A 71438-nucleotide genomic window follows, 5' to 3' on the forward strand; every position below is an offset into this window, starting at 1 on the left:
GAGCGGCCGGGCACGTCCCCGGGGCTGCCTCCCCTCGCCTCGCCCCGCGCCCCCCGCCCCGTTCCCACAGGGAGCCCCCCGCCCGGCAGCTGCCATGTGTCGGCTCAAGTGCGATTAACACCGACCCGCCACATCCCTCCCCGGCCATTTGGGGCTTGCACGCGTCCGCACCCCGTGTTTACACAGCGGCGCCTTCGCGCGGAGCCTTTTTGCTGATGGCGCTGGCAAATGAGCCGGGGGAGGTGGGCGCCGTGGCGCGCAGCGGCCGCCGCCGGCTATAAAAGCCTGCGGGCCCGGGGCGGGTAGGGCCAGGCGAGCGGTCCGCGACCGGCGGAGGATGGAGGGCGGCAGGACGGGGCGCGGCGGCCCCCGCCCGCCCTCGGCGGCGCTGCCCCCCCGGGGCTGCTCGCCCCTCTCCCGCTCGCCCCGGTGCGGGGCGCGGCCCGGCCCTGCCCTCACGGCCCTGCCCTCGGCCCGCAGGCCCGCGCCCTTCTGGAGACCCTGGGTGGCCGCGCCGGGCGAGGCGGCCCGGCCGAGCGGCCCCGCGGCGGTGAGTGGGGCGGCGCGGCGCAGCGCCTGCCGCCGGCAGTGCCGCCGTAGCGCCCAGGCAGCGCCGGCGGGGCGGCGGCTGCTCGGGTGGGCCCCCCGTGCCGTGTGCCGTGCCCGTGCCGGCGGGCTGACCTCTGCTCTCTCCCCACAGCCCCACAGCCCCCGCGGGCCGGCCGGAGCCCCCCGGAAGCTGGCGCAGTACACGCACCCCGTCAGGTAACGCCGCCGCCGGGCCCCGCGCTCCCCCCCGCCCCGCTTGTTCCCACCCATAACGTGTCTGTAGGTGGGAAAGTGCCTCGGAGTGAGCGCTGCTGAGCTGGCGGGTCCCTGGGCAAACCGGGCCGCGACTTGCGGGTTTACCAGACCTTTGAGACGTTGAAGTGCTTCTGTGGTGTGGGACTTGGGCATATCGCACTGTTAATGTGTTGGGTGGGGTGTTTGTTTGTGGTTTTTTGTTGTTGTTTTGTTTTGTGGTGTGTTGGGTGGGTTTTTTTCTTGTTGTTTTTCTTTGTGTGTGTGTGGTGGCAGTGTTGGCTGGAGCACCTTGCTGCTCATTCCCATGCTCAGAATTAAAAAAGGAAGGGGAGTTTGGGGAGGTTGTGGCTCCTAGGCTGCTTTGCTGTGCGAGCCTCCAGTGTGCTGGTGCAGGGAAGCAGGGGCAGGCATGGAAAAGTGTGGCAGGAGGAGCGGGCATGGGCTGACCAAGCCAGCGTTGCCGAAGAAAATACTGGTGTAGCTACTGTTTTAATGGTGAAACTAATGGTAGTACCTGCACTGTCATTTCTGAAAAGCAAATAAAATAACTATGGTTGCATCTGCAGGAGAGTCTATGTTCAGAAGTACTAGTAGGTGTTGCAAGGCCCTTGAAGTAATTGCATGGGTAGTTGTTCCAGACGGGATGCAGCTTTCCCCCAAATCTAGGCTGATGCACAGACTCCCTCATGCCAAAGCACCAGAGCAGTCAGTGATGTCAGTCTTTACAATTTCTTAGAGAATGTTGCAGGGAACACTGGGAATGGAGACATGTTATAAAGCAAGTGTCAGTTACTTTGTGCTGCAAAAGAAGCAGTGTTCTTTTACAGTACAGTTAAACAGTAGCCTAGGAAGCACTACTTGCAATCTCTAGAAAACAATCTAGTTCTGTTTCTTAATGTATTTCTATTATAAACAATCTGTAATCAGTGTTTTATTATGTTGCAAGTTGTTAGTCTCTTAGCTCTTGGAGCTTCTACTGTCTGTTTCTTCAGCTACTTTCAAAACTGTAAGCAAAAGAGGATGCTAGATGAAAAGGAACGGGAACGGTGGAGTATATTAACAGTAATTACAGTATAATGTGTCACTAGCTGATAGCCCTTGCTGTGTTATTATCAGCAATTTTTTATGTTAATTTCCAGGTACAACACAATCTGTTAGATGATTCTTCTTGGAAAGATGGGTGAAATATCAAGGTCTGATTCCCCCCAGGCCTTAATCATTCCCTTCACTTTGAGATTTGTCTCACGGCACTGTAAACAACTACCTAGGCTGGGGACATTCAGTAACAAAATGAACTCAAAGTATATTGGGGATCCTGTTTGACGCCCATTATATTCCCCAGGAATAGTTCCAATGGGGGCAGTACTTGGATCAGATCCCCACGTAATACTGTTAACAAGGTACCATAGTGGGAAGTTTCAGATTAGAGTAGTTGTGCTGCAAAACTGGCACTTTGTGCATCTTTATATATTCAGAAGAAAATACAGAATTCGGAGAATATTTTCTTTCCTATTTAAATGTAGAAAGTGGTTTAGCAGTTGAGCATGTGAGGAAGAGCTTTGTAGGATGCTTGTCTTAACAGAATTTCACTGCTGTTTCTTGTCTGTCAGCCTCCAAGCAGACTATGTAATAGCAATAAGCAAACCTATTGTGTACTTGTTTCAGACTATTTTGGCCCAAATCAAGGTGCTATGATTATTTATATCAGGAAGCTGAAGCACTTCTGAAGAACTTCCCAGTCCAAGCTACAATCTCCTTTTATGAAGACTCTGATAGCGAAGATGATGAAGATGATCTGGAACAAGATTCAAGAACAGAATCAGATTGCTGATTGCAGCAAAGGGCAATGCAATTTCTAAGACTTAAATTAAACTTATTATAAAAATATATTATAGTATTTTTAAAGATAATTTATTTGTATGTAAATTATTCTTAATAAAACTGAAATGTCTTGTAATTTCATCTGAGCCTTTTCCCTTTGTTCTTTTCCTGTCCTGCTATAGGCAGGGACAGTATTCATTGGTATTTTTTAACTTCAGGTCTTATTATATATATTTATATATAAAATATAAATTCTAGGAGCAGAGCATGGATGCCTTGTTTTAAAGGGCTCTGTGGTTATGTGACTTTCTCAAAGGTTGGAGGACACAAGGAAAGCATTTTTACTGTGATTTGGTAGGCTCCCTCTGGAAGCGTATCAAGGAATCATCAGACTAAGTACCCCAATGTTATGCCAGCTATTACAACAGTTTCAAACATGGAAAGAGAAATGATACAGCTGTCTTCCGGATGGAGAGAAGGGTCCAAGTTTTACTCTGGTTTTTGCTTTTAAAGAAGGGGTTTCACTTGTGTCACTCAGGTGCTCTGATGTACATGAGCTACACTGTTATATATAAATACAGTGTGGAACCTGTCAGTTTTGCTTGTACAGTAGACATGAGGAAAAAGGTCTAACATGAGTCAGTTTGATGGTGCGTTTAGTTTTGATAACTGAAGTTTGGTATGAATCATCATGCAGGCCAAACCCTCTAAAGATAAAAACAAACAACAAAAAAAAAAATGCAAAACGTTAATTCAAACGCCAGGGCTTCTGCCCGGGGCAGCCCTGGCCGATGCTGGGGGGTGTGCGCTGCTCGGGCGGGGCTGGCTCCGTGCCCGCAGCCCCCGGCGCGGCTGCCCCCACGCCCGCTCCCGGGGGACGCGGCAGGAGGCGCGGGCCCCGCTCGCCGCCGCTCTTCCCTGGCAGCGCGGGTGGCAGCGGCCGGCTGTGCCCGCCGGGATAACGCTGGAGCACCGTGCCTGGCGCTGGGACACCTGCAGGTAAACCCGGCCTTAGTGCCAGGGAAGACAGCTCCCCGGGGAGGCCGGGCGCGGGGCGCGGCGCGCTCTCCTCAACGCCCGCCCGCGCTGCCCCGGGGCAGCCCGCCCCCGCCCCGCGCCGGGACCCCCAGGCCCCGAGGTGTGCCAGCAGGGACGCCTAGTCCCGGGGGGTTCCACCGAGACCCCCCCGCCAGGCGACGCGGCCGGGCCGCTAGCCGTAGGCCGGCAACGGTAGGCCCCTACCGCACCGCGCCCCGGCCCGGGCCCGCCCCCGCCGCGCCTGCGCCCTGTGCCGGAGCGCTCCGCCCGCCCGCCGGGGCGCAGGCCGCGGCCCGGGCCGGCAGGATGCTGAACGTGCCGCCGCAGGCCTTCCCCGCGCCCGGCTCCCAGCAGCGGGTGGCTGCGGGCGGCCGCGTCAAGGTAGGGCCGGCTCGGCCGCCGCCGCGGGGTCCGGGCCTTCCCCGGCGCCGCGGCTCGGAGCGCGGCGGGGCTGCCGGTGGCTGCGGCTTGGGGGGGTGGAGAGCGCGAGTGAGGCCGGGGCCCCGGCCCGCGGGGGTCAGCGTTTTCGCCGCTTCTTTCCGGCCGGCTGCGTGGCCTGGCTTGCTGTCGGCGGAGCTGCCGCGGCTTGCCGGCGGTTCCCGGCCGCGGCTGGGGCAGGGGCCAGGGGCAAGGGTGCTTCTGGCCCCTTCCTTCGGAAGGTCCCAGGCTCCAGCAACCGCGGAGGGGCCGCGGCGGCTGCGGCAGGGCCGCCGGGCGAGGGGCTGACTTCGCTGCGTCGCTCAAAAATGCTTCGTGCTTCTCCTTTTAGGTGGTGGTGGCGGTGGCGCTTCCTGCGCTGCCCTCCTGGGCTGTCTCGGGTTCCTCCTGTGCAGGGACGGAGACTTTCAGCCTGAAAATTGTTGCATGCAGTTTATGTTTTACGTGTTGGGGTTTCGTCTTTGGAGTGGTTTGGGGGGCATTTGGTGTCTGCAGACCTCACTCGGAAAGCAAAGGCCTACTTAGGCTAAAGTGGCATCACACAATATGGTTCGATGTGCTCTTTAGATGTCTTGCTTCTGGTTTTGCTGCGATTTTGTAGGACTGCGATTCTTTAACCCTCTTCCCTGGTGTTAGAGTTTGGGTCACAGGGATTCCCAGCCTGTGGTGATGTTGAAAAGAAAGGTACTAGACACCCTGAAGATCTCGCTTTGGCTATGGCTAATACATCCCTGGTAAGCTGGAAGACGTCAGTCCCAGCTTTCTCTGGATGAGATTTCCAGTTGCTGTAGGGCTTGCAGAAAGTCTTTATGGGTGCTGCGAAGGTGAACTTCCCTACCTTGTCCTAGCTGGCCACGATTTTCAAATCTCTCTTCTGTGTTGCTTACAGGTTTCTAGGCTGTATCTCAAATGATGCTGACAAAAACTCTTTACCACCACAGGAGCACTTGGTATCTGCAGTTTGCTTTGGGAAGAGTCATCTAAATGTTTGTTGATGTTCATTAATACCCTTGTCTGGGTTACTAGATAGGACGCTTCCTTAAGCACCCTTACTGCTGAGTAAAGCTCCCAAATATCAGCAAAGAATACAGGTTGTGTTATTTCTTCTTTTGTCTGAGTCCTTCTAGGGAGTTTGGAGAAGTGTATTGAAGCGCTCTTTTCTTCCTTTAGTGTTTAATAATGTTTGTACATTTGTTATTTTTCAGGTACCTTTAAAACCAGGAAGGAGTCTTATGGATTGGATTCGACTAACTAAAAGTGGGAAGGACTTGACTGGTTTAAAAGGGAGGCTAATTGAAGTGACCGAAGATGAGCTTGCTAAACACAACAAAAAGGAGGACTGCTGGATATGTATAAGAGGTTGGTTGCTGTGATATTGCTTCTAGCCTCGCTTCTCTCTTCTGTACTGAAAGGAGAAGCAACAAAAACCTACCAACAACAACAACAACAAAACCCACATGCCAGAGCAAACTATGCGCCTTCTGTGTTTAGGGCAGGTGTAATATAACTGGACACAACTTTGTTCTTAAAGATTTTGTCACCAATATTTTTTCTACTTTCAAGCCTTTCTTAAGAAGTCTTCCAAGTGGGCATATTTTACTCATATGTTATTATTTCTATATGCAGATGTAAAGTAGAAGATTGTAGGTGATGCCTCAGATAACAAGGGCTTAGCAAGAATAAGGCATTAAAAATGTTGTCATGTACTTACACTCCTCAGTCTTGGAGAGTTTATTATCCTTAGCAGTTGACCATTTTTAGTGATTGCTGTAAAGCTTCCAGAGACACAAAAATATTAAAAATGTTACTTAACCTGTAGAATGGTCTTTGGGAAATAAGTGTGCAAGCCCACATATTACTTCATAAAACTGAGGCAAGTGGCAGTGGCCGCATAGAACAGTTGTAATCCCGATCTAGCATAAAAAATATCTGTGGTAACTAAGCTATTCTATGTATGGTATTAATGGAACTTTAGCTCAGTAGTTGGAAGTATCATATGTTATAAGTTTACAATGTGTGAGAGGTGGTTTGGAGCAGTAGCCATGGCTAGAAGAGTATTTGCAGTGCTGAAAATGAAGTTTGTTGTTGTCCTGCAGAAAGCAGTAAAATATTCGCTCTCTAGTTTGATCATTCAGAAACTAAAATACATTAATATTGCCTTAAATTTGCTGTGAGGTAACGTCACTTCTATGAAGCAGACTAAGAAGATCAGAGGAGCTATTGTGACATTTCTCTAGGAAGAGTGGTTCATTTAGTGGCAACTGATCTGTTAAGGAGCAGCATTAATATTTGACGTAATGTCATCTCTGAACTCCAGCAAAATAAAGTTAAGAATTTCTCTGTGAGGGTGACTGCGTTTTTATTGGGTGTTGAAGGGGATGAGGGTGAAAGTAAGGGTAAAATGTTATTCAGTACTGGCTTTTGAAGAAGATAATAGGATTGTTAATGCTCTGTGCGCTGCTTTTGCACATGCTAGCAAAACTATAGTGGGAGGAAAGCTAAAGCAAGCTTTTTACTGTGGAGGTCTGTTCTTTTCTCTCTCTCAAAAAGGGACATTACTACTGCAGACAGAATCACTGCTTAAAAATGTTTCTGTTTTGTTTTTAATCTCTTACTCCCCTTGACTGCATCTCTGAGGTTGGTTTTTACAAGAATTCCATCATGCTGTGTCTGTATCTGTCTTTACATTTTTCCATCTCTTTCCTTTTTTCTTGGACTACTGATGAAAAAAAACAGCATAACTGAGAATACTGTTAAGAGTATCTGTAGACCTGATACGTGGACAGGCAGTAAAATAACACCACTGTGGAAAAGCTAAATGAGGTCTCTGTGTTGGTAGTTAGACTGTGTCACTATAAGAAAGAGCAGAAATTGGTGAGAGGAGTGTGAAGTAAAGGAGGAACAAAAGCAAACTTTGTTCAAAACCCCAGTATGATGATCACCAATGTTGTCGTAGGCCACAAATTTATATATAAGTGGACTGTCAAGGGAGTTTAAAAAAGTGTGAAGGGTATATAAATGAAATTACTCTTGCCTCTGCAAGTTTGATGGTAAATTGAACATATGACTAATATTTAGGAGGTCCTAACTATGTAGATACTTGTATTTTACTGTGTGCAGTAATCAGTGCTGCACACAAGATGGCATAGTGAATGCATCCATCAGATGATCAGGTCAGTAAGATATGCAAAGATCCTTCCTTTGTTGTCTGGGATGGTTGTTCTGACCAGCTAGGATTGTCCCAGGTATGTCTCACCCCCCACCTCCCCGCCCCACCCCGGCTCAGTGCTGAATGCCTACCTCTCCTTGTGAAGTAATTAACATACACTTAATGTGTTAGAAGCTGCTTATGAAAACACTGGCCCATTTCCACTTGTGGTAGCTTCTTATTTTGATAATGTTATATATCTTCAAATGTTGTGCTAGGTAGGTCTGCAGTAGTCCTGTTAAATTTGTTTATAGCTGCATTCTCCAGGCTCTAATTGCTCTGGTTGCATAGCAACAATAATTAGACTTTATCAGTTTCAGACCTGTTAAGAATCATTGTTTTATCTCCCTGGAAATACTAAGAGTAGTACTTATGTAGAAAGAATGCTGAGCCCTTTTACTGGGACAAATTTGGTACCAGCATTGCGAACCTCTAACGAGCATAGGCTATATAAAGTCTTTTATATTGCTGAATCTGAAGTACGGAAGGTTTTTTTGCTTGTGGCAGCAGTTTTTCCTTATGGGAGACAGTTCATTCCCATAGGCATTTTATTCTGTAGGTGATGGGTGGTAACTTAGTTAAAGAGAGAGTGAAAACAATTCTGTGCACTAACTGGCTCAATTTTTTGTTTCCTTTTAAACCAGTCTCTGGTTCTTTTACCTCCTAGCTAGGGTACATCGTGTTTGTCTTCAGGCTTGAAGTTTTAACCTCTTAACCCTGTAGGTTTCCTCAGATGTTCGCTGGGACAAGTGGTGTGGCATTGTAGGATTGGCATCTCCATGTGATGTGTCTTGTGCTCTATACAATTGTATAACTGATGTTTCTGGTTTTCTGAAGTCATACTGTTTGTTTCAATGATACCTACTGTTTGCCATTGCACCATTTAATATAAGCCAAACTTTCTGATGGTTTTGGAGATAGGGGCAGTTGTAGTGGTTATATAAATGCTGCTCATATGTTTTTATATTTAATTTTCTACAGGATTTGTATATAATGTCACACCGTACATGGAATATCATCCCGGTGGTGAGGATGAACTAATGAAGGCAGCAGGAACTGATGGTACAGATCTCTTTGACCAGGTGAGAACAGCTAGCTATGAACGACACTTGCTTACTGAAAGGTATTTTGAAAAATGTATGTTTTCTGATTATTTTTAGAGCATTCCAGTGGAAACAGTCATTTGAACTTTTCCAGGTCTAAGGAAAGGCAATGAGTTACTTTTTAGAATGGCATGTGCTGAAAGAGGCATGTGGTTTAAACTTTGTACCAAAAGACAATAATGAAAATTTCCCTTTGTGTTGTTGTAATGATGCTTCAATTGAACTATTTTACTATTTTTTTAGCAGAAATAGCAATAAAGCTGGCAACAACTTGAGATACTGCCCTCTTAATAAATTACTATGAGGACTAATTGCTGCCATTTGAGAGGCATTTTCTTCTCAGAACTTTCACTTTTTGAAAAGTGCTTGTAGTAGTAACTTGGCCGCTGCGTTATCGGTGAACAAAGTACTAAGAAAAAATGCTGGAGCTGCCGTTAACTGGTTGTGAACAAATCACAAGATGACGATTGGTCTTTTCTTGGTTTACCATTTTTTTTAAACATTTTGAAAAGACTCGAAAAGTAAAGGGTCTGCTTTCTGTAAGGAATCACTTGCAAGCCTAATGCTGCAAAAGATGATTCACTGAGTTGGTGGTTTTTAGCAAGAGACATTGCTTTAGTCTCCTTGGCTCATCTGAGAAATGGAGAAAGAGCAGAAAAGAAACCTCCTCTGTTTCTGAAAGGAAATCTGTTACTTCTTTACCGTTTGTGGATCACAGTATGTTATGCCTTTAATCGCAAAAAATGTTTTTAGCAAGGTAAATAAAGATGTGGTGAAGTTTTAGCTTTAAGTTTGTCTTTGGTTAATCCTTTCACAAATGGAGTGCTGGATTTGGGCATAATTCTTTGGTTTCAAGGAATTTGGGGTTTCTCTCCTGAAAGTTCATCCAGCATCAACTTCTGGCCTGGAATTCTGTGGCTGCATCATTGTATATTGTACTCTGAAACAGGAGTCTTGACACCAGGAGTATTTGGGGAAGCCCGTCAAGTTGGTAATAAGTTGAGATACATACTTGCTACATTTTATTCTATTTTTTGTTTGTTTTGTCATGGGAATGGAAAGCAGTGTTCAGATCTTTAAAATACTCTTGTTCACATGCCTTTCCTGTTCTGTAGACATTTCTCTTGTTATCCCCTCTGCTTTAGCACTCTGTGTCTGTTGGATATTGATCTCTTTAAGAGTTTGGTACGTTGTTAGTGTTTGTCAAATTTCTGGGAAAATTAACTGTCATTCAAAATTTCTTCATTTCTTTGTTATCTCTGTTGAGGAAACTACAACTTGTGGATGGGATTCTTTATCTCCTATCCTTGGATTGTCCAGTTTAAGTTTTTTATTTTAAAATCTCTAGATAGCATTCAAATTTGTTGTGCAGCACTTTGATTCCTTTTCTCTTCTTGTGATGTTATCGTGGATGCCGTATCAGAATTGGCTTTTCTGCTATCCATTTTCTCTGCAAGTTTTCCAGCTCTGATCTGTAAAGCTGTTGCTTTTTTCATCACTTTGTTTGACTTTCAATAATCGAAAATTTCCAAATAATTCACTGATACTAAGACAGAAACAGAAATATGCCATCTTGGTAGGACGCGTTTGTGTGTCTAAACCACTGTTCTTTTATCTTTGTTTCCTTTATCCCTTCAGTTGCATCTAAACAAGACTAATTACCCTTGTGGTAAAGACAAGGTCTTTATTCTGCTAATTGTGTAGCACACGTCATAAAAATGCTTTTCTGAAATATTTTCCGTAGCTCAAGGTTATGATGTTCAGATACTGCAAAGCATAGAGTGAATAAATAAAACTGTTATCACTTTTTCACTTAATTATGTGCCATCTGGAATAGAAGTAAAAATGAGTACTGAACAATGTAACAGCGACTGTTTAAAAAAAAATCTGCTAAATTAATTACATTAGCCACTGTACAAAAATGAACTTTTCTGTTGTAGTTCATAGGACAACACAGTAAGAATTACAGATTTTGTGAAAACATATTTTGTTAATATAGGTTCATCGTTGGGTCAATTATGAATCAATGCTGAAGGAATGTCTTGTTGGGAGAATGGCTGTCAAGTCTGTTGCTGCTCCAAAAGGTGAGGTTTTTAAGAATGAAAAAAATTCTATTGTGCTTTACTCCAAAGTTATCTGGAAATTATGAGAAATCCTAAATTATCCTATTTATGAGGAGAGTCTCTGTTCTTGCATAGAGATGAAGGCTGTTGCATATATTCAGTCTTTTTACAGGAGACACCTGAAGATGAAACTATTTTATGCATTAAGACTTGTATAAGTAATGTACTGCTACATTTCTTTTGTTCTTAGTCATCAGAAAACAGACATGTCTGTGTTATGCGTGTATATATATCTATAAATAAATTTATTCTTTTTCCCCCAAGATACCTCTTTCTTCTTCTGATCCCAGGGGACAAACTGTCGTAGGCAGCTCTCAGATCTTGAAATAAAAGTCAGTATTTTCAGTCTGGTGATTTCAGCACCAGACATGGGTTTGGCAGGTCGCATATGTGTTAAGCTATTTGAATACATTTTATGAGCAGTTATCCTTTCTGAACACTTTGTTGGGTCCATTAGTTTGAATTTACTTAGAAAAAATTTTGCTGATACAAGACTCCTCCCAGTCAGAATAGCAAGAGACGTAGTTTATTGTCTTAAAATACCGGCAGTAGTTTCCAGAGACTTTAACCTTCGGTATTTGTTTTGGTTTGTAGGACACAGCAAAAATTTCCTATACCTAGGAAGCAGATGCTGTTACTGAATATTGACCCTTAGCAAAACTGAATTGAAAAAATGAAAGAATTAATGGCTGCAACTATTATTCTCAAATTCTGTGGCATCCTTTAGTTCACAAATTCAGCCACGTCTTGTAGCTTTTCAGCTTCTGACAAGGTGCACTGCATGCTTGCTTAGTGCTTAGATCACATTGCCTAACAGTTGAGTTTGGCCTATACATGAAGGGGAATAGTATTTTACACCTCCGTGTTGCTAGGTAGCTAATTCCAGTATGGAGCTTTTAAGGTAAATGCTGCAAAGTATGAAGAAACCTTGACAGCGTATCTGCTTCATGGAGTTGAGGTATTACAGATAAGTTACAGCTACTCTGTCAGCTGAGTTAGCAATTTAAAAGTAACCCTGACTTTTGCTGATTTCTTTAATCTAACTTTTCTGCAACTGGAGGGAATTTTTGTGACAGCCAGTCAGTAAAAAATAAATATCTTTGCCCCTGCCAGCTATGACAGTCCATTTTCTGCTGTTCGCTTTTTCTGCTTCTCTCTATTAAAGGACTGTTCTGTCTATCTTGCTGTAGTAATATTTGCAGGATGACGTTTGTTGGCTTTATAAAACCAGTTCTGTTGCCTTTGTGTCTTTTAGCCATTTCAGGCTTGGAAAAAAATGTAATTTCATTAATTAAGCACCAAACCGATGGGACTGGATTTGCTGAAATTCTTCACTGTAGAGTTGTTAGTTTACTTTGATTCTTGATAGGTTTATGTATCCTCCTTTTCTGAATTATCCAAAAAAGTGATTGACTTCACTGTCAGCCAGCCATAATTCTAGTCTTCCATCCTTCCAGAAGACCATATTAAGCAAAGTTTGCATTTGAAAAATAGAAGAATAAAATACTAAGTTAAGGTGCATGGTTTTAAATACAGGATTAAATGGGCCCATAAGTATAGAGGAAAGACAGGACTTCGAATTATGGAATACATGGGTTTCTCTTTGTGGCAGAGGGTGAGTGTTTGGCAGTAGGGCAAGCATCAGTCCTTGATGCTACAGGCTCAGTACAGGGCAGGTAAGGCAGATGTAGGTTTGTTGGGGCATTGCTGGAAGATTTGTGGTTGTTTATCTTAGCTTTTGTTTCCTGTGTTCTGGTGGTTTTTTGGAAAATGGTACAATTATTTGCTTACTGAACTGTTTAAGGAATCTGAAGCTTGTCCTTGAATGCTCTAGGGTGGTGGTTTTTTTTAAGAATAGTCTTTTGAAAACACTGGTGATAGTTAATGTTTTGTCATCTTGTCTTTTGGGAATGCTGCTTGATGGCATGGTGTTCACTAATGGGAAATTCTGAAGTGTCCCTTCAGTGGTGTTACAGTGGAGCTGTGTGTTGAAAAATGTGTAGTGTTTGTACTTGCTGAGAAGGCCAGTGCAGTAACTGCAGCAGTACCCAGGCATGTAAGAGATGGTTTCAGTATCTCCCTCAACAAACCCGTACAGCATTAAACTGCTTGCCTTCCTGTCAGGGTACGCAGCTGTGAACACTAATACGGGCACTAGTTTGCCATCTACCATCTTTTAATACTGCTAATGTTTCTCATAGACACGTGTTAGTATATGTCCTGTGTTACCTCAGTGGTAACATAACTTGGGAGTCAGAACACATGCTGCACTACTGTTAATTCAGTGAGATTAGACTGAGAGCTATGGTGTCATCTGAGGAAGAGAGGTAGGGCTGTGTCTTGAAAATGCCTCAAGCTATCCTTAAAATTGCAATGCCAATTTCAGCGTGTGAGCTAAAGTGTAGTGAAATGAGTGTAGCCTTTTGAACACAAAAAATTGCCTGTAATAAGAAACAAGTTTTTGTGAATGACTTGCCTGTCCTGGCAGAAAGCTTGAAGTGGTGTGAATTGGTGGCAGTACTGTCTGCTTGGTGCTTTGTTCCGGTAGCCTTTCTTCAGTTCTCTCACAATGGCATTTTCCCCCTCTAACACTGGCTGCTGTGATGTATAGCACTAGGAGGGATTTAGAACGGGGGAAAAACGTTCACGTTTTAGTTTTCGTAAAAGGGAGCAGGAAGAACAAACTGGTCTCTCTCACTTCCCCAAACCTGGCTCTCATAAAAGAGAGTATAAAATGGGCCTTCATATTGAGACATTCTGAGATGTGCAATGTAGAGAAGGCAGAAAGGGGCCTGCGTGCATCCAGAGGACTGGTTTTCCCTCAGATTTGCTATGAGCAGAAGTATTTGTGGCTGAGAGGTGCAGTGCCTTTCCCCTGGAGTTGAGCATGTTACATATGAATCCACGCTAGGTAATTCACCTGCTTGGTCTTTATCTTCTTTGTTTTTTCCTGGTAGTATTTGTTTGTGTGGAATACTTGCAGCTTACTGTAGATTTAAGGAAAAACTCAAGACAATAACTTGTCAAAATAAAATCATTTGACAGAAGGAGCTTATAGAAAGATTTTCTTTTTCCTGGGTTTCTGCCAAGGAGTGAGTTTAGACTTCCAAGGATTGTGTTGGTCAGATTCAGTGCCCGCTATATGTTGTCATGAGGCAAGTGTCATTGGAAGTCTGACAGATCTAATGAGCTTCTTAGCCATGAAGTTTGTAATTGCACAAGATAATGTGACGTTTGAAGTGCCAGAGTTCTTACGTTTCCTATCCTTTAGTGCTGTGCAACTTTTGGCATTTTTAACGTAGTGTTTCTTTAATGATACCTAATCTTTTGGAGTGGTAATCAGTGCTGCATTTATTTGTGACCTCTTGATACCTGAAGCATCCTGGTCAATCTATTAGTGTTATGGAAGTTTTATTTGGAGATCCTTACTTTGGCTTATTTATTTAGTATGATTCATGCAAGTACTTTGCTGTAACTTCTTACTGTCATGCTTGTTGCTTTTTCTTAATGCTTGTAGAGTTTTCCTCTACTCTGTCTGAAGAGAAGAAACAGCTTAATGGTAAGTATTTACCTGGAGTGAGGTGAATCTTACACTTATTTGAATATTATCAAGTTAATATTTTTTATACAGACATCTGATGTTCAGGCTCTAGTGATCCGTGGAAATTACAGAAGGCAAAATCCTAATCAGGCTTTGTGAATTCAGTGTTTAAAAGTGTTATAAGACTGCAGTATAGATAAAGTGGGCATGAGGTGAACAAGATTTCTGCTCAAGTCAGACAAGATAGGTCACAAAATACTCTGTGCTATGAAATCTGTCACTACAAAATTGCCAGTCTTTTTGATCCTTCTCTGTATCAGAAAAGCTACGTTGCCATGGGACTGGAGTAGCAGAGACAAGACAAAATTTTGGGGAACACTTAGAATTAGTAAGTCACTACTAAAAGCTTTACTAAAAAAGTCCTGTGAGTGTACTGGGAGGTAGTCCTTGTAGAGATGGGGAAGCATTCAAGCCTTCACTGAACCCTTCCTTGAGTACTGGAGGTAGATTTCATTGCTAGTGATCAAGAACTGTGCATTTGATTTTGATGATTTTAGGGAGATATTAGAGACTGATTAGTCTTATTAGTATAAGAGGTTTCCTGAAAGAATATGGCTTATGAAGTCCCATCAACTGGCATTTGATGGCAGAGTGTTGGTGGAGCAAATATGATGAACATCTGTGGAGGGAAATAATACAATTTGAATTCGAAGGCTGACCTGTTGGCATGAAAGGGAACAGGTGCAAATTGGTCATGGAAAGGTCTGGGCTGAAACTTTGGAAAAGGAGTCTAGAGCAGTCAAATTTTGGAGTGGCAGGAAGAGTAGAAACCTAGGTATGTCTTAAGGTGAAGCCAGAGAATTCTCAGGGTGATGTCCCAGCAAGTCCAGGCACAGTGAGGGGGAGATAAATTGATCATGCTTTCTCTGGCGAATTTGAGTTCCCATTTGTTTTCTTTTTTCTCATACCTCTTGCTTGCACTCTCATTGTGTTCTGTGAATGTTGTATTTGACTTCTAAAAGGCAGTTTACCTTTTAGTGTGCTACAAGTATTGGGCTACACAAAAAGTTGAACATACATCATATAAGCAAGACTGATTTTATTTGTTCCTGTTTTACTCTATAGCCTTGTAAGATGTTAAACTAAACTTTGAGAGGGTCTGCTGCCTGACTACCTTTTTCTCTTCAGCAACGATCAAGTTGCTGCAACCTGTTAATCTGGCTTTGAAGAACTGGGGGGATTAGAAAATAAACTCCGCTTTACTCTATTGGAATGATATCGGTAGCAGCTAGTACACATTAATACATGATAAATATTTTGTATTCAAGTAACTGATTTTACCATCTATTTCAATGTTCTTCTCTTGGTTACTTTGGTTCACCAGTTCTTTAGGTTTTGTGCTTGTCTAGCTGTCGCAGAGCTTTCCTATGCATCTTTCATATTCACAGTGAATCCAGGTAAACAGAAATAAGTGACGTTCCGTTTCTCTTCCATCTTGCTTTCTCCCCGCTCTTACCAACAGCATTTCTTGTCCAGATGTGTCAGGAGACATAGGGTATGATTCTGATGGTAGTTTCCAGTGAAATTGCCAAATACTGATGCTTGCTTGTTGTATTTACTTTACCTATTTGGCAAGACTTTCTCCAAAATTGGAGAGATCATTTCCTGAGGTTACCTTCCATGAGGTGTTTCATATTCAGTTGTTGTGTCTCTGTGCTTAGCTCTTGTAAATTTAAGTCAGAATAATTACTTTAGAAGTAAGCACCACTGAAAGTGGGCAAGAAAACCAGAGCCCATGCCATAGGCTTCTTTGGAAGTTGTTGGCACTAGTGAAGATGTGTTTGTCTTACCAATCTAAAATGAATAAATAATAATTATATTTGGAGCGTGCTCAGATCATCAACTTAAATGTATCCTTGATTTTTGTGCGCATCGGTTGTAGGTAATGTTAGTGGCAGTTAAAGCTGAAGTTTTCAGAATATATTGCTAGTGATAGCAGTGTGGGTGTAGCCTAATGTGCTCTTCAACATCTGTTCATACTTGAGTTTCAAACTAAAGACATAAACATTTCAAAACGCTGCCATTACCAAAGCATGCCTAAAAACTTCATATTTGTTTGAGAATAGATGTGTATCAAAGATATATTTTAAAAATTACTTTTTCAGCTTTGCACTTTTGAGCTAAAGTTAATTTTTCTTTTGTCCAAACTACTATGATGATGATTTTTGTAATAGTAGTATTAACTAAAAAAAAAAATTAGTTGGGGAGTTCCACCATCTGAAAACAAGCTGCTGTTCGAGCATATGCACATCAGACCTTGAAAAATCTTACAGTCTGGAAAAGGATGATCAGAGGGGAGTTTGAGCTAGAGTTTCAAGTACAGAAAGCTGAACTTTGAGGTTGAACCAGCTGGAATTCTTTAGCATAAGTAATATAGGTGTTCCTATTTTTCTTAGCAATATTTGGACTTTACATACGGGTCATGCTCGTTCTGGGCCTTGTATGAACAAAGAAAACAATAGGTACAGAAAGCCTTCAGAGCATCCTAAAATAGTTTAGAATGGAAGGAACATCTGGAGCTTGTTCAGCCCAGTCTCCTGCTCAAAGCAGGGTAAAGTTCAATACTAGATCAGAGTGCTCATGAGCACACACACACACCCCCCCCCATGGGAAGCAAAGAGGTATGGTGTTTTGTTTTTTCTTCCCCACCATATACATAAGCAGAATTTTTGCTGTTACTTGTCTTAGCCAGGGTATCTCAGAGAAGGACAGTCTTCTCTATATTTCCTTCTCTCCCACCCCCTTCTCTGTAGGTAGTTGGAAGAGTGCAGTTGGATTTTCCCCCTTAGCCTTTTTTTCTGCAGGCTGAGCACACACAGTTCCCTCAGCTTCCTTTTTCATATATCCTGTGGTCCAGCTGCTGGCCATTTTGGTGGTCTTTCCCTGGACTCGATCTGGTGTATCAACGTCTGTCCAGCACTGGAGAGCCAAAACTGGACAGAGTACTCCAGATGTGGTCTCGCAAATGCTGAACAGAGATGAAGACTTGCTTCCCTTGAACTCATTACTGTGCTCTTGCCCAGGATAAAGTTGGCCTTCATCACCACAAAGATGAAGTATCTACCCAAGTTAGGCTTGTCTACTAAGCCCTTGGAAGGTCTTCTGCAAAGCTCCTTTCTATCCAGTCAGGCCTCCCACTTGTTTCGTTGTATCAGATATTATTTATTTTTTTCCTCAAGTGCAGAATTTTGCATTTGCTTTTGAGCTTTGTGGAGCTTTTGTCAGCCCATTTCTTCAGTCTCTCTGGGTCTCTTTGAATGGTAGCCATAACCTTTTGGGTTTCAACTGCTTCCCATGATTTGTTACTGCTCACATACTTCCTGACAGTGAGACAGTGTGTGCCCTTCAGGCTGCTAATGACAGTGTCAAATGGTATCGGAATTCCCTGTTCCCTAGGGAATACCAGCTGTAACTAGCCACCAGTTGGACATCGTACTGCTGATCATGCATTTTGTGACTAGCAGGTCTATTAATTTTCTATCCAGATTATAATCCACCTGTCAAATCCAGGTTTCTCCGATGTGCGTACAAGGATAACATGAGAAATTCTATCACTAGCTTTGTTATTCCATGGGATTCAGCAAAGCAGTTCCCAGACCAAGCTGAAGTTTGCTCTCATGAGATTCAGAGTTGTAATTCTGCTGTTCTTCCTGGTCACCTTAAACTCCTTAATTTCATGTCTGCCATCAGCCTTTGTCATCACCATCAGCTTTTTTTTGTTTGTGAACACCATGACAGGTAGAGCACTTTAATTGGTTCATTGATCACCTGAATCATTGTCATCTTATTGCAGTGTGGCTTCTTGTTTTCACATAGCATCTTACAGTATTTCAGAATAATTCATAAATAACTTGGTTTGCCAGAACATTCTATTTTATTGTGGCTGTTCATGTATTTCTGTTGACCTGCAAAAGCAAACAGGAGCATGTATGACCATGAATTCCTCTTATCCACGGAGGCCAACCTAAGCATATGATATATGTCCTCAAGAAAGGCTTAGCCTTTGAGAAGGCTTTTTATTGTTAGGCAGTTGGTTTTCTTTTGCTATGACCTGAAGGCTCTGCCATTTAGCTTCCTTGGCAGCTGCAGATGGTATGTACTTAAGGGTAATTAAGGATCAAAGAATAAGTAATTCCAACGAGTTTTAATTGCTTTGGGTTAATTCCCCCATCTGGATGATCAAATAGTTTTGACAGATTGGATTAGACCAGAGCCGTGCTGTCTTGTTTTTTATCTGCTTTCTACACTGTGGACCCTCTCAATTACAGTGTTTAACGTTGTAGTCAAGCTACAAAACTTACTGGCATTTAGAAGGTAGTCATCTAGGTAACTGAGAATTTGTATGTTAATTATTTCATGCAAAGCCATTTCAAATTTGCAAGGTTTGCCTTTGAATGAGCTTGAAAGCAGCAGTCACCAACTGCTGTCTTAGACCTCTGCCTAACCACGGTCCAGGAAAAATCCTGCTGTTCATGTGCTGTTACAAGTGCTACTATATTTCAGTCTGTTCAGCTTCCTCCATGGTGATTCTGTGTAACTTTGGTGTTAAAATGGATGAAGGATTGCCATTGCTTTTATCTGTCATCTCTGCTCAAGTTTTTGCCAAGTATGTTCAGTCTGGATTAGGTCAGAGATTAGTACAGTTGACATTTTCAAAGACTGACCAAGTATTACCTTCCAGCAAAGGCTTTTTCAGACTGTTCAATATTGTTTAATAATTAAAGTGACTAGCTGAATTCTATGAAAATTCCTAGCAAAGTAGAGAGATTAAGACTGGTATTTTCACCTGACTGATGTGAAATTTTACTTGTGAATTAGGTTACACCACGTGTCCTCAGTTTAATTTGTTCATCTGGATGTATAAACAAATAGTTCTGTTAAAGGACATTAATTCAGATACCCTTTTTTCTGTGCTTCACTATCAAAAAATATGAAAACACAAGCTAATAACAGGTGAAAATCAGACCAAGCTACATGTACCAGAAGGGCAGCACACACAGGTTCTGTGGCGTATGGAACTCTTTATTTCTGAAGCAGAACTTCATGTTCTAGGAGCTTGCCCTCCAAGAGAAAGTGCTGAGTAAAAACAAATGAAAAAAGTACATGGATACTTCTGGCTGCCTGTGGAAATAAATATTGTGGAGGGAGTGTTTAGAACATTCAATTTAAAACCACTAAAACATCTCTGATTACGTTTTGTATTAAGCAAGCATCACAGCAAATAATTTAATGACTCTCTGCTCTTCGTAGGCATGCTTCCTGAGAGGAAAGTACTGGGTGCTTCTGCTAAAGATTTAACTCCAAGGTAAACCTTTGTCTTTCATTCTCTGTTGTACATACTATTTAATAGTTCTCTGCAGTTCGTAGTAAATGCAGGCAACTTCTTCCATGGGTTTGTTCTTGATGCTTCAGCCAAATGAGTATGTACCATCCTCTTGTAAATAGAACAGTTGAGGTTCAGGTTTAAACAACTTGCCAAATGTCATATTGTCTGTACAGGCAGATGATGATGCAAGGTTTCTGGCTTGCTCTGTTGGTTTCTAACACTTGCACTGCCTTGCCTCGTATATAAACATATGGCTTATATTTGCAGGCTCCTCAGCCTTGCTTCCTGAGAAAGTCCTGCAAAGTGATTGCAACCAAGCTGATTACTTTTTTGACTTCAGTTACTTTGTCCGTAAACAGCTGAGTTGGCATGCCTTGGAAGAGTACTTCAAGCTGGAATAGATTAAGATGTCACAGCTGTATTCAGGTTTCTACAATATGCAAAGTAAAGCAGGTCCTAAACCCCCACTGTGATATGCCTGCTGTTGTCACTGAGGTATCATTTTACTCCATGGTGCCTTGAGTTGCCACGGTTTGGTTTCTCACTTGGCATTAAAATGTCCTGTGAATGTGTAATCTTTGGGCCAGTTACACGCAGTCATATGAAATATTGTGGCCTATGAGCAACTGGAACGTGGCTTATCTTCTGGAGTGCTCCCCAAACTGTGCTGCCTTTCTTCCTGTGTGTCTTTCATGTTCTGGTGTATGTTGTGACTGGATGGTGTGCAGAGCATCCTCCCCCTCTGCCTGCTTTTTCTGGTCCAGGAGTCCAAAAAGTGGACAGAAGTGGTTAGGACATTGGGGAAGGCAAAAGACAGCAGTAGCCTAGATGTGAGGTGTTAGCTTTGTTGTGCGGACAGAATTAGCTTTCACTGGCTGGGATTGCAACCCAGCTGGAAGTGAGGACTAAGGTGTCTATGGTGGAGAGCCAGGCACGAGATTGTGAAAACAGGTAGAGAAAGGAATAGCTTTTCTGGGATAGGGTGGGCAAGTTGCTTCTTGGAAGTGTAAGGCCATACAGACAATTAGCATTTGAAGGCTTTCTGTTTCTTACCTTACCCTGTATTTATTGCGAGGTCTTGGCAGCTTGGGAACACAGGAATATAAAATCTTGATTTGGGGAGGTGAAAGGGAGCTGTGGTTTTGTGGTTTGTTCATGTAATTTATAACTCTTGGAAACCACTACTTTTGTCTGGAGTCGAGATTTTAATCATCTTGTTAGGAAGGTTCATGTCCTGCAAAGAGGATACACATGCTTTTTAAGGAAAACCAATGCCATATAATTTTAGCTACAATGTGCTGGCTATCAGAATGCATAATTAGACTGGTTCTATTTTAATAGTATTTTCAAATTTATTTGGTCTGGACTTCTTTCTTCAAAAAATAGTAATAATGTATTTGGCTTGTAAATTCATGAAGTAAGCTCTGTTTCAAAACTGCTGGTTACATATATTTTGGTATGCCAAAAGAAAGTGTATATATTTTTTTTCTTTACTGTATTTTTTTGTTTTACAGTTATGACTGGTTTCAAACAGATAGTTCGATCACCATTGTCCTATATACTAAGCAGAAGGTAAGCGTATTTTATGAAAGGAAGAATTACAAGATGCAGTTGTAATCCAGCTTGAATTCTGGGCGAAGTTAATTAATTATTTTTTTTCCTTGCCTATGAGAGAATATGAATGCAGAGTTGGTGATAGTTGACTGTCAAGAAAAACGATTAAGGGGAGAGATCATCGTGGATGAACACTCATATCTTGTAGAAGTTGGTAGGTACTGTAATTTTGCAGTTGAAAGTACTGAATTTTAGTTCTACTTTATTGAAACCCTCTCATCAGACCATATGTATTTTACATATAGCAATTAATATTTTATTACTCTTTCATTAGAGATGATTACTTTAATGTACCTTGATGTAAAGGAGTTACATTGTTTATCAATTCAAATCGTCATTTGTTTAGTATGCACTTAATTTTTTATATGTGGAATAAGTGTAGTAAGAAATTGATGTAAAACTTGTGTAAAATTTTTCAAGTATGTTTTTGATGGTTATTAAAATGCCCTTATTCAAAAAGGGCAAGTGGAATAGTTTACATAAATGCAGATCGGTAGCTTTACATGAGTCCTTGTTAAAAGTAATGGGGAAGATGATGCCTTTCTTAATGCTGTGTTAGGCCTGCAGAAGTCACGAGTGAAATTTCAGGGCCAGGTAAAAGATGTGTGGGGTTCCAAGCTCATTGGTTCACTCGGTATTCCTAGCTTTACTGTATGTATATGACAATGAGAACGTAATTTTGTTTTTGCTTAACATGGAGTTTGTTTCTCTTCATTTCAGACTTGGATCATGCAGTTCAAGAAGACATGGCTGGTAAATTCTGCCTTTTGCAGCACTTCTGTATTCCTTTAATATCAGAATGTGGAACTTCAATTTATTTTTCTCACTCATCAGATACTTTACGGTTTTGCTTACCACCAGGTTTTGATGCAGTCAAATCAAACCATAACACTGAATAATAATTATTTTTTAATTGTGGCATTTGGGCCTGTGAAAGTGATAAATTGATGGTTCTGTAATTCCTCTGAGCATGACTAAATGTTAAAATAATTAGAAGTTAGTTCTGTTACATATTTGTAAACTGTTCTTTGCTTAGAGTGGGATTTTCTTGGATTTAATTATTCATTCAAATGTCCTTGAAAAGAAAGGAAGTAGTAAATAGCAGTGGTTACCAGTTTCCAGTAAATGAGGACTCTGAATTCATGAGTACTTTTTTTTTGACCAGGTGGTGGGCTGTGAAGTGTTTCACAATGTATTTAGTAAGTAAGATACTATTATGCATAGTGAGTTAGTGCTTGTTCTTTTAAATGTGATGTAAAACATTACAAAGAGATAGCTAGAAGTACATTTAATTTGGTATTTTAATTAAAATAGATTAATTCCATGTGTTTTGAGAAATTACTAATTCTAAAAATTCATTATAATGGAGTAGCAAAATATGGGGGTTTTAAACGAAATTTAACTAAAAGTAACAGTGTGAAACCTTTTCCCTTTTAGTAAATATTTCTGAGAAAGTTGGGAAAGTAGAGATTACCTTAAAAAAAAAGGATAAGATTAACTGGAAAACACTGGGACGGCCCTTGGAGAGTCATAATACATTTGTCAAACACTCGGACAGAGGTAAGCAGTTTCGTGGCCATGCCATCTGTTTTGAAACTTTTTTGAGCTTCTTAGTCATATGTGTTTTCTTCCAGGATTTTCTTCTTCCGTAGTTATACCTTCATTTGTTTCAGGAATGTTTTCTGGTCTTGTTGAAAGCTGCTCGGGAATTCCCCTTGAGAGGGTTCAGCTTAGAGGTGTGGTTTTGTTTTGTCCAGCAATGGAACCGGAGGTCTTCCAGGCTTGCAGAAAGACTGGAACTACCTAATAGGAGAAGGTGAAGACTGCTGGAGTGTTGTTCCGTCTCATGGCTACCTGTGTGCTTAACATGGTTTCTGTCCATATGAAAAACTCAGTAGACCCTGAGGAGATAGTGCATGGATTGTGTCAGTCATTATAGGGGTACCTGTAGTGAAGAAACAAACCCCTCCACTTCCAACTGTTACTGTAGATGCAGTAACATCTTTCAACACTGTAATGTTGTTCCAGCCCACTGCATCCTTGTAACCTGAACTGTGATTAAATAAGTGTCTTCAAGCCATGCGTAGGTATCGAAGCCAGCTCTAAGCAAGTCGATGTGTCCGCAAAAAGCAGTAGATTCTATAGAGGTGTTCATTTTGTGGTAACAGAATAGTATGAACTCGATGCAGCACCTAACTTTACCCTGATCAGTGTGGTTTTTATTTAGACGTTAAAAACCAAAAATTTCTGCACAATTACATTATATAATATAAGCACGTTCTTGATGTTATTGCAGCTGTCCAGTTTCGCAAAAGCCCTCTTGGCCCTTTAGTAATGCTCAAAAATTGGCTGTTTGATGTTAGTCTGCCTTATGCGTGAAAGCAAAGCTGTACACTTTTAAGAGCTAATTAAATGTTGATCACTATGTTGTATACCTCTTATTGGCTCTCAGTTATGCCACTTGGGCCTTTAAAAGTTGAGACATTACTGTGGCACAAAAAGGAAGACCGACAGCATAAAAGCACGTCTCTTTAGCTGCCTTTAGGTAATGTAGAATGTAGTTCTCCTTATGAGAGTTTCAGAAACTGTTGAGTCATCCACTGTAATACTAGATATTTTTCAATATAATCCTCTATATTGAATGGGATACGCCTCGACTGATATGTTGTCCACAGTCTATTGCTCATTTCCTCCCTCCTTATCACTTTTCATGATTACAGAGAACAAAATGAGAAAATAACCTGAAAGAATAAAGTGCAGAATATACTTGCTTTGTAGGTCCTTTGCAAATGTGGAAGGCAAGGATGACAGATGCGCTTGGCAAAAATCCAGATTGAGTATTAGAGTTGAGCATTCATCAGTGCTTCCTAGATGATTATTCTGCGGGTTTTTTCTAAGAAGTTGTTCTTCATAGTATTTGTCTTTTATGCAGAGAATTGTTACAGGTCTTGGACAAGTTTATTACGTATCACTGACTGAGTTCAGATCAGTTTAGATTGAATCTCCAGAAAACTTAAGTTAAAGGACTTGCTGAGCGCAAGTTTCTTCGGTTCCCTGATTACAAAGATGATGAATCTAGCAAATATATTGATACCTATGGCTTTTAAATCTCTACTCCAGAAACTTCTGTTCTGCAGGTTTTTTAATTTTTATTTTTAATTTTAATTTAAAATTGAACATGCCAGAAGGTTTATAGAGGAAGAATGTTCAGGCTAGATGTCTTTCCTTTATTCCAACCCTGTGCTTTGAGCTCGGCCATAAAATCTACGTGCTGGAGGCTTCTGTTGCCTCAGTTTAGTCTTAGGTAGCCACCCTGTTTTCTGCTTGGGATTGTGCTCCCTTACTGTAAATTGCAGTGTTGTCAATTTTGCTTCCAGTTCTGTAGGAGCAAAATAATGTTACGGGTGAAGAAACTGGTACCTTGCATAGTGTAAACACAGAAACAGTAATTCACAACTCTGGGTAATTTCCTCGTCTTTGGGCGTGCAGTTAGTTTTGTATGCAAAACTACTTTTTCTGAAGCAGTATCACTTTATTCCAGAAATAAAATAATCAAGACTTCCAGCCTGCTAAGTAATTCTGACCTCATAAATGAATTGATGCACTTCATATATGAAGTTAAATAGGTCTTTGAAGAGAATATTAGATTGTTCTTTGATAAACTGCAGAAATGCATACTATGAAGTATGTTGCAGATAGAGAGGCTCTCCATAATGCAAATTAAGCTTTAGTTTAATTTGCATGGTGGGGCAGTAGTAGTATTATCAAGGTTGTATGCATGTGGTTTGCCTATTTACTTGTGCCCACAGTAGGAGCTCTCCTAGTGTGCCACCACACTCCTCCAAGCCTCTATACTTTTTGTTTAATTTTTATTTTTACAACAGCCAATTCTGAATTTTACAAAAAAGTGATGAAACTCTTTCTTCAGAGACAATGATATAATGCAGATATGATACTGGAAGCCTATGGTAGCTTTGTTATGAAGAAATAATTAACGTAAGCCCTTAGTTTTTTCCCCTTAAGCTGGGAAAGTCATACTCCCAGATAAATTGCCTGTGGACTCTCAAATTGCTGCTGAGTTTAGTCTAACGTTTTGCCCAGTGTATCTGTTAGTTAATTTGGAAGAAAGAACAAGAACAAAATCATGGAATTTCTTCTAAATTGAGGGGGATATTTTAAAAAAATCACTGTAATTTCAGGGTTCTACACCGTATCTTAGGATGGATCAGTAGATTCAGAAGAATATTCAATATTGCTTCTGCTCTTAAAAAGGATTGAGTGCTTAGTTTCCTGGAGGAATAATTATTTATACCCAACAGTATTGCATAGGAAGCACGATTCGATATAATTAGTTTGTTAGTGTAGGGAAGTTGGTGACATTACTCTTAAGTAGCTATTATGAAACTGGTCACTAGAAAGCAAAACCAAAAACTAATGGTTGTAGTGTCAGCATCCTGTGAAATTTAAATGCAGTATTAAAAAAAAGGTAGAAGTTTCTCAACAAAAGAACCCAAACCCCACCCAACCAACCAAACAAAAACCACATAAAAAAACCCCAAACCACACAACACAGTGATAGAGTGCAGTTTTTCTCGTAGGTGTTAAGACTTGATTTTCTTGTAGGTGCCTTTTCTGGGAATTAAGATATGGAAACCCACTCATGAGGGGATAGGTTGTGATCACCACTGCGTATCATGCTTCTATATCAAGGTGAAATTGCAGCCAAGTCTTGGAGGTGACAGGCAAGCACTATAATAATGTTACATAGACCTGCAGTTTATCGAAGATTGTTTAAAAAGACACCAACAGAAAAATGTTTTAAAATCAGTTTTTGTTGTGGAACTATTTTTTTTTTTTAAATGAACTTGAATTTCAGCCAGATTTGTTCATCTTAGCTGAAAAAACAGATCTTTTGACTTCAGTTTGTCTGTATTAGTGTGGTAGTTGTTTTTGTAGAAAAACTGCATTCTACCAAATCTAAAAAAAAAAATCAAGACCTTCATCACTGACTGCTTAAATAAAACTTCATTGTTGAGTACAAATCTGTTCATGATGCGCCTTCAAAAGACTTTTTGTTCTGAATGAGGTAAGAAAACATTGCATGTGCACAAAGGAGTATTTCTGTGTATCTAAGGCTTTTGTTTTTCACTTGTGGTTAGCTGCACAACTGTAGTTGTGGTCAACAGAAAGTGAAACTTGGACTTATTTGAATGAATCACAATTTTTTGTATGTCTTGTGGTTTCTTAGCAGCTTTAGCCAATAGAATAAGCAACTGATGTTGGGACTGTATGTGATAATACGAAATCTCTTTGATCAGTTTTTCCTTTAAATTTCACTTTTACTGTGTAGAAACAAATTTCTAAGTACTTTGTATGCCAGTTACGAAAATGGTTTGGAATGACTATGTGTATAAAAGCAGTAACCATATGCAACTGAAAAATGACATAAGTAGGGATGACTTATGGGGCGGGGTGTGTGTGTATTTTTTTCCCCATGGAGAATAAGCATCTTCCTTCTGAAAATGATTTTGAACTTCTACTCAGATCCCTGTTTTGGAAAGTAACCTATTCACCAACTTCTGCTCTTCCTAAAGAGTGTGAAACTATTGGCAGTTGTGTGCAACTACTGGCAGATGCTTAGAGGGTTCAGTAAAGAATCAAGTTGTTGTTGCCTGTGAGTACTGAAATGGGATGTAATTTTACAGTTTTGTGCAGTGCTTTTAGTACGCATTAAGTGGAAGATCATGCACTTTCTTTGTTGGAAGTAATAGAACAGAATGCTGACACAGCACTTAAGGTGTGTAGGCCAGGACTGTGCTGCAACAGGCTGCTATTTGCTGCATAACCAGGGAATGTACAGAAGGCATTGATTCAACGGAAACTTTGTTTTGGGAAGAGAGGGAGACCATCTGGGAAGAGCATGGCTGACGTCTTTGGTTAATAGGAGCAAGTTTGTGAAATCTAGGAATTAACTGGAAGCATTTGAGGGTACTGGTAAGTTGGTGGTCAGCATTAAGGGTTTGTGGTTGTCTTAACTCCAAGACTGGGATGCTGCTGGGAATGATAGGCAGCCACTTTCCTTCAGCTGTGTAGTCTAATCTCCATTTTGTTAGCACTGACAGTACGTGAGGCTCCATAATCAAGTAACCTGAAAAAAAAAAAAAAAAAGGTTAACTTTCAGCTGCCTGACAGACACTGCTGGGTGGTACATGCTTGCTGAGGGTTGGGTGGAACTCCTCTACCAGAGATGGAGGGGCAGTAGAATGATGTGGCTTTTATAGTTTGAAGCTCTGTATCCCAAGCAAACAGGCTAACGTTGCTGCCGTAGCATTACTAGGATTATGACTAACAAGTAAGAAGAAATAAGAATTGTCACTGAAGTCTTATCATTGAAGAAAAGCAAGAAACATCCATCATTCAAAGAAAAAATCTTAAATTAAAATCCCTTTCATAATGAGGAAGAACAGTAGGGAAAAGGAAGATACTCTCTAAAAGGCATTATTTGTGCAGCAGCTTAGTTAGTAAAACTCACTTCATATGCATATGAATCAAGGTGCTGTAGTTCTTAATTCCAGCAGAAGAAGTTGAGTTCAGTGAGCGACGTTTCTAGCCTGTGATTGTGTTGGGTTTACGTGGCACAGTTTTGGTAGCAGGGAGGCTGCAGGGGTGGCTTCTCAGAGAAGAGATCAGGAACTGTGATGCTGACACTTGATGTCTGCAGAAAGTTTGATCAAACCTAACCTCATCACAAAGTACTTCCTTTACTTTGAAAATTAGGATTTGCAGCTGGGCACTTGCACCACGCTCCAAAATTGAGAGAGCAGTGCCTTTTGCTTATGTATAATAGCAAATCATGTGTCTTTGGCATCTGACAGTTAACTTGGCTTCATGGGCTGCTGAAAGCAACTGTTCTCCTTCAGCTTGCTAGTGGAGGCTGGTGTTCTTTTGTTGAAAGGCTTTTCTACGTTGCCAATTGGTTTTGCCCGTGGGACCACTGACAATGAAATCATTTTAGTTAATATAGCAAGATGACAATTGAAACTAGGGGTTTGTTTAGACCTAGAGAGGTCTCTGTTTTCAAAAATTGGATGAACTGGGACAAAAGTTCCATATGGCAAATCAAAACGAAAAAGGAGGGCAGAGGTTAGTATGTTACATGTGGAAAAGGTTGGAAGTTGTTCAGGTTGGAAAGGTCAGAAAATTGTCAGGAAACAGCGAATCAGTTTTTTAAACTTCTCTCTCCACTCCCAAATATCTGGAAGAGTATTAGCTGATCAGTGTTGTGGACTATATTACTGACCTCCTATATCCTTTCAAATAATTCTTAAGTCTGCAGAATTGACAGCAATCTTAGTTTATTTATATACTGTACTTTGCAATCTTAGCATGTATTATTTTTCAAAAGAATGGTAGAAAAACAAATTACAACAAACTCACTTTTATAGAAAGCTTTTTTATATATAATCATTTAGGTTGGAAAAGACCTTTCGGATTGTCAAGTCCAACCATTATTAGCCCAGGACTGCCAGGTCTACCACAAAACCATGGCCCTGAGCACCATGGTGATTCTACCACCTCCCTGGGCAGCCTGTTCCAATGCTTGATAACCCTCTCAGTGAAGAAATTTTTCCTAATATCCAATCTAAACCTCCCGAGGCTGTTTCCTCTTGTCCTGTGGCTTGTTGTCTGGGAAAACTGACCCACCCCACCTGCCTACAACCTCCTTTCAGGCAGCTGTAGAGAGCGATAAGGTCTCCCCTCAGCCTCCTTCCCTCCAGGCTAAACAGCCCCAGTTCCCTCAGCTGCTGCTCATCAGACTTGTGCTCCAGCCCCTTCCCCAGCTCCGCTGCCCTGCTCTGGACACGCTCCAGCACCTCAGCGTCTGTCTGGCAGTGAGGGGCCCAAACCTGAACCCAGGGTTCGAGGGGCGGCCTCACCAGTGCCCAGTACAGGGGGACAGTCACTGCCCTGGTCTCGCTGGCCACACTGTGTCTGACACAAGCCAGGATGCTGTCGGCCCCCTCGGCCACCTGGGCACACTGCTGGCTCATGTTCAGCCGGCTGTTGACCAGCACCCCCAGGTCCTTTCCCACCAGGCAGTTCCCAGCCACCCTTCCCCAGGCCTGTAGCGCTGCCTGGGGCTGGTGTGACCCAAGGGCAGGACCCAGCACTGAGCCTTGTTGAACTTCGTACAGCTGGCCCTGGCCTGTCTGTCCAGCCTGTCCAGACCCCCCTGCAGAGCCTTCCTGCCCTCCAGCAGATCAACACTCCCCTTCAACTTGTTGTCATTTGCAAACTTACTGAGGGTGCACTCGATCCCCTCATTCAGATGATTGATAAAGACATGAAACAGGACTGAGCCCTGGGTAACACCACTTGTGACCAGCTGCCAGCTGGAGTTAACTCCGTTTGCCACCACTCTTTGGGCTCGGCCATCCAGTCAGCTTTCAACCTAGCGTAGAGTGCACCCATCCAAGCTGTGAGCAGCCAGTTTCTCTGGGAGCATGCTGTGGGAAACAGTGTCAAAGGATTTACTAAAGTCTAGGTAAAGAAAACATCCACAGACTTTCCCTCATCCAGTTGCTGGGTCAACTTGTCACAGGAGGAGATCAGGTTTGCCAAGCAGGATCTGCCTTTCATAAACCCCTGCTGACTGGGCCTGATCCCCTGCTTGTCCTGCATGATGGCACTCAGGATTATCTGCTCCACAATGTTCCCCAGCACCGAGGTCAGGCTGACAGGCCTGTAGCTCCCTGAACCCTCCTTCCTGCCTTTCCTGTGGGTGGCTGTCACATTGGCTAACTGCCAGTCTGCTGGGGCCTCTCCAGTTTGCCAGGACCGTTTGATGAATTACCGAGAGCTGCTTGGCAAGCTCTTGCACCTTCTCCATCGGTGCCCTTGGGTGGATCCCATCCTGCCCCACAGACTTGTGCAGGTTTAAGTGGAGTAGCAGGTCACTGACCATTTCCTCCTGGACTGTGGGGACTTTATTCTGCTCCTCCTATCCCATAGAGCTGGACGCTTGCTGATATGCTTTAATTCTAGATTAGTATGAAATGGAATTATTACCTTTCATTTTTCAGGGCTGTAGGCATTCTTTTGGTATATCTGAGATGTTTGCTCATTCAAAATGAGCAGTTTGTAGGATGTTAGATGGAACATTTGAGAAAATTATTAATAAAGATTTATTCCATGTCAGAGGCTTTACATCATGTCTCTGCAGGCATTTGTAGTGGATAACTCACTAGTAGGTATTTTAATAATTTAAGAAATCGAGTATATGCAGAAAAATACTATGACCACCTACTGTGGCAATGTAATGAATTTGATCCTAATTTAGTCCATGCATAAATTGCATATGCAGTTGAGATTTAGTAACCTGAATGTATATTTCCAGACATTACTACGTGTATTTAGATGCTTGATCATTCTAGCAGGGTTTATTTATACCCTTGGAAATAAAGCCAATTAGAAAGAAGGGTGGCTGAGCTGGACCATCTCATTTAAACCTTTAACTTTTAGGCATTTTGTGGATAATTACTGGTTGTTTGAAAGCTTTTCTGTGTTTAAAATTCTTTTGTTTCTGTTGTGGTTGAATTGACAGATTGTGCTCCTGTACTTACTGAAGAAGAGAATGTTAATAGTGAAGGCTGTTCCTTCAGGCAGCAATTGAGGGCATTGTGTCAGAGCACTCTGTAACTAGTCTCCAGCTGTCTTTAGCTTTTTGACTGTATCCAGAATATCTGGGAATAACAAAATGTTTGGGCTAATAACGCTGCAATGAGGAAACTGCAGTACAGATAAGTTACTTAGTTAATTATTAGTTACTTAATTATTATAAGATAATTAGATAAAATTACTGAAACACTCAAAGTGGTCTTTAAGTGACTCTTGGAGAACACTGGGGAAGGAGAGTGGGCCAGCTAGCTTACTGAGACCCTCTCAAGCTTTGTTCTGTTTAAGTCCAGCAATTGGTGCCTGTTCTCGAACTGTAGCCCTAGTTAAGGATAAAGTTAACTGCAGTGGCAGTGCTCACTTGAGCTGCAGCAATGCTTAAATTTCCTTGACGTTCTCTCTTGCATTTGATGAAGACTTCACTGGAAACTTGCAAAAACCCTCTGTCAGGCAGGACTCTCTTAAGAGGAGTTGTTGTGTTGACTCAAGAAGGAATTTTGGCTGACTTGGGTATTTAGGCCACGTACAAGTGATGTACACTTATTACACATTTTCTTGTAGTCCATTCCTATTCAAAAGAATCACCAAGTGATAAAAGTCAGGAAGTAAAGAAGTGTCTGCTGGTGCAGTGGCAAAATACAAAAAATCAAGGTGCTTCTACTTTAAGACCTAAAGAAATAGTAGAATCGTAGAGTAACTTAGCTGAAAGGGAACTCTGGAAGACATGTGGTCCAACCTCCTGCTCAAAGCTCTCCAGTCAACATTTCAGTATCTCCAAGGACAGAGACTCTCTGAGTAGCCTGCCCCAGTGTCTGACCAGACCATCTCATGGTGATGTCTAGCTGGAATTTCCTAAGTTGCAGCTTATGTCCTTTGCATCTCATTCTGTTTCAAGAGTAGCTCAACTATTTATGCTAGTGACTTGAGTATTTTTCAATAACATGAAAAAAAGAGGGGAGAAGAAATGTTGCTTCACTGAAATTGCTTCAGCGCAGAAAGTGTTGTTAGAAGGATGTCATGCTCAAGTATTCTCATATATGAACCTGTCAAATTTTGAGAGGCTTTACATGAAAAAATTCACTGGGACTGGTTACAAACCTGGAATGGTGAAATGATTGTAGGGAAGAGGCTTCTTCTGTTTGCTTTTTTTTTTCTTTTGGCTCGTTTTGGAAGTTTAGGTACTCCTGCTCATGGGATTTTATAGCTTGCTGCTTTTTTTTTTTTCTCTGCTGGGCTGAGCTTCCAATATCTTATATCCCATGAAACTTCCCTTGAGTTACAGACTTGTTTAGGCAGTATGATACTACAGTCATGCTGATGTTTCAGGTTAGAGCTTAAATACTGCAGTGCTGAAACAAAGGCGTAGCTGAAAAATGCTCTTCTCTAGATAGAAAAGGAAAAATTATTCCTGGTCATCTTCAATTAATAACTCCAGTTTTGTGTCTAGATTTGTACAGTATGCTGTCACTTATCTTGTACAGCAATTATCCCAGCTTTCCTAAAATACTGATGGGAATAACATTTATAGAATCATAGAATGATTTGGGTTGGAAGGGACCTTAAAGATCACCCAGTTCCAACCCCCTGCCATGGGCAGGGACACCTTCCACCAGACCAGGTTGCTCCAAGCCCCGTCCAGCCTGGCCCTGAGCACTCCCAGGGATGGGGCAGCCACAGCTTCTCTGGGCAGCCTGTGCCAGTGCCTCAGCACCCTCGTAGTGAAGAATTCCTTTCATCTCATCTAAACCTACCCTCTTCCAGTTTAAAGCCATTCCCCCTTGTCTTATCACTACACACCCTTGTAAAAAGTCCCTCTCCAGCTTTCTTACAAGCCCCCTTCAGGTACTAGAAAGCTCCTTTCAGGTCCCTGCACAGCCTTCTCTTCTCCAGGCTGAGCAACCCCAACTCTAAGCCTGTGTTCATAGGAGAGGTGCTTCAGCCCTCTGATCATCTTCACGGGCCTTGTCTGGACTCACTCCAACAGGTCCATGTCCTTCTTATGCTGGGGGCCCCAGCGCTGGATGCACTACTCCAGGTGGGGTCTTGCGAGAGTGGAGCAGAGTGGGAGAATTGGTTCCCTCAGCCTGCTGGCCGTGCTTCTTTTGATGCAGCCGGGGAGATGGTTGGCTTTCTGGGCCACGCTGAGTTTCTCATCAACTGACACCCCCAAGTCTTTCTCCTCAGGGCAACAGTCAATCCATTCTTTGCCCAGCCTGTATTTGTGCTTGGGATTGCCCTGACCCACATGCAGGACCTGGCACGTGGCCTTGTTGAACTTCATGAGGTTCACGTGGGCCTACCTCTCAAACCTGCCAAGATCCCTCTGGGTGGCATTCACTGCACCACACTGCTTGGTGTTGTTGAGAGTCTTGCTGAGGGTGCATTCAATCCCGGTGTCCATGTTGCTGACAAAGACATTAAACAGTGCTGGTCCCAGTACCAACCCCTGAGGAATGCCACTCATCACCGGTATCCACTTGGACATCAAGCTGTTGAGTGCAACTCTTTGAGAGTGACCATCCAGCCAATTCCTGATCTACTGAGTAGCCTGTCCATCCATCAAATCCATGTGTCTCCAATTTAGAATGTGCAGGACAGTGTCAAATGCTTTGCACTAGCCCAGGTAGATGACATCAGTTGCTCTTCCCTTATTTACCAATGCCGTAACCCCGTTGTTGAAGGCCACCAAATTGGTCAGGCACAGTTTGGCCTTAGTGAAGCCATGTTGGTTGTCACCAATCACCTGTCATGGATAGAGAGACAGACTTCACTTGTAAAAGAGGAGCAGCAATATGTTTATTGGTATAAACCAGCAGTTTACCAAAGTTTGATAGTAAATGTGACAGTAGTATGGCAAGATTTAGTGGCAAGGTATGCTTGAGTATTTACTGCACAGAGGACGTGGTCAGACAAAACTGTCAGGGAGACCCTCCTGTTGAGTCATGAGGTTCAGAAAGGACCCCCTCGCATTCTAAACTCTTCCTCAGAGGGTAGTTTAGGTGCAACTAGATCAGACTTAGTCTCAGACTTGGTCAGTGGTTTGTATCAAAGGATTACATTGCACAATCAAGCCTTTCTACCACTTAGCTAAGATTTCAAAGTTTAGCATGCTGTTAATCACTCTACTGAGATTCTGTTGTGGTAAGGGATCTCAGCCTCGAAGTGTAACCTTGAGATGCAGCCCTGCTCAAGGGGAGATTCTGTTATGCCGCTTGTTGCTGTGCAGGAGAAACTAACAGGCTCTGGACTATCCATATTTATGAAGTAAGATAATTAACTCATAGTCATATGTGCATACCAACTACAGAAGTTACTTTCAGACTTGGCTTGAGTTGGACCTTGACCAGCACTCTTGGGTGGCCGCATTGTTCAAGTTAGCCCTTTGCTGTCCTGTCATTGTCTGCCTCCCCCAAATCCACTTTGAGTTGGATACACCCATCTCACCCAGCCACATGAATTACAACCACTGTTGGTGGTTATCACTTGATCATTGTTAAGAAGATCAGCATGGGTTTGGGGGAAGAGCATGCTGCCACATCGCCTCCTTATTTTCCATGTGCCTTTAGCATAGTTTGCAGGAGGATCTGCTCCCTGATCTTGCTGGGCACAGAAGTGAGACTGACTGGCCTGTAGTTCATTGGGTCTCCCTGTTTCCCCTTTTCCAGTTGGTGGGAACTTCACTGAACTGCCACAACTTCTCAGATTTGATGGATAGAGGTTTAGCCACTTCATCTGCCAGTCCCTCAGGACCTGTGGATGCATCTCATCAGGTCCCATGGACTTGTGCACCTTCAGGTCCTTGAAATGGTCTTGAACCTAATCTTCTCCTACAGTGGGCAGTTCTTCGTTCCCCCAGTCCCTGCCTTTGCTTTCTGCATCTTGGGTGGTGTGGCTGGAGCACTTGCTGGTGAAGGCTGAGGCAAAAAACTACTATTTGTTCCCAAGTAGGCAAGCACTAACCTGTTGTGGCAATGGCAACAGGCCTATGTCAGTTAATAGAGTATTATAGCTGAGAGTTGAGGAACACCTTCCAATATTTGGCATTTGTTGTTAAATTAACCTTTGTAAGCATTTTTCTTTCCAGAGAGAAAGCTACTAAATGGTCAGGTTTGCATCTATGCCCTTTGTTCTTTGAAGTACTTCAGTGCTGCTTTATCCCTACTTATGATCCCCCGCCTCTGGCTGTAATCAGCAGGGCATAGGCCTCCACTGTGTTTTCAAATCCTCTTTTAGACTGTGAAGCGTTGTAATGATGCAGATTACATAGCTCAGCATGGCTGCTTAGTTAAAACAGGTCCACATCTTGCCAGCCTTACACCGAGTGCTTTGCCACAGAGATAGTTTCCAGCGTAAGTGACGGGTTATTGCTCCTTTCATAGAGGTAGAGTGAATGGCTTATCTGGCTTTGAGCCTGTTGTGGGTATAGGGAAAACACAGTACTTTAAGTTTCTATAAGGTGTTGGTGAAATATTTTTTTGCTTTTGTTCTGAACAAAGCTAAGTATACCAGGGTGTTCCTTCCCTTTTTCCCCACTGTCCTTGTTTTTGGCTTTTTAATCCCCATTGCTAATAAGAATGTAGAAGGGATTATAGTTATTTTGATTAGCCATGTGTTTTCCCTGATTTCTTTCTCAGTTTCTTGAAAAACATTGGTGGAAATGCAGGCCTTGCATAGTGATTTTTTCTTTTCTTTTAATGCTTTCTTTTTTGCAGTTACCTTTTGCCCAGCATTTAGTTGATGCACAAGTTGAAAAGCACTGTACTTGAAATCTGTGTCCTCACCTCCAAAACAGCCGTTTCAACAAAAATTTGTGCTGTACATATGACCTTGTAGTTGTTTTAAGTAAGCATGTGAATGTACAAGTGGAGTTCCTAATTTCTAGTTAGCCAAAAAGCACCCATTCATGTCTAAAATATTTACGGATAATGCTGAAGTGTGTGCTGCCTGCGTAGGCACCGATGTTAAATTTAATTTTGTTGTGTGTAAGCATTTAAGTATCAGTGTTGTGTACCTGAAAAATTCTGCAAAGCTTTATCAAATTCTCATTGTGCTAATAGCAGTGAAAGTGCAGCAATGTGGGGCGGTGTCCTGGTTTCAGCTGGGATGGAGTTAACTTTCTTCTTGGTCGTTAGTCCAGTGCTGTGTTTGGCTCTGATATGAGAACAATGTGATAACCACCGATGTTTTTAGTTGTTACTGGGTAATGTTTATACTAAGTCAAGGACTTCATTTCTTGGGCCCTGCCAGCCAGAATGCTGGAGGGGCACGGGAGACTGGGAGGGGACATGGCCAGGACAGCTGGGCTGAACCAGTCAAAGAGGTATTCCAGACCATGGGACGTCATGCTTGGCCTATAAACTTGGGGGGTTAGCCGGGGGGTGGGAAGCGCTGCTGCAGGACTGGCTGGGCAGTGGTCAGAGGGTGGTAAGCAGTTGTATGGTGCATCACTTGTTTTCCTTTCCCCCTTTTCCTTTGGATTTTATCCTGTTCCCCACCTTTCCATTATAACTGTTGGTGTTCGTGGAGGTGGCGTTCTTACCTCTTTATTCTGTTTAAGTTATTAAATTGTTCTTATCTCAACCCTCTTCCTTTCCAATTCTCCTCCCCACCCCTCTGGGTGTGTGTGGGGGTGAGCGAGCGGCTGTGGGGTGCTTGGTTGCAGGCCAGCGTTGAACCACCACATGCGGTCAGGCCAGTAAATACCTGGGTTGCTGGGTGGGTGTAGATAATCTGAGTAACTGTAACTGAGTAACTGAGGACTGCGGTGCTGTGCCTAGCTTCGGTTTCATTTGCATCACCCAAGCTGGTTTTAGTCTGCATACGTATATTTGTGCTGTATTTGTACGGTGAATTCATTGCTCATGCAGTGTGGTACAAGGGCTATTGTCTTCTGCTGGTGTTTGGTGGGTTTTACTTTTTCCCAGTCAATGCTGGTAACACAGATTCAGTCTGTTGTAAGCTTAGTGTAAGGCTATAAATGAGTCCTTAGTCTGAAATTAGAGAAATAATTGTAAGTATGTAAGAAGTATCTGTTCATAGTCTTTTTATAACTGTATATAGTGAAATACATACCTTTCTTCTATCTCTTATTTAAATATGTATAAGAATAGAAAGACAGATTGAGACTTAAGTAACAAGTAAAACCATGATTTTAGGACTGTTCTACAGAAAGTGCAAGTTGGTTTCTAAGATGGAAGTTACCCACGACACCAAGCTGTTCTGCTTAATGTTGCCTAAGAGCACACGTCTCCACGTTCCCACTGGACAACATGTTTACCTCAAGCAAATCATTGCAGGTAAGAAAAATTGAAAATGCGGCCATGGATATATTAACATAAATCCCTTTTCATAGTCCTGGGAGAATGCCAAGTCCATGGTCACTAATTCCCTGGTTGTAGTTAGAAGGTCTCTGCTTCCAGCATAGCAATCAGTGCTTAATAATGAACTGACTGGATTAATATTGCTGGAAAGCTAACTCTCAAGGTGGCTGGCATTCACTAGTGACCTTAATGCCTCTTCTTTCTACTCTTCCTTTAAAACATTCTACTGAAGTGGTGTTTGTTTACTTTGTAGGAGGGGGGGAAGCCCATTGTATGTGTGTTATGTATGATTAGTCAGTTCCTTTTAGTTTGCAGCTTTTTGGCATGTGAAGGGTTGTGTTTGAATTTTGCCTTGGTTTTTTTTTCCCTCTTCTGAGGGATTTATAGTAGTCATGGTAACACTACTTTACACTCCAGTTGCAAGATGTTAATGGATAACATGAGATTGTGAGAGGAATGCATCTTGAAAAGCAGTGTTTAAGCGCTATTCTTCAAAATTTTGTAAAAGGTGAACCTAAAAAAAATAAAATGGGAAGTCAAAGAAACAGCTGGTTTATTCTTTTTTAAGGGTACTTTTAAAAATTTGCATATTAATGCTTATGATGGTCATTTTACTTGCGCTGAACTAAGCATGGTAGAGATTTCTCAGAAGAATTTTTAAATATCCTTTAATTGCAAACTGTTTTGTCCTCCCTTTTCCTCCCTACCTAATTTTTTTGCTGGTGTCGAAGTCTTGCAATCTTTCTATCATTATACAGTAGCTTTTTGAAGTTATAATGGAAGAAGATATGATCAGTACTAAAGCAGTACTAAAAATCTGATATTCCAATTTAGAAAAAAACAAACTGCGGTACTTGAAATGAAATAAAAATGTTCAGATTTTCATATTCTTTGGGGATGACTCTAGATCTTTTCTTCCAATGTTTTGAATTGCTAAGTAGTGTAGAAATAACATACGATACAGTGGCCTGAAGGTTTTCATTGGAAGTGGAAGGCTACTGTAATAAGAACTGGTGCAGTGGAAAGTAACATGCTTGTGTAAAAGCATGTGATCGTGTTATTTTTATGGGATAAACAGATTATTTGTTTACTGTTTGTTTATTTTGGCATTTGTGGTAAATTTGTTGGATGTAGAGTACTTTCCATATTAAGCTATCTTTTTGTCTTCTGTCTAGGGACAGAAGTAGTAAAACCATACACACCTGTATTGCCTTTTTTGCCACTGGATTTCAAAGAGCCATCTCACCGTGATGGTGAACATATATATTTAATGATTAAAATTTATTCTTGTGGGCTGTTCACACAGGCACTTGACCACCTACAAATTGGTAAGTGTATGCTGGGGATTTTTGTGTTTGGTTTTGTAGTGATTGCTTTGTTCTTTCAGATTTACTGTCTGGGTATTGTAATGTGCTTATCTACTTATACGTTGGGGCATAACTTTTTTTTTTTTTTTCTCAATTTTATTCTCCATGTCCTGAATGTACAGGCTTATCCTCACTGCAACTGGGAGTTGCCCATTATATAAAGTTCTTCTGACTGATCTTCCAAATCAGTCCTGTTTAACTGTTCAGATGTGTCAACTGTATTACAATTACAGTTGACCACTTTGATTGTATAGACTCTTAGAGCCACTCTTTGTACTTTCAGATAAAGAAAGCTAGGTCTGTTTTATGAGACTTAAGGTGCACTTCCTTTTCTGTTTCAGATATGGAGGCAGATCTTTTAACACTGACTTCAAAAATGCTTGTGTACTCATATAGTGTAAAATCTATCAAGGCAAGATATTTAACTTGAACATCTGTGCTTTTAACGAATGATCCTTGTGTGAAATGCATAGTACCTTTCTGAAAGGAACCATAATACTGCAAAGATGAAGGCAAGATGAAGGGGCCTTTAAAAAAATCAGAATACTAATTAGCATGTCTTCATCTCATTAACATTTACCATTGTTTGTTGTTTGTTTGGGGTTTTTTTCCCTACAAAGGAGACTATATTTCTGTCAGCAGTCCTGAAGGTAACTTCAAGAAGTCACAGGTTCAGACTTCAGAAGATCTCTTTCTACTGGCAGCAGGCACAGGCTTCACACCAATGGTTAAACTGTTGAATTTTGCTCTGACCGAAGTTAGTTGTGTCCGGTATGTATGCTTCTTATGATTTAACCCCAAGCTAGAGAAATACATAGGAAGAATGAAATGTAATCGGCAGGCCTCAGTGTTAATAAAAAAAAAAATAACAAAAAAAGGCACAAAAGTATTTTTCTTCAACTTATACCAAAAGCTGGCATTCGTTAGGGAAGAGTCTGTCAGACTCTTAGGCGACTCACACACATTTGGGTATTGGCTACCATCAACAAAATGGACTGATTTGCATCTTGGATTTTAGTTATGATACAAGTGAGCTCACCAAATAGAAACTTGTGAGGGGGGCAGGATTGGTGTTGCGCTTTTTTTTTTTTGTGAGTGTTTTGTTTTGTTTGTTTTAAACTAGCTTTGCATTTGAGTACCTTTTTTAGTATTGAAATATTTCAATGTAGATACTTTTTTTTGGACCGAGGAGGCTTAGAACTGTTTAGTTATGGCTTCTCTTTAATATACTGGAGTAGGTAGCATACTTATATATTGTTTTCACCTGCTAAGCAACAGTAGCACATTTTTACTAGATGAGTTCCAGTTTTCACAAAATTGCAACTTATGTAAGCATAGTATTATGTATATTCAAATGGATAAAAAGCTGTGTATTGCTTGTGCATTCTGTACTCTGACTGTAAAATTTACAGAAGGAAGCATTACTTGTTCTTGGTCAAGTGAACAGGGTGTTTTGGCTCCTTAGGTCCTTCAGAACCCCAGAACTAGTAGTTATGCTTGATCTGACTGTACATTTACAATTGTAAGGGAGTATACAATAGCTCAACTTCAAAAGGAAATGCAAAGAGTTACTGTAGGGGCATACTTTGATAGAGATGAGGTGTGCTTGCCTTGCTTTTAGAAAAAATATTCCTCTAGAATCACATCTTGCAGAATTCCTTAGCAGGTTAGATTTTTGTCAAACTATTGAATTCGGGAGAGTATAAAAATGAAAAATATACCTGAACTGTATTTTCTTTAAAGCTGTTGCAGAGAACAGTTCAACAAACATGCTATTGTTTTCCTGTACCATTTCAATTTGAACTCTTGTAATAGGGATTTATTTCGAATACTGAGCTTTATGCAATATAAGCACGGGATGTTTTGGTTCATTATGTCTTTATGAAGCACATTTTGAAACAACATAGAGAGATTAATTGGACACTAGTCTCCATAGTAGAGCTAAAAAGGATGACACGTACTGCAGAAATCTGTTTCTAGAAAAAAAAAAAATCTAAATCCAGACATCATTCTTATCTTGTTTATTGTTCAGCAATTACGTATAATCCTGTTTTGTGAGCAGAGAGACTGTGTGCTGTTTGGCTGTTCCAAAGCATCCTGTATTGTTAGTAGCAAATAACAGGTGGCTGGATAGCTTTGTGAATCTAAAAAATAAACCTATCAACTGACACAGTGCTGGGGAAGCACTACTAAGTGAATTTGGAATACTTTTTTTTTCTTCTTCTGAACGGGAAAACTAGTATTGTCAGGTCGAGGTAGTTGTGATAATATGAAAGTAAAACTAGGGAGGGCATAGTAAAAGTTGCAAATCTTGACATTTTGTTCATATCCAGAATAAGCTGAGTAGATAACGTGTGAAAGACTACCGTTACACAAATGGTGTTTATATATACTCTGTCCTTCAGAGTGGCTCATTTTAACTCTCTTCAGCAGAATTTCTTAGGGGAATTGAATGCTCACAGTTAGCTTAGGATGGAGCAACATCTCTTTTCTTACTAGTCAAAGTAAATGAATTCTGGCTGTGGAGGCTTGTTAGGTGCTGAAGCGACTTGATCTGGTACAGGTTCTGTTTATATGCAGACTCTTAAAGCTTAGATTTTCTGACTGCTCTAGGCAACTTGGTTTCTTGGCCTTAGATTTGCTCTTTAACCCTCACTTTCTCTTCGGGATCTCCAGAGGTCCCTTCTAACCCTGACCGTTTTGTGATTCTGTCAAAATACTACAAATGTCTTTAATATGTGTGTGTATATATGTATTTATATATACTATTTATGTACATGAGACTATATGTATATATAAACAATATAAATTTGCATTAAATTATCTTACCGTGAAAAGTAAAATTGCTGTAAACTTGGATTGCACATGCTAGAATGTGAATTGCAGAAAGTTGAGGAAGGATTTGAATGACTGCCTTGGCACCTGAGGGTGCAGAAGCAGCTGGTGTCTGCAGCGCTGGGCAAGTGCTGCTGAACCTCTGGGGCTGCACTGTGAACGCTGGAGTATCTGCAGCTTCCCTAGGCAGCATTTGCTGTGATGTAGCAGGCTTGGATCATTAGATTGCCATTCTTGCTGTCTAGCCAAAGTCTCCCTATTATCTTTTAAGTCTGTTATTTCTTGCCTGTGGTAAATGTGAAAAAAAAAAAAAAGTTTCCTGTCTGCAGTATCCTTTTGTGCATGAAGTCATAATGCTCTTCCTTTCAGCCTTGTTTCTCTCTTATAGTCCAAAATGTATTTGACCAAAGTAGTAATTAAAAAAGAATATTGGTCTTCTGTGCTGTTTTTTCCTTTTCAAGATGAGATATTTTTGCTCCTTTTTACTGGTGGTGTATAACTGCAATCAGGTGGATATGTTTCTTAAAGAAGACTGAGGCATAAAGGCACTAAACACTAGGTAGAGGGCTAACGCTTTTCCCAAGTAAGTACGGGATCTTGCAGTCTATTCTTGATTCTCCATGGTAGTTGTATCTTGTTGTGTCTCCAGCTTCTCATTCCTAAGTAACCACTCTGTTCTTATATTCAGTTTCAATATAGTGTCCCACTTTCCTCATCATTCTTGTTTTGAAGGTGATTTTATAACTTTTTCTACCTGTTTCCTCTGTGTTAAACTCCTTTAAGGATCTCGTTAACTCCTGTCTCTGTACAGCTTTCTATAAGACCTTGCATACCCGTTTTTTTGAGTTTATCAAAATCTACATCCCTTGAAGTAGTTTCCAGTATGTTAGATTCTCCCTATTTCCTTCCAAAGGGCTGATGAAGTTTCTCATACGTTACCTAAACTTTGGTTATCATTCTGTCAACCAACTCTTCTGTACTGGTGGGGAGCGTATCTAAATCTCCACCCCTTCCTTTTAGCTGTTTTCTCCCTCATCTCTCACAAAACTGTTACCAGTTCATTTCAAGCTTTGAGGGTTTGTTTTCTTTTTGTTCTCTTATAGTGCTGAGTACTGAGCAGTACTGCAGCAGATACATTTATCTACACTGGGGAGTATCAGCGAGGGATGTCTCAAAGCATTATTCTCCAAATAACCAATTTCTACCTCTGTGCCCAATGAACAAAACATATAGCTTTCCTATTGACTTTTTAATTGACCGTTTTTCCCCCATCTGAGTAACACTTGATGCTGTGGTGCACCATGCCAGCTTTGACAGCACTACATTCTTCAAGTGAGCTTTATTTTCCATGTTTTCAGGGAAGTGGGCCCTGGGAAGCATGTAAGCAACCTAAATTTTTGGCACATGCTGGCTTCTGAATAAGATGATTTTAGTATTTATAGATGCAGCATAGCTGATTTGGAGGCTGTTTTGTCCTATACCAGGCAAGTTTTCCAAAGCTTGTATGTTGTAACTTATTTTGAGCTGTACTGCATCTGGAACTTCTTTCTCTCAATAATGCTGCTGATGATGTGTATTATATACAGCGGTCATGCCTCAGTTTTATTTTTTGGCAGCGAGAAATGAACGTGCTTCTCATAAGTAGATGATGATCTCTTATCTTTGGCATCTGATGTAGCTTGTAAGAGGTTTCCTGATACCTTGAAGTGCTACTAAACTGCAGAAGGGGAAAAGGTTATGTCCTGGTTTCGGCTGGGATAGAGTTGATTTTCTTTTTAGTAGCTGGTGCAGTGCTGGGTTTTGGATTTAGTGTGAGACCAGTGCTGACAGCACACAGATGGTTTTAGTTGTTGCAGGGTCATGTTTATACTAAGTCAAGGGTTTTTCAGCTTCTCAGGTCCTGCCAGAGGGAGGGCTGGAGGGGCACAAGAAACTGAGAGGGGACACAGCCAGGACAGCTGTGCTGGCCAGAAGTAGCCAGAGGGATATTCCATACCATAGAAAGTCATGCTCGGTATATAAACTGGGGGGAGCTGGCCAGGGCCTGCAGATCACTGCTGGAGGACTGGCTGGGCATCGGTCAGTGGGTGGCGAGCAGTTGTATTTTGCATCACTTGTTTTTCCTCCCTTCCCTTTGGATTTTATTCCTTTCGCCTTCTCCCTCCTTTTCATTATAATTTATATTATTGTTATGGTTTGGGGGTTTTATCCTCCTATTTTATTTTAATTATTAAATTGTCCTTATCTCAATGCTCAAGTTATACATTCCTTTCTGATTTTCTTCCCCGTCCCTTGGGGGGGGAGGGATTGAGCAAGTGAGCAGCTGTGTGGTACTTAGTTTCTGGTTGACCATGACAGATCAGAAGTCAGAAAAAATGTGGTATCTTCAGACTGGGAGAATATAGCCTTTTAAATTGCAGTTGAAGAACAGGTGGAGATCACAAACTCCCTGCAGAAACCCTAGCGTATCTGAGAAGCATGCGTGAAAGGTGGCTCTCTGCAGGGTACAGAGGAGGTGGAGGTGGGAATTAATCGTTTGAGCAGCGTCATATAAACTGTGTGTAGCACCTTGGAAGCAGAGTCAGCCATGTGTAAAAGGGACGCTGGGCCGTGGAGTGCCATGTTACGGAACTGGAATTGCAGGGCTGTGTGGCGTACAGGACCAGCAGGCTTAGCTGACGGGTACCCATCCGGCTCTGCACGTGCTTCTGTGCGCGGTATCCCAGTGCTCCGGCTCCCTGCAAGCAGGGCACTGAGCTTACTGCTTCTGGCACCGCAGCAACCACAGCTCTCTCCGCTCGGAGCTGTGCTTGAGTAGAAAAGACCCAACCGTCACTTAAGGCCCTGTGGGGTGTAGTTCAGGAACCGCTTGCATTTAACAGCACATCATCTGCCTTATATCACCTGTCCCCAGGATATTAGTCTGTCGTTAGTTATAAAGGAGAAGTTAGGTTTGTGCGACTTCATCAAATGGTAAATTCTGTTTTCTAAAGTCGGTCTTTTTGTGTTTTACCTCTACTGTAGCGTAAAAATCTGAAGAGATAATAGCACTGACCGTAATGACAGAGCATTTATTTTTTTATGTTAACTATCTGGCAAATATAATGCTTGCAAATAGTAGCTTTCCAGGTAGATTTTCTAAACCAACAAGTAAAGTAGGAATAAGATAACCTGGTACAGAGCTGTAGTTTGCTCTTCAAGATACGAGGTAATTTTATCTTACTTCTATGTGTTTAGATTCCATCTTTATGAAATTAATATTGACATAACCTTCCTGAAATTCTAGTTTCACCTATATTAAACAAGTGTACTGAGTCTATATATCAGCTATTAATTGTAGTGCTCAAACAATATTGAGAAACCACTAGATAAAACTTGGCAAGCTATATTGTAATTTCAGTCATGTCTTAGTAACTTCAAGAGACTTTATTTTTTCTTAGGACAGCAGTTCCTGAGCTAGGGCTTACAGCCACAGACAGGGTTATGACATTTAGGAGAGAGGTCACAAATCCAACTGAATTTCAGGTACAGCAAGAAAGAAACTATACTGGGTTAGTGGCAAAAAGATTTGAGGATTGCAGAGTTGTAAAAAAAACCCAAGCAAAAAATGTGAAATGTTTCTGTATAATGCAGTAAGTTCTGGTTCTTTAATATTTTTTTCAAATAAAGAAACAATCTGCAGTTAATTTTTTATTCTTTTTTAAGGACAGTGAAGCTGATCTTCTTCAACAAAACAGAAGATGATATACTTTGGAGAAACCAACTAGAGCAATTAGCTCTTAAAGATGAAAGGTATTCAAAAGTCTTGTAGAGAACAGCTCGTACCATCCCAGTGTATAGGAGAACAAGGCTTGGGGCTTAGACAGATCCTGATTCTGGAAACTCTTAGCTAAGAATTTAATGAGACTTAGGGAGTGGAAGGAGATGTGCTTTTATTGGTCGCAGCTGCATAGCAGCAGGCTATGCCGTTTGTTCTGTAGGTCCCATAGGAAGCCCACGATTTGATTTGACAGCGTTTAATAGGAGTTTATTGGAGACAGTATGTTAGATGAGATGATCTTTAAGACTGTCTGAGAAGCTTTCTGGAAGTAAAGAAAATTAGCCTTAGTAATAGAAAGTACAGATATGCAAAGAGAAGCAAAGAAGTGATAGAGAAAGGATAGTGTACCCTGGAAGCAACGTTCTGAATTTAAGTCTTGAAAAGTCTCTTTGGTGTTACTTAGTTGAGAAAATACTTAATCAGAAATTCGAAGTTTAAATTAAGCCTGTTACTTTCATTTTTACTTACGGTCTAATTGTTGCATTGTTTTCCTCAATTACAATATTGCAGGTTAAAATGTGCAAGTGCACATGTAATGTCAGCTTTGTTTAGCAGGCTGTAGTTCAGTCAGGAGACACAGGAATATCAGGTTGCCTTTTAATTTTATTACCCTTGCTTTTATCACTAAAGAAATTGTCACTGCCTAGGTTTTACACAATAGAAGTACATTTTGTTTATGCTTACCTAATTCTTAGTTGAAATTGTGTGAACAAATTAATTTCACTTGTTCCTTCACAATATTGAAGTGAAAAATCAATATTATTTGATTACCTGGTGATGTCTGGCACATTCAAAGCTTGATAGTCTAGACATTGTGTAAACTTACAATAAAAACCTTTTGTCCCTTTCAAGAGGAGCTTCAGATACACAAGAGTGTTTGTTTTTTATTCAGTAACTACTCTGTTAATGGGTTTTTTAAAGCCAGTTACAGTATTTTCTCATTAAAGAAGTTGCACTGACATTCTTGCAGGTTTGGCTAAGCATTCTTATTTTACTACTTACGTATTGAGCTACACCAACATTTGTATGAGTGAATAACAGAACAGTAAAATCTGTGCTTTAGTATCTTCATTGGTACCAGATGTTTTTCTTTGTAAGGTGAAATATACAGCTAAAATTAAGATTGTAAGATTGGGTTAAATAATCAAATACACAATACTGGAGGTGATTTGATTGACTTGGTAGGAACAATTAAATGTCTGTGACATCTGCTATTGTGCAGTGGGAGCTGAACAGAACAGGAAAGTAATCCTAGGATTTGGTCACTAGCATTTAGTGTAGCAGATTTCTGATCAGAGGCAATATTTATGAAATATTCTTCTGCTTACCAGGTTTGAGGTTCAATTCATTCTTTCACAACCAACAAAGGACTGGGTGGGTAAACAGGGGAAGATTTCTCCGTCTCTTCTCTCTGAGTTTGTGAAAAGAAACAGAAAGGACTCCAAAGTGCTTATCTGCATCTGTGGTCCAACACCTTTTACAGAACAAGGAGTAGAGTGAGTATTTTAAATCATGAACTAGAGAACAAGGAATTTTAAAGTTTGATCATATAACCAGCTACAGTGTTTCTGACTTGGTAGTCTTTCAAAAACAACTTTACATTTTCTGCCTTGCAAGAAAACTTTTAAATAATAATACAAAAACCCAAACAAACAAACAACCCCCCCCCCCCAACAATTGAAGAGTATATTTAGTGTGTAGCTAAGTATCAGCAATATGTAAAATTCATGTGTTCCAGTAAGTTGTCCAAAACTTTCCAAGACTGTCTCTTTAACAATGACTTTTTTTCTCCAAGATTGTAAATGCTGCTTTTAATTTGATGTTCATAGATAAGGTTCTTTAATAGGAAATAAGTTTTCTATGTTGATGTTAGCTTGACAAATCAAGTTGTAAAATTCAAAGCCGTTCTTCCATCATAAGTGTATATCTTGATTTTATTTTTTTAATTAGTGCATTCATTTATTTTTGTCTGTACCTAATACTTTCCTTATTTTATATGCCATATATTTAAAGATAAAAGGCCCTCTCACTTCCTTTTGCCCAGCTTCAAAATATTGAACCAATATAGATGACACTTGCATTTCTGCAGCCCTGCTGAAGTCAGGTGCATGGATCTAATGGAGGATGGAATTGGCCAATAATTATGCTACCTTTTGAGAAATCTGAGACAATTCAAATGATATCTGTATTTATTTTTACAAATCTTTTCAATATCCTAAAAGATCATGTAGTACATATGAGCTCCTAGGCATGAATTGTTTTCTGAATGTATTTGCAAAGGTAAACTTTGCTGTGCATGTCTGAATAAAAACAAGATAGTGGTGCTGAAGTGATGCCTCAGCTGTGTCTGTGGTGGATTTGGGGTTCTGAATAATAATATTACTGACTTGATTTCTGACTTTCAGATACCTGAAGGATCTCGGATACTCTCAAGAAGAGATACACGCTTTTACTGCATAAACCCATATGAGGATATCAGTGTTTGTATATTTCAATCTTATTTATTTACCTTCATGAATTTAAATAAGTGAGAAGCAATTTTGTAAGACTTGAAATTTCACTCTTGGTACCAAACTGTTTCTTGGAAGAAATGTATCTTTGAAAAAATTTTATACTGTGTTTTATCTTCTTTTTGTAAATATTTTTACTAATACTTAAGTTATCCAGGGTATTAATTTATTGCAGAAGCAAGCAAAAATGTAGAGTATACATCATGTAAGATGCTTGGTGGTGTTGGTTCATGAGAGTTCTTAAATTTATGACAAGCACTGATTTAGGTTTTGACTTGAAAACGCTTATTGTTTCTTACTGTAAGAAGTCTTAAGAGCAATACTGTCTGAAATTAAATATTGCACTGTAACTCAGGTAACTGGTCATTAAAAAAATGTTCTTTTTCATCTGATATTTCTTTCTGACTTACTAGTGATCCAGATACATTTTTGGCTTTGTAAACAAAAAACAAAAGTACCTTTGGTAAAATACAAAATTTTATTCAAATAAAAATAATAATAAATAATTTTACATTACTTTATGCATTTTTGTAAATTATTTGTATTTTCGGTTGATAATGTCACACAGAAAGGTTTGCACAAGCTTAGGGCACTAGCTGGGAATTCAGAACAGAGGCACAGAGTCTTGGTCTCCCACAAAACTGTGGCCTCACTGATACCAGGCACCCCTTGTTACAAGACCTTCTGAGGTAAAAACCTTGCAGCTTACGGCCTGCAGATACCAGGGTGAGGACCATAGAAGCACCTAAAACTATTTGATAGGTTGTGGTAGTATTAATGAGGTTATTTGAATCAGATTCTTTTTTTTTTTTTTTACTCCTTTATTAAAAGTATGTTATCATGAGGCAGTGATTTGTTGTCTAATAGTAGCTTGGAGAAAAAACCAAAGCCTTCTGTGTGTTGTCAGTAATATGTGTAGGCATTGTCTCATATGACAACTAGTGCTTTTTATAGCCTCGTGTTGTGTTGAATGGGTGTTTCTTCATCCGAAGCAGCCGGGCTTGCAGTTGTGGCATTAATACTTAAGCATTCATGAAACATATTTTAATAATACAATTTTAAAAGGTTAAATGCTATCTGACAGGGACTGGCTATGCTAAACTGAGCTGTCATCTCTTCAGTGCCCTCTCATTTATTTGACTTGAAGTTAGAAAAGGATCTGGTTGTCAGTCATTGCCCATAGGTCACAAGTTATTTCAGAAAAGACTGTGATGGTGTCATCACTTTGTCATCTAGAAGGATCTAAATGTTTTCAGTTATAATTTTGCAGTGATTTATTTGTGGAGATTTGTACGAAAAAGCTCTGAACAGGTTTGTCTTCTGTAAGCAGAAGCATCAGTGCTATGCTGGAAAAACAAAACAGTCACTGAATTTTATTATTTTTTCCGTCACAAACACAAGATTACTGTGGTGACTTGAAAGGCATTTTGGTGTTAATGACAAACTTTCATCTTCCATAGGATGCTGAGGAATTCCTCTTTTTCCCATCAACCAGGATCTGATGGGATGATCTCCTGTGTATGAGAACTTCATTAATTGCCTCCATCTCAGGCTTTTTGGTTTTAACAGGTTACTTTGCCAGTATTCCGGCCATTGTGCTTTGATTGTCCTTATCTGCCTTTAATGAGAGGGACAAAAGAAACTGTTTTGGGTAAGTAGCTTTTCTGACAGTACGTCAGTGATTTTACCCTTTGCCTTAGGTAGGCCACATTTGTCAAGAGATGATGAAAGCTTAGTGTGGTCCAGGTGGTGATCGTGGGTGTGGAACTACTTCAGAGTAGCTCTAGAAGCTTGTGGAGTCTGCAGTTAATACACAACCCCTTTGTCTTCTGAAAGTTTGTTTCCAGTCTGGTGTACTGTTGGTATCTGCTGTTCACAGTTGCAGCTTGAAGGAAGTTGCGCTCTTGGAGACTTTAGCACTGTCATCCTGAAGTAAGGAAGACCCTGACACGATCAGTTATGTTTAGTATCGTAAGGCATATGGATCCTAAATACATTAAATATCATAGAATCATTTAGGTTGGAAAAGACCTTTCGGATTGTCAAGTCCAACCGTTAACCCAGGACTGCCAAGTCCACCACTAAACCATGGCCCTAAGCACCACATCTACGTGTTTTTTAAATATCTGTAGGAATGGAGATTCTACCACCTCCCTGGGCAGCCTGTTCCAATGCTTGATAACCCTCTCAGTGAAGAAATTTTTCCTAATATCCAATCTAAACTTCCCCAGTGTAACTTGAGGCTGTTTCCTCTTGTCCCATGACTTGTTACCGGGGAGAAGAGACCCACCCCCACCTGCCTACAACCTCCTTTCAGGCAGCTGTAGAGAGCGATAAGGTCTCCCCTCAGCCTCCTTCCCTCCAGGCTAAACACCCCCAGTTCCCTCAGCTGCTGCTCATCAGACTTGTGCTCCAGCCCCTTCCCCAGCTCCGCTGCCCTGCTCTGGACACGCTCCAGCACCTCAGTGTCTGTCTGGCAGTGAGGGGCCCAAACCTGAACCCAGGGTTCGAGGGGCGGCCTCACCAGTGCCCAGTGCAGGGGGACAGTCACTGCCCTGGTCCTGCTGGCCACACTGATGCTGTCGGCCCCCTCGGCCACCTGGGCACACTGCTGGCTCATGTTCAGCCGGCTGTTGACCAGCACCCCCAGGTCCTTTCCCCCAGGCAGTTCCCAGCCACCCTTCCCCAGGCCTGTGGCGCTGCCTGGGGCTGGTGTGACCCAAGGGCAGGACCCAGCACTGAGCCTTGTTGGAGCTCATACAGCTGGCCTCGGCCTGTCTGTCCAGCCTGTCCAGAGCCCCCTGCAGAGCCTTCCTGCCCTCCAGCAGATCAACACTCCCCTTCAACTTGGCATCATCTGCAAACTCACTGAGGGTGCACTCGATCCCCTCATCCAGATCATGAATAAAGACATTGAACAGGACTGGCCCCAGTGCTGAGCCCTGGGCAACACCGCTTGTGACCAGCTGCCACCTGGATATAACTCCATTCACCACCACTCTTTGGCCTTGGTTATCCAGTCAGCTTAACCCATCTCTGGAGATGCAACATGTTAATTTCCTGAAAAATGGGGGTTTTTTTGCCGTGTACTCGTACAACTTCCAGTTCTTTAACATTGGTTCAGTGACTTGCGTTGTTGAAATCGAATGGGCTTTCCCATAAGCTTTCAGTTTGTAAAATTACTTTTACAGTACGTTTGTGCTCAGCAAAATGATAGAATGCCTGTGAAGCTGGCCTGCAGATTCAGTTACTGGATGGGACGAGGAGAGGGAATAGGTCTCATGTGCTGTGCAGGAACTGACTGGGGAAAAGCTACATTTTCCTAGGAAATAGGATGAAAAGTAGAAAATTACATCAGAAGAATATTCCCCTATTACCTGATTAATGTCAGATAAACAGTCTCTTGAATTGATGCTCTGTGCCATCTCTGGTTGGTAGTTCATCGAGAAACAAGCTCTTTTTAGTTTTCTGAAAGGAAATGCGAAACATTTACCAAAAGGCACTGGCTTAATTACTGCGTTGTCAGGTTATCAAAGGAACTTTTATGGAAAATCATTTGTGAGGGAAAAAGGAACATCTGCAGTCTCCCACTCTTTGTTTGGAATGTATGCTTGCTAAGAGACTATTCATAAAATATTTGTTTGTCCACACATGAGAAACATGAAAACTACAATAGTTAATACAGTTTTTATATTGCATTTTGTTGTTGAAGACATACAGATTGAAATCCCAATTATACATTGTAATCCATTAGTAAGACTGCTTTATAGCTAGCTGCTGCATGCTGCTGATAGTGAAAAGGGATGAGAAATTGTCACATTATTTGCCAGTTGTGTTTTTTAAAACTCAGTTCCGTGGGTTTTGTTGCCTTTAGTAAATGTGAGGAAAAGAATTGCTTATAGGAAAACCCAGCTTGCAAATGTATCAGTTCTAGCTCTGGAATTTATGTATTCAAAGACTGATTAAAACAAGGTCAGAGGAGAGAGGAGCCAGCGTGAAGTGGCGTAGTTGATCATTTCTCTGCTGCTGATCGAGGAGATATTTGTTCATTAAGAGAGAACTGTTTATAGAAAAGCATCCTTAATAAAACCACACAGCAAATATAAAAAATTTGAAGAATGCATTCAGTAGGTCTTCACTAACCAAACACCCTCCCCCCCCCACCCCCACCCCCACCCCACCCCCCCCCCCGCGCCAAATTCAAATGTTTTGTTTACACAGTGTTGTTTATTCCCCTGCATCAGTCATTCCAACTCTTCTGAGGGGATTCATTGCATAGTACAGTGGGAAAATTTGCTATGTTGTCTCCTCCCATGCATTTGGTTTTTTGGAGTTAAATTGATTTTTGGGAGAAGCCACAGAAGCATCCATGTAGTTGTATCTTTTATCATACTAATCCTTAGTTGCTTTTGTACCGAAATTCCTGCATTAAAAAACTGTGCAACACCCACCTTATTTTAAAAGACAGTCATAAACTTTATGCATTAGTGACCTCATAACGTCAGTGGCTCTTGCTACATGGAGTTGAAATAAACACTTTCTTCTTCTCCATCACAAGAAGGTATATTATCAATATTTTGGAAATAAATCTTCTGCCTTTTACATCAGACTGCTGCATCCTGATTTTTCGGTTTTAAGAACCAACCAACCAAAACCAAATTAAAACATAACCCCACCACACAGATCTGTGGAAGTTATACCCATGAAATCTGCACATTAAATCACAATTTGAATGGGAATTTTCAGAAACAAACTGGGTTTTATTAACTCACTATCTCATAAAATGCTGTTGTAGAAGACTGATGTATTTCCTCTCGCCATCCTTCTCTTGCAGAGAGGTTTGTAATGTGGCTCTTTGAGCTGCATGGTTTAGAGAAAGGAGAATACTCCCTGAATGTTTCGATTCCACCTGCAGTCTTGATTGATCTGACCTTGGCAAGGATGATATCCCTACAATGATTCCTTCTAGACCACTTCAGGAGGACCTCTTTAAGCATGGCATGCTACATTTCCAATTGGGAAAATACCTATTTAAGCATCTTTTTGCAACTGAAATCAGATCCCATCCAAATGTGTAGTTGAGAGCAGTCATAACTTGACATCTGTGGTGGGGTCAAGTGGAGGGATACTCATTCCCAAGTTCCGAAGTGGACTTTCTGGTGAGATGAGCAGAGTTGCTTTTTTCCCCCGAGATAGGCTCTCAATACTTCAGGCACTGTGAGGACTTTTAAGCTGTAATTTAGGATGAATTGTCATACTTCTAAAAGCCTCTGATTTCCTTTGAAGTTTTGAATAGATCTGTTATTACTAATAACTTCCTTTGCATGAGTAGCTTAGCAGCAAACGGCCACTGGACATTATTTCAACTTTCTAATCAAGATACATTATTTGTTACAAGTAGCTGAAGTGAAACTTTAATTTTTATTTATATTGCTCTAATACTTCAAAGACTTGTTGCAGATTATAAATTTCATAATAAATTCCTAAAGCAATGGACATAAAAATCAAGGCTAATATATATTAACAAGGGAAAATGAGTTTTTGAAGGCAGTGATGCTCTCGGTCTGCCTGTTTGCATTAGGTAGCATCATGGCCTTATCTGGCTGGTAAAATGGAGCTGCTGACAGTCTGGTTTTCCCTTGTAATTGACCTTTGTTGATGGTGATGTGATCAAACAGGCACATTCCTGCAACTGTTCTGCGTTCCTGTGGGAGCTGGTGTTTATAAGGTGTATTGCAAAGCAGCTTCTGTGACTTATAAAATATGCCAGAGAAATGAAGTACTTCAGATGAATGCTTCCAGCACAGTTCTTGAATAGGATTCTGTGGAAACTTTGGCTGGAAGGGCCTGCTGGAGAGAGGTGGTACAGTATCTGCTCTCAGGAGCTTTCCAGACCTGACTGGATGCAGCCCTGAGCAGCCTGGTCTGGACTAGAGACTTCTTGAGGTTGCTTCATACCCAAATTATCCTTGGTTTCTATGAATATGTCCGCAAACTTACTTTTTCTTGGTGTCAATTCCTGTTAATCCATCGTTTAGTTTCATGCAGATTCTGTTGTAGAAGAGCATTAACCCACCCATCACATACTCAAGACCACATACCTCCTCTGTTTATCATAATTTTTCATGTCTATTCACTTAACCTGTTGTTTTGCAGTAAGGATGACAACAGCAGTAGCTGATTTTTTCCTTGAAGCATACAGCTGTTGGCATGTTGTACCCATATGTGTGTTTTTGTAAATAAATAATAAGCAGCTTTGCCTATAGTATTGGATTACTGGACAAAAGTTGTAAATTTGTATACGTGAGTATCCAGCAGTTTTTTCCATACCATCCCTTTACTTGTGGTAGGATAACTAGTTTACTTAGGAAAAATTATATTCATTAAACAGGAAGAATTCTTATGATTTAGAGTTGTAGGGATATTCAGTGGCTGTCTCTGTTTTGTTTACTCTTTTTTAATACCTGCAAATCAGATTAAGACTATGTATCATGTTTAATTAGTTTAGAGGTAGAAATGTTAATAGAAGGTAGAGAAGTATTCTTTAGGGAAATTTTTTAAAAACAAGAATTCACAATTCACATCATTTTGTCTTTGCTGAAAGTAATAGAATGTAGGTACTGTTTATTCTGATGAGAGGTTTTTACGAAAGGAAATCCTAATAGACCGGAACTGGGTGATTATAGAGATTACAGGTGAAAGCTTGCAATGTGTTAGTTTATATGAAATATACTCATCTATTACAAAGAAAGGGGGGGAAGCCTTATCAGTGAAGTCACTGGTCTCAGCTGAACAGTTTTCCTTTGGTAAAACAGTGAAGGGTAAATCGTGTGCACCTTTAATGCGTAGGTGAAAGCAAAGACAACCATTAGTGGGGACCCACGGCAATGAGCCGCCGCTGGGAACGGCTGCCTGGGTTTACCCATGTGGCTGCGGGTTGGGTGCCGGGGAAAGGGGTGGTGCTGTCCCCCACAGCCTCTCCTGCAAGCTGTGGACAACTCTGCTCAGTGAAGGACCTTCGGGAGGTCATGTAGCTCCTTCAACTATTGCTTTGTCATCTGTTTCTTCTTCTAGGTAAGTTCGCTACCACCTTGAGTTGATTCAGCTCACCCAGAGGAGTGAGATGAGTATCAAGGCTGATGCAAGGGGAAGGGTGAAGTATGTAGCTGGGGTTGCTCAGATACTCGTAGGCAGCGTTTGCTGAAAAAGAAAACGTAATGTAGCGCAAACTTGGCTCCCAGTGGGGAGTCAGGTTTCCCAACCAGGACAGCCAGCTGCTGACTGGATGGTGATGAGTTTCTGTTGCAGTGGGCTTTGCCGCAGCGTTGTCAGCTGGGCCAGGGGAGGCTTGCAGGACCAGTTCTGCTCTGTTCTTGTAACGAACTCAGTTCCTGCATGAACGCTCCAGAACGTGCACAATGTATTGCTATTGATTGTCAGCAGCACAGACAAAGCATCTCTTAAATGTCTTAACTATGCAGAAAAGACAGTCCTTGGTCTTATGTTACTGTTTCTGTAGGAACAACTTCTATTAACTAATTAGAAACATTTTACCTACGCACAAGTTGATCGGTTCTGTAGCAGGGACCACCCCTGATGTTAATCGACATGTTTATGCACACAAACTGGATGAGATGCAGTGGGAGCTTTTGGGGGGAATTCCAAGAACTGTCCCAAATTCCCATCCACTGACCTCCTGTAACAACAAGTAAGTTAATTTCAACTGTTCAATTACAAGAGGTTCAAGTGCACTGATACTCTGCTACACCACAGCTGTAATTAAATCGTGAATTTAATTTTCATGCTTAGAACTGGTGTGCTGTAGCTCTTGCCACCCCCTGGTCAGGCAGAACCTGTCCTCTTGGCAGCAGCCGATTTTTAGGCAAGGTGGTCCCATCACCAAGCTCATCTGAGGCTTTCCCAGCACTAGGATCCATGGTCAGTCTGATCAAGTTCATCATGAGCCCAGGAAGGTTTGATTCCAAAGAGTTAAAGGCAGAAAAACTAGCAGCAGGCAAGCAAATGCAATGCATGTTCTGCTTTTTACTTGTGCTCTGATCGATGGCACTTGTGTGTGTGTGTGTGTGTGTGTGTGTGTACATGTTCTGCAGTTAGATGAATATCACCATGTGTGTTACCAAGAGCTGGTTCAGCTGAGCTGGGTGTGTGATTCAGGGTGCCCAGTGCCATTTGAGATGTTCAGTGGCAAGCCAGACCTACGTACAGGGTCTTTTTTTTTCTCTCTTTTCCCTCAGTTTATGCCTGTCATGCCTACGCGCATGAAGCCCAGTTTGCTGCCTAAATCTCCTGTCTCATTACTTGGGTCTTTGATCACTAGTGATGTAAAGTAATATTATCTGATTGGAATTGAAGCAGAGTTTTTTCCTAACATAGCTGTAGTCTGGATGTATCCTTTGGAGTCTTTCTGTGACAGTACTTACAAAGTGTTGTGAGATCAGGTTTAGGCTTGCTTGCTTGCTTTTTTTTTTTTTTTTTATATTTTTGTAAAAATCAATGCAGGTTTTACTGTACATATATTTAAAAAAAAAAATATACACTACTGAAAGATTAACAGTTTTATGACTTTCCTGATCTTACTTTAAATGGTCTTATTAACATAAGTCTTTTCACATAATCATTAGCAAGAATAATCTTGTTTCATTTTATTTTTTTCTACAGGTACATAAATCTACTCTGAACAGGAGCTGTGTGATTTTCCTAGGCTAGCAGCATAAATATGGAGAAATTTTTACTGAAAAAAACCCCAGACTCTCAATAGCCCAGCCCCACATTGCAGCTTCTTGAGCAGATATTGTAAATATTAAAGTTGCCAGTCGCTGGGGCGGGGCGGGGGGGAAGCAGTCAATGTTTTTATAGAGCTGTCTTAGCGTGTGTGATCAGTGACTTAACATTCTAGTCAGAGTCCAAATTGACTTACTCCTGGGCCAGAGTAAATATTCCCTAGCTTGCCTCTCCAGTCTTCTGTGTATGCATCACAGATTCTCCCCTTAGTTAACCACCTGCCTTTCATTCTTTGATTTTCCTTTTATTGGCCAAATTTCATGGTTTCCCAAGCTGAAGTTTCAGTGCAGGTCTGGATGTTTTGTTCCTATGGAAACAGATTACTGTCTTCACACAAACTGGGCATGCTGAGTTGCTGTGGCAACACAGGTAAGAAATTCTAGTAGGTGCAGAAAAGTGTCAAGCCTGTGCTGGCTGCTAAGTCCGAGCATCTGGCATCTGCCAGAAGCCAGTGCTGGATGCCCCAGAAGGGAGTGAAGAGTTCCTTAGGATGCAGGTGATGGTATTAAACCTTAGAATGGCAGAATATTCCTCCCAGCTTGGGTATCATTCTGCATTTATCCATAAGGAGCACACTTGCCTGGTGTGTTTCATAGCTTCCCAAGGGATTTATTGATTCCATTATTGATGATTGGGCTTGTAGAGGTCTGAAAGGAATGTCTGGGTTTTGTCATCAACTTGCAAATGTTTCTAATTGAAATGTACATGCTGGCAATCCTGTCTGTATTTGTGTCTGCGGTTCAGAAAACAAGGTCCTGTTGGAAATATTTTCTCCTATTTGAAACGAAGAATCCATTTAAAATACATTGAGATGAGGTGAGGAAGATCTAATCACTGTGAATTTAAAAGCAAGCAAACCAATAAGTTTGATTCCCTTGTGGAAGACACACAGATATATATATATCCAGAAAATGGGGGGGTGGGGAAGAGACTTGAGATCATGTGGCAGAGAAATAACTTCACGCTGCTCGAATTGACTAGACTGTTAGTCATGCAAGAGAAGCTTTTGCCAATGTGTATTTAAAGCCAGGTATGTTAGTTAAAGCACAGTATGATACGAACTTTCTCCTCACCAAGTCAGAAGACATGCTTGGCTCATTCCCAGTAAAGATGCAAAAAGGTTGCTAAACGGATTGAGCAGCCTAGGATGGGGAGGACGGGGTCGTCTTGCTCCCCGTTCTGGCCTTGTTGATCTCTGCTTTGACTGGTGTCTCGATTACGCGTAGTGCAGTGCAGAACACAAAGCAAAATTTTGAGTATCAGCTCCAAAAAAGGTGAAGGAGAGTCAAACCATTTTAGAGAGGAGTCTGCTTCAGTTAGAAGTTGTGAAAGCTGCACCCTGAATGGTGATCACTGCAAAGAAAAGCATGCAGGGGTGGTGCTGCTCCGACACGTGCTCCGAGATGGCAGTAAAGGAGATATGAGTGATAGCTTTGAATGTCAGCTGTTTTGAAGATGAAAGGAAAGAAATTATAGCCAGGAAGGTTACGATCTAGGGTTTCTGTGTAGTATAAAATGAAAAAAAAAAAAAAAAGCCTTACTGTGCTGAATGTTCCATACAGTTGTCAGTGCTCTAAATGATGAAGGGCCTTCACAGATGCTCTTAGACCTCTGGGAGGAGAGAAAAAGAAGGGTACATAAAGGTATTGAATTTTGGGGGCAAGACTTCTAAAAATTAGGAACCTGAAGGTAGGTACCTAAGTGCAGAGGCAGGAAAGCTAACTACAAGGCACAAATAACAGCTGAGCACCTCAGCGCCCACCGGCTTGGGCAATTGTCACATGTGTCTTAAAGAAGAGCTATCTCCCACCTCTGCAGCAGGCTGAACCGCTGTTCAAAAGTGCATCCGATGCCTCAGATAGCTCAGACCATTTGGAGCAGTGGGGTTTGCTCCTAAATGCCACCATCACTGTGAGTTTTAAGTGAGGTGGTGTTCACCTAACCTCTGCCCTTAGCCATTCAACAAGGTGAATGAATGAAAGCAGAGTAGATTCTATATGGCAGCATGTTTAAGTCCAAAAAAAGTATTTAAATAACCATCTTAATTCCATCTACTGTCCCTTCGAGACTCTATACCTTTCCTCTTAGGAAAAATAAGTCTGTGAGCAGGATTTCGTTCGGTACACTTCCTAAATGAACAGTGTTCTTTTCCAGTGCAGAAAATCCTCTGAAATTATTTAATTATTTAATTACATATTTTTAAATACGTAAAAAATACTGAATATTGAAATCATAAATAACAGACTTCATGGGTAGTAGGACTTATATGCAGAGATTCCTCTGCATAATTTGAAACTATTGAAACAAGTTCACTAATATCTTTCCGGCTGCTTTTTCACAAACCTTAGAAAACTTGACATTTAAGCTTCAGAGTTCACATGCTGAATTCCTGCTGTCCTTGAGAAACAGCCAAGGACTTGACCAGCCCTCCCCAGCTTGCATCCTGGAAACCACACAGCTCAGTGGAGGGTGCTTTAGCTCTGTTCAGGCTCTTAACTTGAGGGATGCTCGTGCTGTAGGGCTGCTACTCCACTAACTTTGGACTTCGGGAATACAGTAAAGATGGGCACTGCCAAAATGCTTTTGCAAACTTTGCACGCCCTCTTGCATCTACCAAAGGATGGTCAGTTGCCTAAGGAGAAGTGCAGGGCTCATCCTGCTGACCCCGGAGGCTATGGACCTGTGCATGCTGGGGAACACATGGAGTGTGTCAGCTCCTGTAGAGAGCCAGTGTGCAGAGCAGGAGTTTGGCCCAACGTGTACTCTGGTTTAAGCAAACCACGTGTTCCTCCAAAAGAGCAGACCTCGTGGATTTTCAGTCATATAGCTTTGGTCTTCTAATTGGAGTCAGCTTGTTCTCGCATTTCTCTTGGTCGGTGATGCAAGGAGCTACCAAGGCCTTATCATGTATTTTACTCACATTAAAAAAAAGAGTGGGTTGTTTTAAATGTGAACCTGTGAGGGTTTGATTGCCTTTTGAACTCATCTCCTAGACTCTCACAAGGACAATCTGAGATAGTTTTACAAATTATACTGTTTACCTAACATTAAAAGACAAGATCTGGGAAATTTCCATAGTGGGTTTTCTTGTCTTCTTGCATATACAGGACTGAATCCTCTGAACTGGCTAAACCCCATTGGGGTAGGCAAGAGCTGTTGAGAGGGCTTTACGTGCTGTGTGGGAGAAGAAGCAGGCTGAGAAGCCTGGGTAATCCACCATGGTTCTGGAGTTGTATCAAGCCCCTTTCAGAAGGAAATCGTTTGCCTTGCTTCTCCTCTTTTTGCAGGACAGTAGCATTACGGTGAAAGCAGCTAGGATCTTGTCTGAGCTTTAGCTTGCATGGCAAGACTTTCTTTGTCTATATTTGAGACATAGCCTCTCAAAAACTCCACTCAAGAGGAGCTTTGATCAGGCCTTTGCAACCATGCCCTGCAGAGCCACAAGTGGTCAGTGAGCAAGGGCAAAGAAGGGAATTCTGTTTCGATAGATAACATACTGGTTTCTGCTTATACGGGATGTTCGGTGAATTGTTTTTCAGACTTGTTCATCCATCACTTTGTCCAGTGAGACTAATCTCTAGCTTAGCTCACCTCATCAGTGCTGTTGTCTCAAAATGTCTCTCTGCACCTACTACCTCCAGGTTAAGTGCTCAACTGCCTTATATACATGGAATTGGCTTCCTAAGTGAAAGTGTGTTAGCTTTTATTTCCTCTTTCAAATACACTGGCGTTGGGGCAGTGTTTGCAAATACATTTTGTGTACTTGAGAGAATAGAGTGTGAGGCTAGTTCAGAATTTATATCCTTTTAAGCTGTGTACGCTGAAACCCAAATACAGTCAATTTTTACTCAATAAATAATGGTTATATACATTTTTTGATCCAGTGGAATCTCCTCTTGGTAAAGCTATTAAGAGTTAAGCATGGCAACAATGCTTGTAAATTGTGTATTGGGATGCTCACACAACATGAACACTAGCAAAAGGAGCTGACAGACGAAGACCCAGAGAAGCGGGGTTACCTGGAAGTATCTCTCAATGCATGCTTGATAATCAATCTCAATCATGATTGACAGGTAAGCATGTGCCTCATGCAGGATACATCCATCACTCAGGCATGGGGGTTTCTCCTTTCCTGTTATACATTGAAGGTGACCGATCCTGCAGCTTCAGAAAGTCCCCTTGTTTAGGCTGGGACTCTCTGCACATTTAGCTCAAGGCACATTGAGTCTAGGAAGCAAGTGTCCCCACTCTGATGGGGTCTTCTGACCTGGCTGGTCTTTTGTGAGGCCACAGCATCAACAGGACTTTCCTCTTTCATCCTCAGTCCCGATCTTCTGCTCATGTTACAGATTCAAAGCTAGGCTGAGACCTTGGTTTAATGAAAATGATTCAGTCTTCTCAAACTTCCCTCATCAAATCGGCAACTTGTTCCTCACAAAATGGAAAACCACTGGCCATCCCTTGCCCAGCAGGTCCTGCGGAGCTTTGCGAGGATGCCAAAAATGTAAGAGCCCTCTGTAAGGCAGCTTGCAGGGTACGATTGGCTTTGCCTACTTCTATATCCACTGGTCATGCAGGGTGGGACCTGCATCCTGTCGGAGAACTTACACAAACAGTTTGGGAACCAAGCCCCGGGCAAAGATTTTAGTATGAAGAAGGCAGGTAGTTTCTTGGGAGGAGGGTCCTCAAAGACAGCCCTGTTGTAGAGAAGGCCTTTGCCCTAGGCTTGTTAAAGACTGCTTCCATTAGTCCAAAGAAGACAATTAACACAGTTGCTCAGCAAAACTGCCCGACCTGTTTCTGCTGGAAATACAAATTACTCAAGAGTTTGGTGGAGCAGCTGTTGTGCTCATTGCTCTATATGACGGAAGATAAGGCTGGCCCACACTTCTTCTTTTGCACCATTCTCAGAAAAGGATGGTTTTGACCAAATACAGATGCAGCCTATGTTTTGTGTACCTCAGCAGATCCTTTGGCTTCAGACTGTTGGAAAAGCCAACTAAGCTATAATTGGCTTAGCCTACTTCTATGGCCACTAGTCATCCATCCCTTTGGAACCAAAAGGTGCACCTGATCGTAAGGTTTAGTGAGTGAACTCTTCTTTCCAGTCCAGGTTTGTGTGTTGCAATGTGGTGAAAATAGTATTAGCAATGGTGCCACCAGCAACTAGAATGTGAATCCCCAGGCACTGGAAAAAACTACTTCTGGCTGGCACTGTGGTAGTTTCCATCCTAGTACTTGTGAAACTGCTTAGTCTGAAAACTGTTCCTTCTTTGGGGTAGGAAACTTATTAGCCACCAGTGAGCAGGGTAGTGTCCTTAAATGTGGGAGACCTTTAGTCCCTTCTGCTTGTGGAGGAACGGGATCGGCATGCCGTGCTTCTCAGAGCAGTCCTGGCCACTGAGCTGTAGGGCAGCAGTGACTATCCTGTGACCTCAAAACGCTCCAAGTGTGGCTTCTGTCCTGGGGCTGTGCTGGCTGAGACAGAGAGAGCTATGTTCAGGTGAGGTGCCATGGCTCTGACTCCTTAGTAGGTGTGGTGTTCCCTCACGTAGTGCCTTCTTGAGAGGGGCTGGCTTCATGTGCATCTATGGGATCATCAGCTAGCTCGTCTCCTGCTGAGCACACCGGTTTTGGTGAAGCCTTTTTTGAGAAACACAAGTGACTGTGTAGATGTCTGTGCTGGATCTGAGTGTACTACCCAGCCTGAACGGTAGTTAAAATTAGAATGAAACAATGAGAGCTGCAGTGCCCTTATCTGAAGTTGGCTTGGGCTCTTCAGTATCTGTCACCACTTATGAAAATGTGGACTTGAAAAAAGTGCCCACTGTCTTACTGCTAGCTTGAAACGATTCTGTGTGTTGGTGGAGATGCAGGGCAGCAGACATTGTATTTGTTCTCTCTTCCTCCCCCACCTCAGCCTTCACCGAAGAGAAGAAATGGCAGCATAATAGAGAAATACAGGTGTTAAGGAAAACACGAACTTGATACAACCCCCGATTTCAGAGTGCCTCATAGCACGGCTTCAAAAAATGCCAAAGAAAAGAGCTGAGCTAAATGTAAATGTTTTGACCGGCGGGTGTTATTTTGCTGACATATTCACAAGAGTGTTTAGAGATGGGGATGTGGTGCTCTCGGAAGTGTTTGAAAAAGTAAACGAAACCAGCATGAAATTCTGTAATGTGCCTGCAGAAATCCACCGGTGATGCCAAGGTACAAAATGTTGTCTTCTTCTTTTTCCCTTTGGTTTCAGTGAGCCCAAGGTCAGGCCCTGAATGTATATTCTCCTGCTGTCATCTGGGCCTGCAGGGGACTCTTTCAATGAACATAAGCAGTAAATGTATGTCTACTCTTTCCCTTCTTCCCGTTGGGCAAAAATATATTTGGCATGACAGAATTTAATTGAATTCTTAATTTGCTTCAGATCTCCCCTGTTTCTTTTGTAAGGATGACAGTTTTGCTCAAGTCTAGGTTGCTGCTGAAAACAAATCGCAAAACTGTTTTTTTAGTAAAAACTACCTTGTCTGTGAAAATAATCTGTTCTGTATTGCAGAGGTGTAATTACCACAGACACTGTCAGAGTTGCATAATTTAAGTTCTTTATCTCATGGAATAAAAGGAACTAATGATTACAAGCATTCCCATTATTCAGGAAGTGCAGACTTCTTAAAACAAATTCAGTTCTTTGGTGGCTGGTGCCTTATCCCAAGGAGCATTGCAAAGCAGACACGTACTCATTTGTGTGAACCCCAGGGAGATGTGGGTGTGGGGCCTTCGTTTCAGCTTTTGTTGCAGGTACGTGCAGTGTTCTGAATGGATATACAGTATTTGCAGAAAACAGGCTCTGTGTACATCACCTTCTAAAGCGGAGTCTCTGCTAGTGCTCTGAGATCATAGTAAACAGTGCTCTCCTGGAGCAGTGGCAGCAGGCAGCCTAGGGCCATAGCTGCTGGTAAGGCGTGTTTGGGCTGAGAAATGGAAGATTTCCATATGTAATATGTTCCATCTTTCCTTCGCATCTATTCTTGGATATTTTATTTTATCGCTGCTGCCGAGAAATTCTGATCTGTTCAAAGAGCCTGGAAGTCTGAGGAGGGTATCTTGTGTGTCCTGCCTGCCTACCGTTGGCCTCTGTGTCTCTGCAAGGGGCTAAATCCAAAAGATCTTTATTCTGCCTTGAGGCTACACCTCCTAGAAAGCTGTCTTATATTTATTCCAATTACTCTATGTGTCTCTCTTACTCTCGTCACTCAGTAAGGTACTTAACAGGACAAACGTATTGAAACCGTCTTTATGCTGCTCTTTGCTTCTACAGCCTACCATTGCAGAGTTGCCAATGACACCATGCACCTGTCCTCACTGCCTGTGCACGTCACTTGCTGAAACACCTCATAAATAAAATTACTTGGCTGGTATTGCCATTGGTTCTGTTTGAAACACCAGCTTGATATTTACATTTACATTGTTATTTTATCTACTAAGCAGCATGATACTTTTTTAAACCAGATGCTGGTAGGTTGCCACTGAAGAGTGACATTGTCAAGAAGTTTCCTTTTAGCTAATTTTTTTCTGCCCTCTTTCAAGACAAGATATTTTTTTCCAAATTGATCATTGCCCTGTAGCATGGACTATTGAACGTGTCTTTACTGAGTCCTGCTAACCGTTCTGGAAGTCTGCTCCCCAGTGAACCTTCAGCCACCAGATGAACCTTAGTTTGGGGTAGATATTCAACTGTCATGGTTTACCTGGAGCATACTGCTGTTGCTTCTGATTTCCATGTTCCCTTCCCAGCGGTAATTTTAACAGTCTTCTCCGGAGTGAGAAGAGTAAGTACAGAACAGACCAGTCTGGACAAGGAGACAGGATGTGGCCAAGAAAAGGCTGAAGTAGTGAAAACATGCCAGGATACAGCTAACCTTTTCTAACAGCTGGTTTAAACATCTTCAGGACTTTTCTTATTTATTGTCAGCTGTATCCTGTAGTTATTTCTGACAGATAACACTTGTAAATCTGCCATTGCTATACATTAGGCAGGACCCAGACACTGTCCGTTAACTTGGTTGTTAAATGATCATATTCAGCAAGCAGACGATGGACAGCTGCTGTTTGCTGTTAAATTGGATAGAAAATCTTTATGTATAAATCTATTAGCTGAAAAGCCCAGACTGTATACCTGTGAGTTAAACTTGGCATTGATGGATAGGCAAAAAAAGATGCTTTTACTGTAATAAAGCAATGACTTAATAGAATTGCAGCTTCTTCTTCTTTACATCACAACTTACAAAAAATTTTCCCTCACTTTGGGATGGGAAAATTGTAAGCACTACAACATACCCTGTTTCCTTTTTAAGTATTACAACATCCCTAAAGGCAGGGTGACGCGAGGAGCTCATCCAGAGGTAAAACCCTTCTGGGAGGGTAAGATTTGAACTGAAACACCACATCAGTTGCATAGCAATATAATCTGCTTGCTATCATGCAGTGCATGAGCCTGAGTTTTTCATTCTGCTTCCGATTATGAGTGCCCCAGAACTGGGACAATCTTCATCATTAGGCATGTTGTAGGAAATGCAATTTCTCCCACCCCACACATCTAAATTTTCAGTAATTGCCATTGTTGGTCTGCTTTCAAACAAAAGCATCAATGAATGGAAAGTTCTTCTATCTTTATATATAGCTGGGGGTGACAGAAAGGTTAAGAGGTGTGATTCAGCTTCCTTAACTATCCAGAAGCCAAGTCGGGGTGTTCAGCTCACCGCTGTGTATAGCCAAGGGGAGAAGGATGGGAAAGGGTGTCTGCAGAACACATTGCACTCATTGCAGACAGACATGTTTCCACTCAGCAAGGAGTCCCGCCTTTCCCTCCCCTTTCCCTGTATGGCAAAGCTAGATCAACTGTTCAACTAGTTGCCTGAACGTGGGATTTAGATTAACCCCTTCCAGAATACAAAAGTATTAGTGCTTGGTGAGATCATACCAGTATTTCAGAAACTTACATAACTCTGTGCTTCAAAAAATAAGTTTTATGTTTACATTTACTTCAGAATGTTGTTGTCTTCATTCTGTTCTTGTTAGGACACAATGAGCAAGCAGAGGTCAGAGATACAGAGTACGGAGTGTGGTGAGCTGAACAGACCTGGCATGGGAGCTCTTCTTGGAGACTAATGTCAAATGGCATCTTTCCAACACACACCCCTCTAAGCAGCATTCATCTCGCATAATGTACTAGGTCTGATTAGAATGGACTTAATTCTCTTCATGGCAGCTCATACAACACTTTGTTTTGGATTTGTGACCAAAACAGTGTTGATAACACCCTAATCATTTAGCTATTGCTGGACAGTGTTTGCACAGTGCCAAGGCCTTCTTGGTTTCTCACTCTGCGCATCCCCCCACCAGTGGACAGATTAAGAGTGGGGAGGGGACACAACCAGGCAGATGACCCAAACTAACCAAAGAAATATTCCAGGCCATATAAATGTCATGTTCAGCAACAAAACACACAGGAGGGGGTTTAGGGAGATGAGCCTTCAGGTTTTTTTGCTCGTGGCTGGGCATAAGTCCACCCATGGCAGGTGGTAAGTGATCTTTTTGTTTGGTTTTCTTTCTCTCTACTTCCACTTCTCCTTCACTTATTAAACTATATTTACCTTGACCCACAAGTTTTCTTGCTTTTACTCTTCTTTTCCTCTTCCCCTGCCTCACTGGGGGTGGGAGGGGGAAGCAAGTGAGCAGTTATGTGGTGCTTAGCTGCCTACCAGGGTAAACTCACAACACAACATTGCTGCATTGAGAAGACAGCTTCCACTTCAAATCAGGCTGTGTGAGTTTCTGAAGCCCTGGTGTACATGCCTATACAAGAACTGAAATAAGCAGAAAGAAAAAAGAAGCTAACAATTACTGATCCCAAGTTACAGTCCCTCCAGTACAATCCCACTATGTCCCTGCTGCCCTTACTAAGCATCTTTTGGGTAGTACCAGCTGACCTAGTAAGTACACAGAGCACTAGTTTATATCCCCAAAGCTGTATCTGCATGGCCCTGAAGCTGACTCGCTAGCTGTGTCTCTTACTAAGTCTCATTATTCCTAACGCAGAGCCACACCAGCATGGCTGCAATGTTTCCATCTCCCAGAGGGAATTCATTCCACACCTAACAGTACACGTTCTCCACAGCACTGGACAGTATAGTAATTCTTAGCATGTATATAGCAGGTCTTTGAAGCCATTAAAGCCAACCAGCTCTTACAACATAAATCCTACCAGCGCAAACACTAAGCAGCTGTCTTTGGTGAAAGTCATAGTGCTTCTGAAAATAAACAGGCATGAGCATCTGGGTACATATGCATGGGTCTGGGTCCTATCCACAGCTGTAAATAATGACTTACAAAGCCCTGGTCTTCTAGTGCTAGCTGCTTTGGGACGGTCGCTCTAGTCACGTCTATATGGAGGCCGGAGTCATGCAGGAGCAAGAAAGAATGGTCTCAAGTGCCTGCCGGTTTCAGCTCGTGGTTTCTCAAATGCCAGCTGGTTTTGGCTCCTGGCTTAGCCATGGACTGCTTGGGAGAGACCCTTCCGATCTGTGCCTCAGCTCCGTGCCACCTGCTCCAGCGCTGTGGCAGTGGGAGGGTGCCACAGAAAAGCTTAGTATCAGGATCAAATAACCATACACATTGTGGCTACAAATCATTTTCTCTTGTGCTTTGAAGCTGACTTGCTCAAATTGCATGCTGAGTGAAGGAGGATAGAGAGCTCTTTATCTCTTTTCCCCAGTCCAATGATTAATTTTCCCCTTATGGTTTAATTTTTAAATGAAGACAATTTTAATCCACCACTCTCTCTCTCCACACCTTTATTTCATTTCCAGCCTCTTGGCATTTTCCTTTCACTCTTCTTCAAAATTTGTCACGATTTTTACTGTCTGATTAACTTTATTTAGGGCTCCACCTATCACTTGTTTATTGTCTGACTCACTTGTTTCCTTCACTCTCCTACTATTTAATACTTAGTACACTTTGTACTTCCAAGCTTTAGCAATCTTTTCTCCATCTTTCTTGGCTGTTGTCTAGTATTTTGCTTATGAATACTGTTCTTGACATAAATTCTAGTTGGTGTCATCAATCAGTGTTGGAAACCTTTGAGTCAGCTTCTGACCCAAGAAACAGACTTTGTGCCACGGCTCCTGCAATTTTCAGTACTAGCTAGTATTGTCCTGGCTAGTTCAGCCACCACATCTATTTCTTTTCTGATACCAATCGCAAGGTTTGAAAAGACCATTACTATTACATTATCTTTATATATATGTATCTCAAAAGATGCAAGTAAGGAAACTGAGTTCAAATCAGGTCTTGGTGCAAGAGCATTTTGGTGGATTCTGTAACTGGCTGAACCCTTGCTGAATACAGATGATGTCTGGAAACATCTCGAGAACTGTGAAAAGCCTCTGCTCTTGCAATTCAACACATGGAGCTTTCCTCTGTATCTTCTTACTGATAGACACATTATCCTGCAGGCTGCACATGAACCACTCACTTAGGCTATACCTGTGTAGTTCGTAAGAGATATTAACTCATGTTCACCAACAATGCTGTCATGGCCCAATAGCTTCTGGTTGACTTAGTGAGTAGGCAGAATGTGGTCTTTTTGCATGCAAAACGCATGTGGACATGTGTTTAACTGGCCTCACCTTCTCCCCATGAATACTGATTTTAACTGGGATGGGGTTAATTTTCTTCATAGCAGCTTTTACAGTTCAGTGTTTTAAATTTGTGACCAAAACAGTGCTGGTAACACAGGGATGTTTTAGCTGTTGCTGAGCAGTGCTTGCACAGCAAAAAGGCCTTTTCTGCTTCTCACGCTGCCCTGCCAGTGAGCAGGCTGGGAGTGCACAAGGATTTTGGAGGCGACACAGCCAGGACAGCTGACCCCAACTTACCAGAGAGATGTTCCATCTCATATGATGTCACAGTCAGCAATAAAAACTGGGGAAAGAAGGAGGAAGGGGGAAATGTTCGGAGTTATGACATTTGTCTTCCCAAGTGACTGAAGCTCTGATTTGTTGGAAATGGCTAAACACCTGCCTGCTGATGGGAAGTAGTGGATTAATTCCTTATTTTGCCTCATATTCACAAGGTAAAATCGGGGAACAGATTTTCTAATGCATTTTTATGCGTCCCCCTTGGGACTGATATCTGAGGTGTCTTTCCTGGACACAAAGTGTGTAGTATATTTTTCTACTTTGGGCTTCTCAATTCTCTCTTTGGGCATCTTGCTAGAACATCCTCCCTAACCTCTACATGCTTCAGGACAGGGCCTCCCCCATTATATGGACTTCTTACAATGAACTCAGTATCTGGAGTTATTGCCAAGGCCTATGTTAAAAAAAAAAAAAGGAAATGAAGATCTGAAGTTCTTCATTTGGAGCTCCTTAGCTCTCTTCTCTTGTATGTCAAGATTTTTTTCTGGATGCTGTACTCTACAAGCTCAAAGGACATGGGTCACTTTGTCATAATGGACTTATTAAAAGATAACTTGCTCACCAGGAACTTGAGTTATGAGAAAGATGTAGGGTTATATCAGTTTTGTTTTCATTCCCTCCCATGTAATCCAAAACCTATTCTTTCTGAAGATATGCAAAAGTGGCAAGAAGTTAATAATCAGCTCTTACTGGAGAGAAGCACCTCAACATTAATTGTCTCTCTTATGTGAAGACTTCAGGCATATCACTTCCACCCACACTAATCATAAAACCAGTACTGTGAATTGTTTCAGTTATTTCTGTGTCAAACTGACGTCAATTTATGGCTGTTCTGTTCTTTTTAAATACTACAATTTTATTTTCTTTTGACGAATACAGATAAGGTTTGTTAGTTTTGTTATGATGTGTATAGTGATTCCATAAAGCTGCCTATTATTTATATTATTGAGCTGTTGGAACTTTATTCCCTTCTCAAAGACCCCTCCAGCACGAGAACTAGTTTATCAGGCCTATTGTCACTGGAGGGCTTTTTCATATTAGACGATTTAAATGTACACGGTATTAAAGATTTAGTTTAGCTTTCTAAACCATATGTTTGACTATAGTATGTTCTTGTGGCAGTGGTTTTGTTTGACTCTTTCTTGGGAATGTTGTGCACATGTTTGTTCAGAGTATGCAGGGGTCTGAATGGTGCTTGAATCTGGTGGCACCCACCTCTGTCCTTCACTCCTCTGTCCCATTAAGTTCCATTTGAGAACAACCTGCCAATGAGGATCTCAGGAATGGTGCAGACTTGGAAACACAAGGTTCCTTGTACGAGGTTTGGCAGAATCATTGGACTGAGCTTTTGACCTAAGTGAGCTGAAGAGAGGTGTTTTACCGAAGAAAGATCTTGGATGGATAAAAAAACTCCTTATTGAGTACAGACTTAGAAATTCCTCACTTGTATAGCCACGGACACAAGAGACTTTCACTGAAGTAAGGCTGCTTGATACCTTTTCAACATTTTCAACACTGCAAAGCAAAACTTTTCCATACCGTGAAACAATCTTCAAACTGTTGGATGATCCCGGTGCCAGACCCTCAGTGAAGGAAGGCCTGCAGATTAGCAAGTTCAGCCTTTTCAACTTAGTAGCAAGCCAGCTATGATGGGGACAGCCTCATTCAAAGGAGCTCCTCACTTGGTTGCTGGACAAAAGTTCTGTGCTCCTGTCCTTGTGCTGGCCAGCAGGATTCCTGTATCGACCATCCTTGTTCTCCATGCTCTTCATCTGCTGAGATTTTTTGGCCTCTGGAGCACTCTAGTTCTCATCTTGCAGAAGATAAAACATTCTGTGGTCTTCTCTCTGACACAGTAGGCAGCTCAAATGTACTCTGCTGAACTCAAGAGTCAGATTTGATGCTGGCCAAAATTCTGAGGCCTCCAGATGAAAAGTACTTTGATATTCAAATAGCACATACTTAAATATTAATAGCTATTTCTGACCCCTATCTTAGTCAAAGCAGAAAGATCATTTCTTTGAAGAAACATGACTTACAAAGGTTAGAGGTTAAAAAACTGATCATAGTGGAAGTACATCTAGTTTTATCAAAGAAAATTTCCCAAAGCTGAAGGTGGCTAAAAGCCAGTACGTTACATGCAGACTTCGGTGAGCTGTAGTTTTATGCTAACTGAGGATTGAAAAATAATTTTTCAAAACAGCAAACCTGTTAAAAAGCAAAATTTTCATTGAAGGTTAAATGAGAGAGGAGTTCTAAAGTTATGTTTGGTGTTGTAAGTGCCTAACAGAAACAGAAACTGTTAAAATTTCAGGGGTCTCTATCAATCACCTTGAAGGAAGGAGGCAATTCCTTCCCACCGAGGATCTTTTCTTTCACTATAGATGGTGAGTCGCTCTTGATTGCATATTTTTTCCGTACACCCTCCAGTACTGGTGCTGTGACAATTGTGCATGTACCATAAACAGGGTTTGGTTTTGTAATATAGTAAGCTCTAATAAGGGGCTCCCCAAAAACGTGATGTGTAACCCTAGGGGAACATCCTTCTTAAACTGATGTTGTTATTACAGTGACTGTTCAGTATCTGTATTGGTTATGTCGGACAGCTGCTGTTTTTGTAGAAGTGGGTGTGTTGGTCTATGAATTTTAAGGAATTGCTGCTGTGCAATCAGCACAGAACAAACACCTCCTTACTGTCATATTGTCAGCATTTTCAGAGATGTGCTCCTCTCACCTCTCGTGACCCTCAAGGTATTTACCTTAATCAGAAGAGTCTGACAACTATAGTTCATAACCATGCTGCATACTGAAAACCACAGACTGAAAAGAAAGCTGGTTTTGTGGTATATACTGCTTCTGCCAGCTTCCACCCCCCACCCGCTGTCTTAGTTTACTCCTTACAGATCTACTGTGAAAGGAGTAAACAGCTTCTCTCATTTTTTGGAGCTACCAACTTTACAGCCTTATGTCTTTCTAATCTCCATCTCTGTTTTAAAGGTATCAGCGACCTTTCAAACCTGTTTAAGAGATTAACATAAATCAAGTTAAAATCTCATTC

The 71438-nt window shown here is 41.5% G+C and overlaps 2 protein-coding genes across 4 annotated transcripts; both read left to right on the top strand.

Moving 5' to 3' along the window:
- The first annotated feature begins 228 nt into the window (after positions 1–228).
- On the top strand, positions 229–2766 carry RIPPLY2 (ripply transcriptional repressor 2). The gene is given in 4 exon segments (XM_055810640.1): positions 229–248; positions 250–550; positions 701–765; positions 2470–2766. Coding segments are annotated over 4 exon segments (552 nt in total). The 3' UTR covers positions 2636–2766.
- Positions 2767–3510: 744 nt separating this feature from the next.
- LOC101916182 (cytochrome b5 reductase 4) lies at positions 3511–48119 on the top strand. Of its 3 annotated transcripts, none has more exons than XM_055810445.1 (16): positions 3511–3624; positions 5307–5460; positions 8291–8391; positions 10412–10496; positions 14053–14094; positions 19387–19441; positions 20977–21034; positions 21137–21230; positions 21797–21829; positions 22514–22636; positions 36907–37047; positions 38247–38399; positions 39059–39209; positions 44979–45065; positions 46425–46589; positions 47499–48119. In XM_055810445.1, exons 2-16 carry the CDS (start codon positions 5334–5336, stop codon positions 47551–47553), a joined length of 1470 nt encoding a protein of 489 aa, XP_055666420.1. In that variant the 5' UTR covers positions 3511–3624; positions 5307–5333; the 3' UTR covers positions 47554–48119. The 3 variants fall into 3 exon arrangements, with proteins under 3 accessions (XP_055666420.1, XP_055666418.1, XP_055666419.1); XM_055810443.1 differs by lacking the exon at positions 3511–3624 and adding an exon at positions 3923–4044; XM_055810444.1 differs by lacking the exons at positions 3511–3624; positions 14053–14094 and adding an exon at positions 3923–4044.
- The last annotated feature ends 23319 nt before the right edge of the window (positions 48120–71438 follow it).

The sequence above is a fragment of the Falco peregrinus genome, chromosome 7, assembly GCF_023634155.1.
Source record: "Falco peregrinus isolate bFalPer1 chromosome 7, bFalPer1.pri, whole genome shotgun sequence".
Classification (NCBI taxonomy): domain Eukaryota; kingdom Metazoa; phylum Chordata; class Aves; order Falconiformes; family Falconidae; genus Falco; species Falco peregrinus.

Coding starts and splice junctions, on each gene's coding strand:
- LOC101916182 (XM_055810443.1), top strand. CDS start 3,970: ATGCTGAACGTGCCGCCGCAGGCCTTCCCCGCGCCCGGCTCCCAGCAG. Junction 21,231..21,796: donor CTCATATCTTGTAGAAGTTG/GTAGGTACTGTA, acceptor TCTTCATTTCAG/ACTTGGATCATGCAGTTCAA. Junction 45,066..46,424: donor TTAGCTCTTAAAGATGAAAG/GTATTCAAAAGT, acceptor TCTGCTTACCAG/GTTTGAGGTTCAATTCATTC.